At 42.5% G+C, this 72,089-nt stretch overlaps 1 long non-coding RNA gene across 1 annotated transcript; it reads right to left on the bottom strand.

Moving 5' to 3' along the window:
* Window positions 1-13,746: 13,746 nt before the first annotated feature.
* LOC119805560 lies at window positions 13,747-65,938 on the bottom strand. Its single transcript, XR_005283914.1, has 6 exons — window positions 65,840-65,938; window positions 65,286-65,375; window positions 52,185-52,248; window positions 33,311-33,415; window positions 14,880-15,097; window positions 13,747-14,687 (listed from the first exon to the last, which is right to left on the bottom strand). It is a non-coding gene; the product is annotated as an uncharacterized LOC119805560 (long non-coding RNA).
* Between the last annotated feature and the right edge of the window lie 6,151 nt (window positions 65,939-72,089).

Raw genomic sequence — 72,089 nt, 5'->3', positions numbered from 1 at the left:
ATTTACACAGGGAGCTCCAGTAACTTTCTTAGATGCCCATGAGAATTTCAGACCTACTACATATGCACAGGAAACTTTAGAGTATACCACACCTACACAGGTTCTAGAAATTTCACCTCATTCTGAAGCTGTAGTAAAAGATATGCACATGTATACCTGACACAGTAGCACCTTCCCCTTCTGAGCAAGAGGCCCAAGGATCTACCATATCTCATGAAGGCACTTTACCATCTGGCCCATCTACACAAGAGAGTTTTATGAGTATCCCTTCTCAGGAGGTAAATATTAAACATGTTTCCTCTACCGACGTGGGCCCTAGATGTTCCATTTCTACCAAAAAGAGGTTGAGAGATGATCCTTTTGATGAAGGGGACTTTGGAACTTCCTCATCTGAGGAAGGCAGTTTCATACTCCTCCCTTCCTCAAAAAGGGTATGTGCATCTTCTTCTACTGCTCCAAAAGAAACATCCATCACTACAAGTACTTCTCAGGTAAGTCTTATGCCTTCCATATCTGTCCAAAAGGCCCCACAATGTTCCACATCTGAACAAAAGACTGTGGAACCTTGCCATTCTAACCAAGGGCCTCGTGAGCATTCCATATCTTCCCAAGAGGCCCAAGGGCCTTCTCTGTCTGCCCCATAGGGTCTGTGTCATTTACCATCTGTTCCAGGCCTTCAGGGACATTCTCCATCTCTGTCAAAGGCTCTAGAAAATTCTACCTATACCCAAGGGGATCTGTCAATTTCTAAATCTGACTTGGGAGCCTTGAAATCTTCCTTATCTCCCAAAGGGTCTATGGGAAAGGCTAAATGTAAACAAAAACTTCTTGAAACTTTGCCATTAGTGCAAGAGGACCTGACATCTCCTATGTCCTCCAAACTATCTAAAGATTCCTGTGCCTCCTCCTGCCTTCTTGCTGTAGAACACTTTCCATCTCCCCCAGGGTCTCCAGTACCATCAACATCTGAGCAGTGGTATCTAGGAACTTCACCATCCTGCCAAGGGTTTCTTGGACATTCACCATCTGCACCAGGAGACCTGTGTTGTTTCCAGGCTGCCCAGGGAGCAAAAGAACTTTTGTCATCTGCCCAAGGGCCTCGGGAAAAATTTCCATCTTCATTAAGTTATTCAGGACATTTGCCCAACCTCCCAGGAGATCAGGAAGATTCTTCACTAGAACAAGGGATTTTAGAATATGTCCCTCCTGCTCAGGGCTCTCTGGAAACTTCATGCTCACCTATGGTGAGCAAAGGCCCAATGATAACCTTTGCTGGAGAGGTTGTGGGGTAAGGGGTATTCTCATCCATTGCTGGTAGGAATGCACACTTGTGCAACCACTTTGGAAAGCAGTGTGGTGGCTTCTCAGGAAATTCGGGATCAACCTACCCCTGGACCCAGCAATCCCACTCTTGCGAATTTACCCAAGAAATGCCCAATCATACTCCAAAAGCATCTGCTCAACTATGTTCATAGCAGCATTATTTGTAATAGCCAGATCCTGGAAACAACCTAGATGCCGTTCAGTGGAAGAATGGATGAAGAAACTGTGGAATATATACATATTAGAGTACTACTCAGCAGTAAAAAACAATGACATCTTGAATTTTGCATGCAAATGGATGGAAATAGAAAACACTATTCTGAGTGAGGTAACCCAGACCCAAAAAGATGAACATGGGATGTACTCACTCATAATCCGTTTCTAGCAATAATTAAAGGACATCGAGCCTATAATTTGGGATCCTTGAGAAGATAATAAGAAGGTGAACCCAAAGAAAAACATATAGTAATCCTCCTGGATATTGAAAGTAGACAAGATCGCCGTGCAAAAATTGGGAACTTGGGTTTGGGGTGAGACAGGGCCAAGGGGAGATGGGAAGAGAAAAGCGTCAAGGGGAGAATGGGGAGAGCTCGGGGGAATGGGATGCTTGGGATACAGGAAGGGTGTATATGGGATCAGGGAAGCATATATCTTAATTAAGGGAGCCATCTGAGGGTTGTCAAGAGACTTGACTCTAGAGGGGTTCCCGGGTTTCCAGGGAGATGCCCCCAGCTAGTTCCTTGGGCAGCTGAGGAGAGGGAGCCGGAAAAGGCCAGATCCTATAGCCATACTGATGAATTTCTTGCATATCACCATAGAACCTCCACCTGGCGATGGATGAAGAAAACGACAGAGCCTCACATTGGAGCACCAGACTGAGCTCCCAAGTTCCTGATGAGGAGCAGAAGGAGGGAGAACGTTAGAAAGAAAGTCAGGACCGTGAGGGGTGCTTTCACCCATGGAGACGGTGGGACAGAACTAATGGGAGATCACCAACTCCAGTTGGAATGGGACTGATGGAACATGCGGCCAAACCGGACTCTCTGAATGAGATCGATGGTGGAGGGTGACTGAGAAGCCAAGGACAATGAAACTGGGCTTTGATTCTTCTGCATGGACGGGCTCTGTGGGAGCCTTGTCAGCTCGGTTGATCACCTTCCTGGACCTGGGGGGAGTTGGGAGGTCCTTGGACTTAACATAGAGTAGGGAACCCTGAATGCTCCATGGCCTGGAGAGGGAGGGAGTGGGGGTGTGGGTGGAGGGGCGGGGAGAGAAGGGGGAGGAGGAGGGGAGGAGATGGAAATTTTTAAATAAAAAATAAACCATGAAAAAAAAAGGTAATTATGTAATTTGTGTCTTGAAGTCCATGTGATATGTTTATTGTTTATTTGCATATTCTGACATAATGCTATCAAAGCATACTGAAAATCAATTGCATTGCCAAACCAAAAGTTGGACTTTATTTTGAAATGGTGATTAAATACATGATTAAGTCCACTATTCTTTTGTCAATTGTAGAACATGCAGGTTGTTTCAATTTCTTAAACATTGTAAATAAAGCAGCAATGAGCAAGTATCTGTAGGTATGGATGTCGAGCCATTTGGGTATATGCCAAGGAGTGGTATAGCTGGGTAATCTGATGGATTTAGTTTTAGTTTTTTGAGACTCTCCATACTGATTTTCAGAGTGGCTCCACCATTCTGTAATCCCAGCAACAGTGAGTGAGTGTTCTCTTTACTCAACCACCCCTCCAACACATCACTGTTTTGTTGGTCTTTGCCATTCTATCTGGTTTAAGATGGATAACATCTCAAAGTTGTTTTGATTGGCTATTCCATTATTACTGGGGACAATGATCATGTTTTTGTTATTCTTAGACATTTGTTTTTATAAGTTGAGATGTCACTGTTCAGATCTCAGGCCCATTTTTTTATTTTGTAATTATAATATAATTACATTTGTTCCTTCTGTTTCCTCCTTCCACGTCTCCCATATCCCCTCCTGACTCACCTTCAAGTCCATAGCCCAATTTTCAAATGTGTCATTTGTGTCTTTTGTTGTTGTTTTTAGCTCAAAACATATTCTAGATATTAATCCTCTGTACAAAGAATAACTGGCAGAGAATTTTTCACATTACTTGAGCTTCCTCTTCACCTACTCCCTAGACGCTAAAATACTTTCATGACATCCTACTCAGCATTAGTATTTGGGCAAATAGAATACTATTCAAAAAGATGTTTCTATTGTTGGATATTGACCAGGGAAGACTGCTCAGACATGGGTTTAAGCCAACAGAGACTCTTTACAATCAAATTGACAACTAATAAGTGTTCAGGATCACAGGGTAACTGTGAGCTTTTCTCAGGGTGAACTTTTAAGCCCAAAAACCATGTCCTGGGTTGACATACTTCAATTAACAAGAATAATCATTCAGAAGCAGAACTACAGAAGTCAAAATGGAATATTAGTACATTTATAGACTTCCCTAGAACTATGGACTTCAATAGATTGGGTTTTTGTTTTTGTGAAGAAAAATGCTTAAAAGAAACCCCACACTAGCTCAGACTTAAGAAATAAATGGTTATTTATTCAGGGGTAGACACACAAATCAGAATCCCCTGCTTGAATAGAGATCAGAAACTGAATCCAGCAGCCAGAACAGAGGGGCTGGAAAAGAGAGTGGATGCAAGCTCTACATCAGTTTATATAGAATAAGAGGCCATGCACCGATGGCCAGGTAATTGGCTGTAAGACTTCCTACAGCACCTCCTTCTTCTGTTTAAGTAAGAGAGTTCTAAGCCTAATACAAAAATTATATACACTAAAAACAAATATATTCAATAATTATGCTATCCTAACAAGTTTAATTCTTGTATAATAAATAACTTGGCCAAGTCATAAGAGGAAAGTAACTACAACTATCAGGTCTTCAAACCCATCAAAGATCCAAGAAGAGAAATAATATTAGTTGAGTAAGCAGAAGTGCAATCAAGCAACTTCCAAAAATGTGCAACAAATGACAGAGACAACTGGCTACCTGGGCAATCACCCAAAGTCTCATTTGCAACATTGAAGCAACCAACATTGGCTAAGGCCTAGAATAACTAATGTGTCATTTTCAGAGGCTGGAAACTTTTCAAAACCATCTTATCCTGTCTCGGCAAGATTTGACCATCCTCCTGCTTATCCATTTCCGGATATCATGTATCTTGTCAGTGGTTGAAGCATGAGCATTTCTTTGCCCAAAGGCCAGTTTTGCCAAGAAGAAAACAAGCTCCAAGTGGAGTGTCTTCATGCAATTATCCCCCTTTACTGGAATGAGGCATTGCCTTAGGGCTTCTAGAGTGTTCCTGGGATTCAGGGGTGGGTCCCCATGTACTCCTCAAAAGATGAATGTTTTAGCCATCTTTTCCTTTCTTCTTTTCTTCATCCTCCCTCTATTTATACTTGCTCTCTTTTTTCCATGCTTACTTCCTCAGTCTGTTGTGTGTACCTCATTGTCCCTCCTGCCTGTCTTTCTATTTGAATTTCTGGGTTTACTTAACTTGGTACTTTTGAGGTTCTTTCAGGGATGCTGCCGGTAGCATTCAGTTCCCTGTATATGTAAACAAAGGGTTCAGCATGACAATCAAGTTGCCAGCACAAATGAAGTGTTTGTGGAATAACTGAAGGATGGGGATGTGAGGTGGGAGTTTTGTGGGTACGGGGGTATGCAGGAAAATGGACGGGGTGTAGAGGAATCTTAGTTTTCTCAGCCAAGTAAATTGATATAAGTAAGACACAGGCAGAAGATAATGTCTGAACTGGGGAGATTTATGACAACTGGACAACCAATAAAACCACCTGTGTGCTAAGAAATTTAATTAGGAAAATGTCTCCATAAGACCCAGCTGGAGGCAAGCCTGTAGGTATTTTCTTAATTAGTGATTGATGGGAGATGGTCCTGCCTATGTGTGGGTGAGGCATTCCTAGGCTGGTGGTCTTGGGCTCCATAGGAAAGCAGGTGGAGCAATCAAGGGAAGCACAACAGTAAGCAGCACTCCGCCATGGCCTCTGCATCAACTCCTACTTCCAGGTTCCTGTCTTTGTATCCTCCAGTGATGAACAGTGATGTGGAAATGGAAGCCACAATAAAAACTTCCCTCCCCAGTTGGCTTTTGCCCTTGGTGTTTTCGCACAGTAATGATAACCTTATCTAAGATAGTGCCCTACCTTACTTAGGGTCAGAGTAGTGACAAGCACAGTCCAGCAAGGATAGTAAATGTGAGGTAAAACTGGTACCCACGGACTGGTTTCACTATCAAGGCCTCATTGACTAATCACGCCAGTTGAAAAATGGACTTGTATGCAGGTCACCACTCTCGCAGGATTATCCTCTGTTCTGAGGAGGCCCAGAAAACACCCAGGGTCAAGTTCAAAAATGGCTTCCACACAATGTGATGACTGTTGTAAGTGGAAGCTGGTCTGTACAACCAGAGGAATTATGGGTCAAGAAAAGCCCAATTCATCCTTTTAGTTGAAATTAGCCTATATTGTACTAGAAAGCCCAACTTTTCCCTTTAGTAGAAATTGTCTATATTGTCCTAGACTTTGGAGTAAGCTGTAGTGTGCTTTTATATATTAGTCTGCACATTCTCAGTGTGTACCCTGCCAAGGACAGAAGGCCATTAAATAGTGGTTCTTAATCTGAGTCATGAACCTTTGCTGGTAGAAGGACTCATTTAATGGGGTCCACTAAGACCATTGAAAAACATACATTATGATGCATAATAGTAGCAGAATTAGAATTATGGAGTAGTGACACAAATCATATTCTGGTTGGGGGTGACAACAACATAAGGAACAGTGTTAGATGGGTGCAACATTAGAACGATTGGGAACCACTGCCACAGAGTGTCCAGAACTCAAAGCAAAGAATCCCACCTAAGTAGGGGTGGAAGAAAGTCCCAAGCTCAAACTCGGTAGGCCAGTTGGTCTGAAGTGTAAGCCCTTAGGGACTCAGCCCTCAGCAGATGCACTTACTTGTGCATCTGGAATGTAGTGCTCAGATCACAGAGTGGCATCGTGTCCCTTCAAAGGTGTGGGTCATTGTTTTTGATGTAGTGTCTAAAACCTTCCACTTTAAAGTGTATGTAAGGTACCAGGCCTAGCCCAAAGGTGTGGGTGGCCTTAGGCCAGTAGAAACTTGTAGCAAGCCAGGCACAAGGGGTCTCAATTGTCATCATGAAAAGGGCTCTTTCACTTAGGTGATGGCAATGATGGAGTGCATGAACACTGGCAGGTTTGTCTGCAGGAGAAAAAGAATGGTCTTTCTTCTTTTGGGCCATTCAGAACTTCTCCACAGTAATGAGATGTCTAATGCAAATTCAGTCCTTAAGGAAAAGCAGGCTTCTGGTTGGGCCATGAAAAAGTACATCCCGAGAGAAAATGGTAAATCCCAGGGAATCCAAAGGAGACCATACTTCAAGTAAACTAGTGTTATGAATGATATTGTTAGAGATGGATTGTGGTGGGAGGTTGGGTGTATGTGTGTGTAACTTAGAGTCTCTTTCCATCCCTAGTCTTAGGCCCTTTCTGGGTAGGTATTGTCTGTCTTGTGCCAAAGGCTCACATTCTTCTCTATCCCATGCACTTTTCTGTCAGAAGCATCCTGGGTTGGTGTTAGGAGTGGGAGGTCAGCTAACCTTGAACATGAAGCCTAGGGAAGTCATGGTTTTCCAGATGGTGCACAACCATGGGAGGCCTGGATACATATTGGTTACCCTTAACCCCCCAGAGTTGGGATAGTAGCTGAGGCTCCTGCACACATGTGCCAGTTAGAGTTTCCTCCTGGGCTCTGAGAGATATGGGCCTTGTTCTGCCCTGAGTTCAGTGTCTGGCCAAAATTTTGTTACTGTGTCTTCTCCGGACTCCTGCATCTAGTGGTGGGTTTCCCCAATTTTGTTTTACTATATGGAGTTTATGTCTTCAGGGTGTGACATACCCTGTGTTGCAGTGACTGAATATTGTGAAGTGAGGACCCTGGCTGTGACATCCCCTCCCCTGCTGTGGTAAGGATCCATACAGATAGATTCTAAAGCCTACTTTAGGACAAACATGTCCAAAATTAAATTCAAACACCCTTGTCCTTTAGTGGCAAATTGTTTTTTTTTCCCTCAGAGAAGGGTGATGTGGTAGACTCTTCTGTTTGTGTTGATTTCATTTGTTAATAAAGAAACTGCCTTTGCCCATTTAATAGGCCAGCCCTTAGGTGGGTGGAGTAGACAGAACAGGAAGAAGGAAGTGAGGTAGATGGCTCAGACAGATGCCATACCTCTCCTCTCTGAGGCAGATTTGATGAAGCTCCGGCCCAAGATGGACGTACGCTAGAATCTTCCCGGTAAGACACCACTTCGTGGTGCTACACAGATTATTAGATATGGGTTAGTCCAGATGTGAGTAAGAGGCTGAAACTAATGGGCCAGGCAGTGTTTAAATGAATACAGTTTGTGTGTTGTTATCTCGCGTGTAAAGCTATCCTTGCGGGAGCTGGGTAGCAGGATGCAGCCCTCTGCTAATCACTATGGAAGGGTGAAGGGAAAAAAGCTGGAGGAAGGACACCTAGGCATACTTGGTGCAACACTGCCATCACCCAGAACTGCTTTGGCATTCCTATCAACACCTCAGGGTGGACTTTCTCCTCAGGTCTTGGGATGACAGAATGAGTGTGAATGGGGGCTCTGTTCTCCAGACTGAGGAGCTGAGTTTCTAGCCAACATTCCAGCACTAGGAAAATCGAAGGTTCAGGTCACTTGTGGGGTACTCCCAGCTATCCCGTGAGGTTTGTCATGCTGCAGAGCAAAAACCAGAGCTACACAGGAACTGCAGGTTTAGATTTCCTGGGGCAGCCATTTCTGTCAGTGTGGGTAGGAGCTCTATTAGGACTCAGCGCCTTGGAGCACATATGTGGAAAACATGCTTGTGACTCCACCATATCTACCTACCCCCTTCAAGGAGCAGAAATTGTGTCCCTGGCTTTGTGATCTTATTTTTCTGAACTGCCATCTATACCTACTCCTCATTTCCTGAAATCAGAAACAGCCACTGAGATTCTGACCTCTGTTCATGGCCTTGGAGATCCACAGAAATTTTACAGTGGTTTACATATTTATCAGTCCTTCTTTCCTTTCTTCATGCCCATCTTTCTTGCTCAGCTGTCCTTCCTCCATCCCTTTCTTCTTACCTATTCTATCCCCCCCCCACATGCTCACATCCTCATTCTGTTCTCTCTTCTTCATTTTCTGTGCATCCAATATATTTCTGGTGTGAAAAACATGTTAGTATTTCTGTGTATGTTTGTGTGAAACACTGCATTCCTTCTCTTGTCTACACTGACTTTATCATTTCCATGTATTCATATTCCAAGAAGAAAACAAGATGAAGGTGTAAGTTTCTTTTGAGTTCGTCTAAAATGTAATACCAAGCAAGGGACTGCCTGAGAAAAGGCTATTTCTGTGCTGCTGTGGTAGTGGCATTCTGGCAGGAGCCAAGAGGACTGTGTTCTTTGTAATGTGTCCCGGTGCCCTTAAGTCTATGTAAATATATCAGCAGCTGTTCATTGTATGAATGCAGGGTTACAGACATGGGTACATGGCTGCATGCACATGGCAAAGACAGGTCCATGTGCAAGACAAACACTGTCCTTTGGAGAAAGGAAATTGTGGCAAATATTTTGTCTGGCAGTGGCTTTGTGTGGTAGAAAGAACTATTGATTAAAGACAAAGAGATCATAATGTTTTCTAGGCAGACCCCAATAGGTGATTTGGGGCCACAGACCAGAAATTGACAGGCTGGTAAATGCTGGGATTGACTAATAGTTCCTTGGTATTTTCTAGTCCCCAATGAGGGTTCCTGGGAAACACATCTTCCATTGGAGGCGCAGGATTCTCAACACAAAAAGTCTTTTGATCTTGGAGGTGGATGATACAAACATTTGAATGTTCAGACAAGGTCCTAGAGCGTACAGATTGGGGTCTTTGGACAAGAAGACAAAAGAGTTTAGGAGACATTTATTCTTTTTACTCTGACTCTAGTCCATGGTGCAGGAATTAGGACCCTCAAAATGGAAGCTAGCTGTGTGTTTTCTGTCCTCGGTACAGCCCGGACTCTCATTCTGCTGGATGTAGATCCTTTGCTGGTTCTATGGCATGTGTGTGTAGATGACGTTTCTCTTGTGCAAACTGCCCACCTTCCTCTGTCCTATGTGCTCTCCCAATCAGGAACCTGGTGTGTGAGTGTGAGGAGAGGGTCGGGCAGCCTTGAAGTAGAAGCTGGCTTGTGGAATGACTATATAATGTCTGCACACCCGCAGGAGGACTTGGCAATCTATGGGTTACCCTGACATCTAGCTTCAAGATTCCCCCTGAGTGCCATGGACATATGGGTCAGTTAGCTTGTTCCTGGCAGTATATAAGGGTTGTGCTCAGCCCAATGTCCAGTTTCTGCCCAAGATTTTCTTTCTGTGCATTCTACTGACTCATGCTTCTCATTTGAGAGTTCCCAATTCAGTTTTTCTGTATGATCCTTAGTCCTTGAGAGCATGACATGTCCTTGTGTTGGAGTGGGGTCTGTGACCTCCCATACAATAGCCATACAGTAAGATTCTAAGGCTTCAAGGCCCATCTCTGGCTAAAAGAGTCCAAGATTGAACTCACACAACTTGGAATCTAATAGCAAATTGTTTGACTTTATTTTTTTTTTAATCAGAGAAGGGCAGAGGGACATCCCCAGGAAACCTGGTACCTTGACCATGTTGGTGCAACACTGCCCTCAAGTGGTGGTTCTTTACTGTTCGCACCAACACTTCAGTGTTCTTTCTCTCAAAAAGAGGGGTGAACAATTGAATGAAGAATTCATCGGGGCATCTGGTCCAAAGAGTAAAGTTACAGGGATTAAGTTAGCCCACTCCAGCTAACAGGTGACCACCTCACCATCGCCAGAGGCTTGCTGTACTGCAGAGCAACAACCATAGTTACACAGGAAATACTGACTTGAATTTCCTGTGGCAGCCATGTTTGTCATGGTGGGGAGGGGCTCTCTACCCACGAGTCAGCAGCCATAGTGCAGATGTGTGTACAAAGCATCCAGGATCAGAGACAGGTTGAGAGCTGTGAGTTTATGTTCCCCTTCTTCTTGATTATTTTTTGAACTTCACCTGTACTTACCCCTCAAGTTCTGAAATAGACACTGTCCTTGGGATCCTGGACTCTGTACATGGGCTTGAAGGTCTCCAGAAATATTACCAAGAATTTAGCTATTTCTCAGTCAGTCCTTCTTTCATTTCTTCATTCCCTTCTTTCTCCCTCTGTCCATCATCACTGCATCCCTTCCTTCTTTCCTATGCTCCTTTTCCACTCCCTCCATTGCTGCTGACATCCACAGTCTGCTCTCTGCTTCATGGTCAGTTGATTCCTGGTGTCTTTTCTACATTTTCACTCCCTTTTTGTTTCCTTTATAATCTCCTGTCACTGAGGAGGGCTTCAGATACAGCTCAGAGACATATACCTCTCTGCCTGGTGTTAAACATCAATATCAGGTCCCCAGCACAATCCAAGGTATAGGGAATAAACTCAAGTATGGATTGCAGGCATTCTTGGGTGCATTGCAGGTGGGCATCTTTGTTCTGTGAGCCAAGTGAATTGAGTAGAAAGGAGAGGTCAGAGTCCTTCCTTAGTATAGAACTAAGTCAATAATGAAGGTAGATGTGAGAGAGGAGAGCTGCTGATTATACTGGTTTAAATACCAGTGTCCCCTTTGCCAGGCCCAGTGACTCCGGGATGGTTTTATAAGCAGGTAGCCGCTTTTGGAGGACACAAACAGTAAGACAATAATGGTTGCTAGGCAAGCACAAACATGATGGGGAAGCTCAGCCAATCACCTTGTTTGTGGGCTGTGTTCCCCCCGCCCCGGGGTCCCAAATAGTCTATAAAAACATCTATGTGCGCTTGTTTTTCCTTTTTGTTTTTTCTGCGCTCCTTGCTGGAACTCAGGTTTTGTAAGTTCTCCTTCTTTCCTTTATTAAAGAATATTTTATATTAAAAAAGTTCCTTGCCTTTGAAAATTGTATGTCAGTTATGTTAGGCCTTAGCCAAAGTTGGTTGCCTCAACATTGCAAACGAGACTTTGGATGATTGCCCAGGTAGTCAGTTGTCTCTGTCATTTGTTGCACATTTTGGAAGTTTCTCGTTTGTATTCCCTGGTTAAGTAATATTTCCCTTCTCAGATATTTTATGGAGTTGAAGATTAGATAATTGTAGTTATCTTCTACATTATTTAGACTCCTTGAAATAGAATGCTTAGTAAAACTTTTTATTGTTTATTGTTTGTAATTTTATATTTATTATCTATTCCTATTGTATATAGTTGTATTTGGTTTGGTTCTGTCTTTAGACAAAGTGGGGAGATGATGGCGAAGCTCAGCCAATCACCTTGTTTGTGGGGTTTGTCCACCCCCCTGGGGTCCCAAATAGTCTATAAAACCATCTATGTGGGCTTGTTTTTCCTTTTTGTTTTTCCTACGCTCCTCGCTGGAACTCAGGTCTAGTAAGTTCTCCTTCTTTCCTTTTTTAAAGAATATTTTATATTAGAGCTAGTCTGGTTAATTCCAACTGCTGATCAACCATGCCCCTTCACAAAGAGAAGGTTTGGGGCCCCAGCTCAGGGCCTGGTAGGCAGGTATCAAGTGTAAATGAATGCAGTGTCTTCTTATGACACTGTGTATTTCCCAAATCAGGATTCTGGGGAGCCTCCAGTGTCAATAGAGGCTGAGAATGCCTCTAAAGTCATAATGTCCTGAGAGCTGTAGAATATCGCTGATACTTTCCACTTGAAATCAGACAGGGTCTAGGGATGCAGCTTGGGTCCTTCAGACCAAATCCTCCAAAGGGTTTAAGCTGACCTCTGTGGTCTGACTCTTGGCCATGGAGTTATGAACTGGGACTCTCAAGAAGACCTCCCATATGATTTGAGTCCTCTGCCTTCCCTGAATCCTCCTTCTGTTAGGCAATAAGCCATTGCTGGCCCTAGGAGAGTTGGGTGAATGGAAGTCTCTCTCATGTCAATTGTCCACATCATCTGTCCTCTGCATACCTTCTGCTATCAGGCAGGAATGCTATACAATATCTACAATCACATGGGTACCTAGACCCTATATGTGACACTGTTGTCGCCCAGTCAGCTGAAGGCCCTGTGCATGTGTGCCAGTTAGAGTGTTCCTATAAGGCTGTGCGGGACAGGGTCATGTTTAGTGTGAAGACTAGTTTCTGCCCAAGATTTTACTTTTGGGGCTTCTTGACTCTTGCATCCTCATGATGGGGATTGCAATTTATTTTCCGTGTATTTTCCTTATGCCTTAAGAGTGTGACTTGCTAAGTGGTCTCTTGTGTCAATGCATTCAAGTGTACTTCCCACTTTCTCTTCTATCAGGTTCAGTGTGGTCAGATTTATATTAAGGTCTTTAACCCATTTGGACTTGAGTTTTGTGCATGGTGATAGATATGGGTCTATTTTCATTCTTCTACATGTTGATATCCAGTTATGCCAGCATCATTTGTTAAATATGCTTTCTTTTTTCCTTTTGATATTTTTTGCTTCTTTGTCAAAAATCAGGTGTTTGAAGGGGTGTGGATAATATCTGGGTCTTCTATTCGGTTCTATGGTTCCTCCTGTCTGTGCTTATACCAGGCTATTTTCAGTACTGTAGCTCTGTAGTAGAGTCTGAAGTTAGGATTGTGATGCCTCCAGAAGTGATTGTCTGCCTATGGCATGGTAGCTGGGACCTTCTGCTGAAAAGTATGTTCCAGAAGTAATTGGGAGTGTTCTCAGTTCAGTGAGAAGTCAACTAATCATAGTGAGTTTAATCGCCATCACAGAAAACATAAAAAGCGTTCCTTAAGTGTGCCTTCAGCTGGATCTTAGTAAAGATGGAGCTTTCAAATCCAGGCAGTGCTGTCTTGACGAGAAAGGGGTAGAGTCCTTTTCATCTGGGCATTACAGACAGTCTCAATAATGAGGTGGTGGGCCTCTGGACACTCTATAGGTGACACTTGATGCCCAGTGTCAAGGGGACTGTGCTCACATAACAGAGTGAGTCTGGCAGGAAGAATGGTGCTGTTTTTAGCCCCGGGACAGTTTTTGCTGAAGATTTTTTTCCTCTGGCTTCCCCTGACTCTTGTATCTAGTGAAGAGGATCCCTATTCAGATTTCCTGTTTGGCTCTTATGCCCTGAGGCTGGGCCCTGTTTTTTGTGGATGAGTATCTCAGTACAGAGGTTTATTAGTTCTGAGACCTTCCAGGCCAGATCCATAAACAAAGGATCCAAACCCATCTCTGGATATAAGGAGCCAAATTACAGCCAAGATATTTTGGGGTTTAGTGTCTTGTTGACTCTTTTCATTATTTTTTTCCTCAGAGAAAGGCAGAGGGAGTGAATGTGAATGAAGGGTTTCATTCGCATTACTGTTGCTATGCTGCCACCAAGCGGAACTACTTTGCTGTTCCCAATATCAACCCAATGTGCTTTTTGTCTGTATGTCTGAAAACCATTAGGTGAGGAATGTTGGGGCTTCTGGTCCAAATACTGAATTAATGGGGGCTCTAACTAGCTTGCTAGTTCTGGGGTAAGCTGGGTTTGGTGCCTAGGGTGGGACTCAACCAGTGCTAGCCTCCAAGGCAGCACGGATTTCAAAGTAGTAAAGCCCTGAATACAGGTTTTGCGATCTTGTGGCAGCCATGTTGTGATGAGGAACACTCCGCCCTGGGATGCAGATAGATGAATAACTTGTTAAGATACAGGATCTAGCTGGGCGGTGGTGGCGCACGCCTTTAATCCCTGCACTCAGGAAGCAAAGGATGGTGGATCTCTGTGAGTTCGAGGCCGGTCTGGTCTACAAGAGTTAGTTCCTGGACAGTCTCCAAAGGTACAGAGAGACCCTGTCTCAAAAACAAAAATAAAAAATAATAAAAATACAGAATCTATCCAGTTTTTAGACACATACCTGCACAAATACTTCATTTCCTGGAATCAGCCACTGCCCAGGGGTCTGGTCTCTCTGCTTTAGGGTCCCCAGAAAATCAACCTAGAGGTCATAAATATGTCAGTCCTTCTTTCCTGTTTTCATCCTTCTGTCCATCCTACTTTCCCTTTCTCCCTTCTTTCTCTCCATCTTTTGTCACTTCCTCCCTTACTTTCATGCTTAGGTCCTCAGTCTGTTGTCTAGGTTTCATTTTCTTCTTCTGGCTTTCTGCATTCCTATCTTTTGGATTTCTTCTTATTCCCTTTGTACATTTGCTGTCCTTCAGGAGTTGTGCAGGACCTGTCTTAAACCTGTGAGCCAAAAAAAATCAGCAACAAAATCAGGTTCCCCGGAACAATGCAAGGGTATGGGAAATAAATGCAAAAATGAGATACACGGAGGGCATTATGCCACAATGAAGGTATACCTTCAAAACAGGTGGAAAATTGGCCCAGCGGAGACAACCATCCTAATTTGTCTGGTGACTTGCAATGGTATCATACCTGGAAGTAGACTCCATGGTGTACAGAGGAGAAAGGGCACACAGGAATTTGCCATTGTGAGTTGCACTTCCCTACGCCATGACCAGGAATCAAAGTGGAGAGGACAGTTGCCAGTCAAACCCTTTGGTTTTCCTGTCCAGAGACCCCAGCTAACATCGCGTTTTGGATGGTGGCATACTCAACCTCAGGTGAAAGAAGAGGCTCCCTGGAACCATGATCTGAAGATAAGAAAATATCAAAATAAAACCTTTATTTCATCTCAGCTTCAACTTGCCTACCAGCTCCTTTGAAGCAGCCCCAATTCATTTCTTTGGGCTTGCCCAGCAACAATTATGATCTCACTGTGTGTAAACAATAGTTCCCTGTACCTGAGGCATTGATACCTGTGGTGGGATTTTGTTTGTGGTCTAATAGATAAAGCTTGTCTAAAATCAGAGGGTGGAGCTAGGAACTTGTTAGCCATAGAGGTCTGGACGTCTGTACAGACAGACAGGAAGTGATATTGCTGGGCACAGAGAAGAATATAAGGTGGATGGGGACAAGGCTTCAGCTCCCCTTTCTGTCAAATGATTTAGCAAGGTAAGAGTTAGCTTTGGTTTGCTCCTTTGTTTTTCTGATCTTTTCACATATACCCCTGCATCTGACTTTGGGTTTTTATTATTAAAACCTATTAGAAATTATACAACAGATACCCACTCAAGATATTTGTTATTATTTCATTTCTCCAAAAGACACAAAGTCCCTTTAGGACTTGAAACTTTATTATGTGCATTCCAGTCATCTACCCATTTCTGAAGCACTGCACAAAAACAAAGGAAGGATTTCTGATGAAAGTCCCCAGTCCTTTTGGTTCCTGTTAGGATGCCAGCACCACAACAAACCACCAACACTTCTTTATACTGCAATTGGGGCAAATTAAAAAAAAACTCATGACTTGCCTTCATCTTTATACCCAGAGCACACACAGTACAGAGGGGCACACAGTACAGAGGGGCATCCAGGGACAAAGTGAGTATAGGTATCAAGTAAAAGAAGGTGTTTATTATCTGCCCTTGTGTAGGCACACACCTACATGTATGTGTTTGTGTGTGTGTTTGTGTGTGTGTATGTGTGTGCTCATTGAATTCCTGGGGAATTATCACTTTACCTAGCAAATGTTCTTCACTACCCAACAAGAAGCCTTCTTGTCTTAAGGACTGAATTTGTAGAGCACAATCTCCTCATTGTTGAAACTTTGTGGATTACTCAAAGGAAAAGGCTAGTTCTCACTTCTTCCTCCAGAGTCATCTGCCCTTGCTTTCAAAGTGTCCATCTTTACGATCTCCCAGATGCGGGGTACAACATAGTTTATAGAAACCCAGAGACAGACATTGGGGATCAAGCTGAAGATCAGAGAAGCAAAGCAGACAAACCACCAGAGAGAACTTTTACCTCTACCAGATCTTCAGAGCAAAAGGGTGAGATTCTGACTCCACCAAAGCTCAGACTCCACACTCCAGTGAGTTCCTGTCTCTTCCCCTTATAGTCCTCTCTTGACCCAGCCATATCACTTCTGTCTCCACCCTCCTATTTCTGACATTAAAGGCGTGGGACTCCCAAACACTGGGATTAAATGTGCAAGTGAATCTATAGATTCAATGCAATCCCCATCAAAATCCCAACACAATTCTTCATAGTCCTTGAAAGAACGATACTCAACTTCATATGGATAAACACGAAACCCAGGATAGCCAAAACAATGCTGTAAAATAAAGGAACTGCTGGAGACATTACCATCCCTGACATCAAGCTCTGTTACACAGCTACAGTAATGAAAACAGCTTGGTACTGGAATGAAAACGGTGACGCTGACCAACAGAATCAAATTGAAGACCCATATATTAATTCACACATTTAAGAACACCTGATTTATTACAAAAAAGCAAAAAAGATACAACAAAAAAGAAAGCATCTTCAACAAATGGTGCTGGCATAACTGGATGTCAATCTGTACAGGAATGAAAATGGATCCATATCCGTCGCCATGCACAAAACTCAAGTCCAAATGGATTAAAGACCTCAATATAAATCTGACCACACTGAACCTGATAGAGAAGAGAGTGAAAAGTACCTTCAATTCTTGGGCATAGGAGACTATTTCCTAAATATAACCCAGTAGCACAGACAATAAGAGCATCAATAAACAAATGGGACCTCGTGAAACTGAGAAGCTTCTGTAAAGCAAGGGACACAGTCAATAAGACAAAAAGGCAGCGTACTGAATGAGAAAAAAATCTTCACCAATCCCACATCAGACAAAGGACTGATCTCCAAAATATATAAAGAACTCAAGAAATTAGACATTAAAATTCTAAGTAACCCAATTAAAAATGGTGTACTTAACTAAACAGAGAATTCTCAACAGAATTTCAAATGGCCAAAAAATACTTAAGGACCTGATCTTTATCCTTAGCTATCAGGGAAATGCAAATCAAAACAACTTTGAGATGATACCTTACAATTGTCAGAATGGCTAAGATCAAAAACACTAATGATAGCCTTTGCTGGAGAGGTTGTGGAGCAATGGGAACACTCATCCATTGCTAGTGGGAATACAGACTTGTGCAACCACTTTGGAAAGCAGTGTGGTGGTTTCTCAGAAAACTGGGAATCAACCTACCTCAGGATCCAGCAATTCTACTCTTGGGAATATACCCAAAAGATGCTCAATCATACTAAAAGAGCATTTGTTCAAGTATGTTCATAGCAATATTATTTGTAATATCCAGAACCTGGAAACAACCTAGATGCTCCTCAACTGAGGAATGGATGAAGAAAGTGTGGCATATGTACACATTAGAGTACTACTCAGCAGCAAAAAATAATGACATCTTGAATTTTGCATACAAATGGATGGAATTAGAAAACATTATCCTGAGTGAGGTAACCCAGTACCCCCAAAATGAATATGGTATGTACTCACTCATAAGTGGATACTAGTCATAAACAAAGGACAATGAGCCTATAGTTCAGGATCCAAGAGAAACTAAGTAATAAGGTGAACCCAAAGAAAAGCATATATAGACCCACCTGGAAATTGGAACCAGACAAAAATTTGGGAGCAGAGAGGCAGGGGGTAAAAGAAATGGGAGAAGGGGTTTGAGGAGAACTTGAGGGAATGGGATAGTTGAGATGGAGGAAGGACAGATATGAAAGCAAGGAAAGAGATATCTTGATTGAGGGAGCCATTATGGAGTTAACAAGAAACCTGGCTCTAGAAAAATGCCCTAGAACCCACAGGGATGACCCCAGCTAAAACCCTAAGCAATAGAGGAGAGGGTGTCTGAACTGACCTTACCCTGTAGTCAGACTGATGATTATCTTAAATATCACCATAGAACCTTCGTCCAACAACAGATGGGGAACAGAGGCAATGACCCACATTGGAGCAATGGACTGAGCTTCCAAGACACAGTTGAAAACTGGAAGGAGAGTAGGAGCAAGGAATTCAAGACCATCAGGGGGTCATCCACTGAGACAGTTTGCTTGAGCTAATGGTAGCTCACCACTCCAACTGGACTGGGAGTGAATGAGCATGGGAACAACCAAGCCCCAATAGAGGGGGTTGACAGCTGGGGCAGAGTGAGGGGCCACTGATAGTGACACTGGAATGTGTCTCTACTGCATATTCCAGATTCATGGCATCCTATTCTCTTTGGATGTAAACCTTGCTCAACCTAGATGTAGCAGGGAGGGCCTTGGACTTTCCACAGGGTGGGGTGCATGGTATTCCCTTAGGGTTGGAGGGGTGGGGGGGAGGGTCTGAGGAGGGAGAAGGAGGGGACTGGGAGGATGGGAAGGAGTGGGAATTTGGATTGGAATTTTTTTAAGTAATAAAAAAACAAAAAAGGTGTGTGTGTGTGTGTGTGTGTGTGAGAGAGAGAGAGAGAGAGAGAGAGAGAGAGAGAGAGAGAGAGAGAGAGAGAGAGAGAGAGAGAGGAGAGAGAGAGAGAGAGAGAGAGAGAGAGAGAGAGAGAGAGAGAGAGAGAGAGAGAGAGAGAGAGAGAGAGAGAGAGAGATTGACGACTGGTAGTCTTAGATAGGCAGAAAAACAATTTCCTTTTTAAACACCTACACTCATTTAGTCCTGAGCCATGTGTCCAGATCCCTGGGGGAACATATGAAGGAAAGTTGTGTTTCTGAGTTTGTCCCAATTTTGCCACAAGTGACTACCTGATGCAGGGGTGCTGGTAGTCTGGTGTGGTGTTGGCATCTCTATGATCTCTGGAATGTGTGTAGATACCTCTTGGTCTATGTAAATCTCATTAGAGAGCTTTCCTTTGCTGCCTGGAGAGATGCAGAAATGGGTAGCTGGCTGGATGCACCTGATAAAGAAAGGTACACATACAAGAATGATTATGTACCTATTGCAGACAGGAAACAGTGGGAAAATAATGGTTGAAATGAATATGTGGGTTAATAACAATGATTGATTACAAATAGTCAGATCATAATGGCAGCTGAACAAGTCCAAAGAAATTATTTAGATTCCAAGCCCAAGTCCTAGTATGTAGGGAACACTTGGGATGGAGGAAAGGTTCTTCTTTTGATATTTTTTTGTTCAGAAATCAGGATCCAGTGGAGCCCTAACTTTCAGCAAAGGAAGAGGATGCCTCAACCCAAACTCATGCATGATGTGGCAGATGGCCCAAAGCATCCATTTGACTGCAGAGCCAGGATGATGAAGTCAACAGGTTGAGGTCTCTACACAAGACGACCAAAGTGTTTGGGTGGCAGCTGCCCATCTATGCTGGTCCTGGCTGTGGTCTCAGGAGCTAAGGACCTCACAATGAAACTTCCTGTGTAACTCAGAGTCTCATTTCTCTAGATTGAATCCATCTATAGTCTTAGGCACAGTATGGGTACGTGCTGTCTGTCCTGTGCCAAAGGCTCACATTCTTCTCTGTCCCATGCACTTTCCCTGTCAGGAGCATCCTGTGTGGGTGTTAGGAGGTCAGCTAACCTTGAACATGAAGCCTAGGTGAGTCATGGTGTTCCAGAACCTGCCCAACCATGGGAGGCCTGGATACATATTGGTTACCCTTAACCCCCAGAGTCAGGATAATACCTAAGGCTTCTGCACACATGTGCCAGTTAGAATTACCACCTTGGCTCTGAGAGATAAGGGTCATGTACCGCACTGAGTTCAGTGTCTGGCCAAAGTTTTGTTTCTGTGGCTTCTCCCCACTCCTGCATCTAGTGGTGGGTTTTCCAATTTTGTTTTTCTATATGGAGTTTATGCCTTCAGGGTGTGACATACACTGTGATGAAGTGACTGAATATTGTGGACTGAGGACCCTGTTCTGTGACAACCTCATCTCCCCTCCCCCTTCTTTCCTTCCTGTGAGACCATGGGACCCTTAACAGAAGACTCCAAGACCTAACTGGGCTGAAAAGTCCAAAATTGAATTCAACTACCTTGTACTGAAGTGGAAAGGCGATGGCTTTTTTTTCTCTCAGCAAATGGCGGAGGAAGAAAAACTGGAGGAAGTATACCTAAACAGTCCTTGTGCAACACTGCCATCAAGAGGAATTGCTTTTGTTTTCCTGCCAAGACCTCAGAGTGTGGTTTCTCCTTCGGTCTTGGGATGAAGGAATGATGGGGCATGGGGACTCTGTTTTCCAGATTGAGGTGAAGGAGGCTCTAGCCAAAATTCCAGCACTAGCAAAATCCAGGGTCCAAGTCATCTGTGGGGCTCTCACAAGCTATCCCCTGAGGTTTGCTATGCTTTAGAGCAATAGCCAGAGCTATGCAGGAAGTGCAGGCTTGGATTTTCTGTGGCAGCCATGTTTGTCTGGGTCAAGAGGATCAACTGGCCAGGAGTCAGCTGCTTTAGATCAGATAATGTGTGAGACTTGGATGTGACTCCTTCATATCCTCTTATGACCATCTGTGAGTGGAGACAGCCCAAGTGCTGTGGGCAAATCCTGGTACCTGGCTTCATCATTTTTTTAAAATTCTCGTGTGTACCTACCACTCATTTCCTGGAATAAGATATGGCTTTTGGGTGTCTTGTGTCTGCTTACGGGCTGGGAAATGCCCAAATTTCCACATGTCTTCATATTTGTCAGTCCTTTCCTTTCTTCATTTCCCTATTTCCCCATAAGTCCATCCTTATGCATCCCTTCCTTCTTTTACATTCTTCCTTTTCCCTAGCTCTTTCCATCCTATGCTCCCATTCCCATTCTGTTCCCTAAGATTCATTTTCTTTGCTTCCACACAAAGTACATTTTGAAAGACATGTTACTGTGAGTGTGTGTGTGTGTGTGTGTGTGTGTGTGTCTGTGTCTGTGTGAAACTGCATTCCTTCTCCAAAGTCCACCCATGGCCAGAGTTGTTTAAGATTGGTCTATGTCATCTTGAAGTCTAGCATCAAATCCTTGACATGTTTCTTTCTCTTTTTTGCCTCAGAGGGTGGAGGGTAACAATGAGGAGAAGGGTACCTGGTGTTGTTGGAGCAATTCTGCCATCAAGCGGAATTGCTTTCCCATTTTTGCCAGCACCTCGGGGATCTGTTTCATAGCATGTCCGCTGGTGAGGGAGCAAGGAAAGAACACATGAGGACGCTGGCTTAAATTCAGAGTGGAGGGGACTCTAGCCAGTCCTGATGTAATCCATTGTCCAGGTAACTGCTACGGTTGCTCCCTTGTAAACCTCTGAGGATCACCCTGCCTCACAGCAATATCCAGAGCTATATGGGAAGTGTAGGCTTGGATTTCCTGTGGCAGCCATGTTTGTCGGGTGGAGAAGAGCTTTCTTCCTGGGAGTCAGCACCTGGGAGAGCAGACATGTGGACAATGGCCTTTAGAATCCTTCAAATTACCCTACTAACATGAAACAGAGACAGCCCAATATCTGTAGGCACAGCGGGGTTTCTGGCTTCATGATAATTTTTTTATAAACTTCCATGTAAGTAGTGGTTCTTTCCTGGAATCAAACATTGCCTTAGGGTTTCTGGTCTCTGTACATAGAATTGGGGTGTAGATCCCCAGAAATTCTACCAGAAAGTCTCAGGTATGTCAGCAGCCATTTCTTCCATTCTTTTCTTCTTCCTGCCTCCATTTTTCCTTGTCCCCTTTCCTTTACATTGCTTACATCCCCATTCTGTTGTGTGTGTGCCTCATTGTCCCTCCTTGCTTCCCTCTCTGTCTGTATAGATTTCTAGGTTTATCTTCCCTTTGTAATTTAGTTGTCATTTTAGGAGTGCTGCAGGTAGCATTCGGTGTCTTGTACATGCAAGCAAGGGGTTCAGCATGAAAATCAGGTCCCCAGGCAAACCAAGTGTATGTTGATTGACTGAAGGATGGGAGCGTGAGGGTGGGCTTTGTGGTGGACTAGGGTGTGGAGGGGATGGAACTGTGGACTGTGAGGGTGCAGAGGAATCTTCCTTTTGTCAGCCAAGTCAATTGGTAGTAGTCAGATGCAGGTAGAAGGTGGTGTCTGAACTAGGGAGCTTTATGTCAACTTGAGAGACACTAAAGTCATCTGTGAACAGGGAACCTTAATTAAGAAAACTCCTCCATGAGCTGGGTGGTGGTGGTGTTCACCTTTAATCCCAGCACTCTGGAGGCAGAGGTAGGTGAATCTCTGTGAGTTCAGGGCCAGACTGGTCTACAAGAGGTAGTTACATGACAGGCTCCAAAGCTACAGAGTAACCCGGTCTCGAAAAATTTTAAAAAAGGAAATGCCTCTAGAAGATGCAGCTGTAGGCAAGTATGTAGGGTATTTTCTTAATTAGTGATTGGTGGGAGATGGTCCTGCTTATGTGTGGGTGATCCTGTCTTAGGCTGGTGGTCTTGGGTTCTATAGGAAAGCAGGTTGAGCAATCAAGGGAAGCACACCAGTAAGCAGCACTCCACCATGGCCTCTGCATTAAATCCTGCCTCCAGGTGTAGAAGGAGCAGTGGGCCACTTTTATCTGCTGCTATTGCTGAAACAGGAAATCTCTCTATGGCACATCCTAGCAAACAGCAAAAAGCTGTGTTAAACTCTCTCCCTTTTTTTAAAATCCCTCTCAGGTTTTTAAGTGGATATAGCTACCACGTTGGGCACCACTCTGCAGAAGGAGCAGTGGGCTGCTTCCCACCACCCGGCTAGCCTTACCCGACATAATTACATGGAAACTCTATTCTTTTAAACACTGCCTGGCCCATTAGTTTCAACCTCTTATTGGCTAATTCTCACATCTTGCTTTAACCCATATTTAGTCATCTGTGTAGCACCATGATGTGGTGGCTTACCAGGAAGGATCCTAGGTCAAAAACAGGTACTGTTGTTTGTGCCTCTAATCCTTGCACATTGCACCACTAGCATGGCAGAGCTGCTTGTGCCTCTGAGCCATAGCATGCAATGACCCCCTTTTAGGCACACAGTGTGTCTAGTTGCCATCAAACAATTCATAGCACTTTACTGCAAATGCTCCATTTAAAAGCTCTGTCTCCCATAGGAGCCAGACAGAGATTGTGAAGGCAGCACAGCCCAGAAACTGGTATTTCAAAACGGCCACTTTTTAGTAGACCTGATCCTGCGACCTACCCAGGCAGGAAGAGCTGAGCCACAGACATGGTCTCAGCTACTTTGTTCTCGACTCCGAGTGGGGCCAGAAATGCTCCATAGCCGGAGTTTACACCTACGGCAGGGCCCAGGAAGCCGCATTTTAAAATGGCTGGCATGGCTTCTTTTTTTCATTTAAGCACTGCTTGGCCCATTAGTTTCAGCCTCTTATTGGCTAATTCTCACATCTTGATTTAACCCATATTTAGTAATTTGTGTAGCACCATGAGGTGGTGGCTTACAGGGATGGATCTTAGCCTGTGTCCATCTCAGAGAGGAGAGGCATGGCGAATGCCTGAGGTGTCTGCCTGACTCTTTCTTTCTCCCACAATTCTGTTCTGTCTACTCTGCCTAATTTTCTGTCCTATTAACGGGCGAAGGAAGTTTCTTTATTAACCAATGAAAGTAACACATAGACAGATGACCGTCCTCCATCATCCAGGCTCCTGCAGTTTGTATTCCTGGCTTGGTTTCCTCCAATGATAAACGGTGATGTGGAAATGGAAGCCACAATAAAAACTTCCCTCCCCAGTTGGCTTTTGCCCTTGGTGTTTTCTCACAGTAATGATAACCTTATCTAAGAAAGTGTCCTACCTTACTTAGGGTCAGAGTAGTGACAAGCACAGTCCAGCAAGGATAGTAAATGTGAGGTAAAACTGGTACCCACGGACTGGTTTCACTATCAAGGCCTCATTGGCTAATCACGCCAGTTGAAAAATGGACTTGTATGCAGGTCACCACTCTCGCAGGATTATCCTCTGTTCTGAGGAGGCCCAGAGAACACCCAGGGTCAAGTTCAAAAATGGCTTCCACACAATGTGATGACTGTTGTAAGTGGTACCAAGTCTGTACAACCAGAGGAATTATGGGTCAAGAAAAGCCCAATTCATCCTTTTAGTTGAAATTAGCCTATATTGTCCTAGACTTAGGAGTAAGCTGTAGTGTGCTTTTATATATTAGTCTGCACATTCTCAGTGTGTACCCTGCCAAGGACAGAAGGCCATAAAATAGTGGTTCTTAATCTGAGTCATGAAACTTTGCTGGTAGAAAGACTCTTTTATTGGTCTTTCTTCCTTCGCGCCATTCAACCTTCTCAACAGTAATGGGATATCCACTGTAAGTTCAGTTCTTAAGGAAAAGTAGGCTTCCGGTTAGGCTGTGAAAACTACATCCCTAGAGAAAATGGTAATTCACCAGAAATCCAAAAGACCATACTTCAAGTAGATTTGTGGTATCAATGATATTCTTAGAAATGGATTGTGTGTGTGTGTGTGTGTGTGTGTGTATGTTTAACTTAGAGTCTCTTTCCATCCCTAGTCTTAGGCCCTGTGTGGGTAGGCGTTGTCTGTCTTCTGCCAAAGGCTCACATTTTCTTTATCCCATGCACACACTTTTCTGTCATAAGCATCTTTGGTGGGTGTTAGGAGGAGGGGGTCAGCTAACTTTTTCCATGAAGCCTAGGGAAGTCATGGTTTTCCAGAACATGCACAATGATGAGAAGCCTGGACATATATTGGTTAATCTTATGTCCCAGAGTCAGGATAGTAGGTGAGGCTCCTGCACACATGTGCCAGTTAGAGTTTCCTCCTGGGCTCTGAGGGATATGGTCCTTTTCTGCCCTGAGTTCAGTGTCTGGCCAAAGTTTTGTTTCTGTGTCTTCTCATGACTCCTGCATCTAGTGGCGGGTTTTCCAATTTCGTTTTTCTTCTCTCTCTCTCTTTTTTTGTTTCTTTTCAAGACTGAGTTTCTTTGTAACTTTGGTGCCTGTCTTGGAAATAGCTCTTGTAGAGTAGGCAGGCCTTGACCTCACAGAGATCTTCCTGCCTCTGCCTCCTGAGTGCTAGAATTAAAGGCGTTCACCTCCACTGCCAGGCCCAATTTAGTTTTTCCACACAGCATTTATGCCTTCAGGATGCAACATACCCTGTGTTGAATTGATTGAATATGGCAGAGTAAGGACCCTGGTCTGTAACAACACATTTCCCCCACTTCTGGCAGAGCATGGTATCCATAGAGAAAGACTCCAAGGCCTACCTGGGAAGAAATGTCCAAAATTTAATTCAACTACCTTGTAGTGAATTGGAAAGTAGTTGGCTTTTTTTCCCTCATAGAAGGGCGGAGAGAGAAAAGCTGGAGTTGAGTCCATTTATATTACAGAATATTAATGACTAGTGATTGCTAGTTTCTGTTATTTTAGTTTTCATAGTTAGTAATGTTATTGTGTGTGTGTGCGTGTGTGTGTGTGTGTGTGTATTTCTTTGAGATTTGCTGCTGTGAGATCATCTATTGCTTGTGTTTTTGTGGATGTAGCTGATTTCCTTGGGTTGGAGCTTTTCTTCTAGTACTTTGTGTAAGGCTGGGTTTGTGGCTAAGTATTGATTAAATCTGGTTCTGTCATATAATATTTGCTTTTTCTGTCTATGGTGATTGAAAGTTTTGATGGGTTTATTAGTCTGGTATGACATCAGTGGTCTCTTAATGTCTGCATAATGCTTGACAAAGACCTTGCTTTCATTGTTTTTAATGAGAATCAGGTATAATACTGATGGGTCTGCCTTTATATGTTACTTGGCCTTTTTCCTTTGCAGCTCTTAATAATCTTTCTTTATTCTGTGTATTTAATGCTTTGATTAATAGTTTTTTATAATAGACTGAGGGCAGAAATGCATCTAAGAAATTAATTATCACCTTTGGTCATCAGTGAATTCTAGCAAGGAGTATACATCAGTCAATAATAAGTGGTCTGCTTTGTTCTTCTTTTTTCTTTATTTGTTTTTTTTTTTTTGAGACAGGGTTTCCCTGTGTAACAGTCCTAACTGTGTGGAACTAGCTCTTTTAAACTAGGCTGGCCTTGAACTCATAGGGATTCACATGCCTCTGTCTCCAGAGTACTGGGATTAATGTTATGAGTCACCACAGGGTGCTTTGTTCTTTTTCCCTTTTTGGAAAACTGCCTCAACAAAAACAAACACTTTTCAGCAGCATAGAGGCATGGAAAAATAAAGACACAATTCACACAACAGTATTGGGATGGAATTTCAAGGATTATTCAGATCCCCAAATCACCGGCATTTATTTTTCCAACAGCTTTTATATCAGCATAAACTGAGGGAGCAGGTAACAAAAGGCTTCATTAACATTCTGTTGCCTAGAGTTTATTGCGTGACTCACTATGTCACAGTACAGCTTCCATGATGAGATCCCTACCCTTATTTTAATTTTCTTTTTTAAATATTCCTTTTAAATTTTATCTGGGGGTGCCTGAAAGGGCAGAAGGTGGATACAAAGGGATAGAAAGTGAATGGGATCAGATGTGCAATGAAAAAAACACAAAGAATAAATAAAAAGAAAGTAAAGAAGACAAAAAAAACCATTCTGTTTCCTAGGTAGAAGGAATGACTCAAGTTATGGTTGACTTATGTCCATTTGGTACAGGCTGAAAATACCTCTTCCCCAGGTGACCTCATAGTTACAGTGAAAGGAGCAGAATCACATTAGTTTATCCTGACACCTCAGGATGTTGCCGAGTTTGTTGTACTTCAAAAGAGCCAGGCAAATACCTCCTGTGTGGAAGGTACAAATTGTGCCTGTAAGTTGCTCAAATTCTCTGAGCACCAGACATGTGTGATATGGGCCTGTATTTCTCAGCCCCTACATTCCCTGACCTTAAGGAGTTCTGCATTCAACTATGGGCCTTTCTAAGACTTTAGATTGTCCTCTAGGGTTTTTCACCTCAAAGTTATTTTAACAAAAACAGCTTAGTCTAACTTAGTCAAAGCTTTGTTTCAGCTGTGATGCACTCTGAAACCTGTGAACACATCTCTCAGTATTAAAATTAATAGAATTTTAACTATTTAGGCTATTGGGACTCAATTGCTAGTTATTATTTGAGCAACAATCCATGCAGCTCCTTAGGTGAGACTCACAGACTCTGTCTGTGAAACATAGCCTTGTACTTATTTTTATTTATTAAAACTCTGTATAAGCTATCATTATTATTATCAAATTAGATAGTATAGCTTAGAGATGAGTCATCTTCTTCACAATCCACAGGTAAAACTGCCTAGTAGAATGAGATGTTTCCAAGAGATAAATCCATTATATTACAGGCAGTAGAAATCTCCCCACATCTACTCACACCATGCTAGATACAAGAGAAGGAGAGCTGCAGCAAACATGTAAAGACACAGCAGAATCAAAAGCCAGTCCAGGGTCTGCAGTTTTGTGGCCTTGCCTGAATGAAATTGGCCCATCAGAGTGTTCCCTTCTGGGGGGCTGACACCTGGAAGTTCCATTGCAACTCACTGCTCCCTGGCACAACAACTTTTAGTGAGTATCCTTGTTTTTGTTATAGACTTTTCAAATGTGCTGTTAAGTCACTAGTGTGAAATTTCTACACGTTCTTTATGTAGGCACTTAGTGATATGAAATTTTCTCTTAGCACTGCTTTCATTTTGTCCCATAAATTTAGGCATGTTGTGTGGTCATTTTCATTGAATTTTAGGAAATCTTTGATTTCCTTATTTCTTCCTTGACCTATTGGTGATTCTAGTGAGCATTGCTTAATTTGCATGTTTCTGTGGGCTTTTTGAAATTAGTATTGCTGTTGAATTCTAGTTTTAGGCCACGGTGATTTGATAAGATACATGGGGTTATTCCAAGTTTTTTTTGTGTGTGGTGAGAGTGGGGTGTTAAAGTCTCCCACTATTAGTGTGTGGGGTTTGATGTATGATTTAAGCTTTACTAATGTTTCATTTACATGTCCTTGTATTTGGAGCATAAATGTTCAGAATTGAGACTTCATCTTGATGGACTTTTCCTGTGGTGAATATAAAATTCCTTCTCTATCTCTTTTAGTTTTTATTTTGAAGCCTATTTTGTTAGACATTATGATAGCTACACCCACCAGCTTGTTTCTGAGTTCCCTTTGATTAGAAAAATCTTTTCCCAACCCTTTACTCTGAGGTAATGTCTGTCTTTGAAATTGAGGTGTGTGTTTCTTGCATGCAGCAGAAGGATGCGTCCTGTTTCTTTTTTATCTATTCTGTTCGACTGTGTCATTTATAGGCAAATTGAGTCCGTTGATACTAAGGGATATTAATGACCAGTGATTGTTAATTCCTGTTATTTGGAGGGTTTATTGGTGGTGGTGGTACTGCGTTGTGTGTTTCCCACCTTTGGGATTTGCTGGTGTGAACTTATCTATTGTCTGTGTTTTCATGAGTGCAGTTAACTTCCTTGGGTTGGAATTTTCCTTCTAGTACTAGAAGTAGGGTTGGATTTATAGATAGGTATTGTTTCAATTTGGTTTTGTCATGGAATATCTTGTTTTCTCCCACTTTGGTGCTTGAAAGCTTTGCTGGGTATAGTAGTCTGGATTTACATCTGTGGTCTCTGCAAAATGTCTATTTAGGACCTTCTGGCTTTCCTAGTCTCCAGTAAGAAGTCCAGGGTAAGTCTGATAGGTCTGCCTTTATATGGCATGTGACATTTTTCCTTTGCTTAATATTTCCTTTCCTTAATATCCTTTCTTTATGCTATCTGTTTAGTTTTTGATTATGATGTGGCAAGGGGACATTTTTGAAGGTCTATTTGGTGTTCTGTAAGCTTCTTGTATTTTCATGAGCATATTCTTAATGTTGGGAAAATTTTCTTCTATGATTTTGTTGAATATATTTTATGTGTCTTTGAACTGGTATTCTTCCTTCTATCCCTATTATTCTTAGGTTTTGTCTTTTCATGGTGTCCCAGATTTCCTGAATGTCTTAAGAATTTGTTGCCTCTAGGAGCCAATGACCTCCGCCAGAGCAGGCCTGAGCCAGCAACCTCCACAGGAGCAAGTATGAGTGAGCAACCTCCCAGGCCTCCACAGGACTGGGTCCCAGCAAGCGATCTCTGCAGGAGCAGGCCTGAGCCAGGAGAGGACTGAACTCTCTGGGAACAGGCTTAAGCCAGCAACCTCGGCAGAACGGGTCCCAAGCCTGAGCCAGTGACCTGTGTGGGATCAGACTCAAGCCAGTGACCTCCATACGACTGGGACCAAATCACAGACATTTTCCAGAGCAGGCCCAAGCCAGAAACATCTGTGGGAACAGGTATGAGCAAGAGACCTGCAAGGGAGCAAATGTGAGCCAGCAACCTCTGTGGGACCAGTGACTTCTATGGGAGCAGACCAGAGCCAGGAACCTCCATGGGAGCAGCCCCAAGCCAACAACCTCCTTGAGAGCAGGCCCAAGTGAGCAACATCTGTGGAAGCAGGCCTGAATGACCTCCTGGATTTCAGAGAGACCTTTAGGAGTGCTGAGTGACTTACAGGAATGCCAAGTGACCTCAGGGAATGCCAAGACACCTCTGAAGTGACTGAAATCATGGCCCTGACTCCACTATGAGGAGCAACCATCTGAACCTTGGCTCCACTGGCACCTGGAAGAGAAATCACCAGAGGCATAGTGCCAACTATACCAATCAGAGGAAAAGATGGGTAGACAACAAGGTAAGAGCATACTTAATACCACAAAGAGCAACATGACACCAGCAGAAACAGCAAGACTTGAACACACCAATACAGATGAAGTAGAAGAAATTGACCTAAAAATAACTTTAGGAGAATGTTTGAGGCCATTAAAGAGGAAATGAGAAATTCTCTCAAAGAAATCAAGGTTTCCTTGCTGGCCAAGCAGCTCGCTGACAAAGGGCCTACCTTGCTGCAGGCAGGCTAATGAAGCAGGGGACCTCCCACCGGCCTGGGTGCACTCAATTCCCGGTCCAGGCGCCCAAACAGGCTGGGCTGTGGGATTTTGTGGCCCCAAAGACTGGAGGATGAAGCGGGGGGGGGGGTTCTGGGTGCAAGCTGGGAAGGGACAGGAAGAGAGAGGCAGTATCCGGGGAGAATAACCCCTGCAGGAAGAGCAGGAAGTGTGTGTGTGGGGGGGTTTGGGGAATATTGGTGGTCCCTCTCCGGGCAGCTGCCGCGGTTCAGGCACTCACTCACCCCAATGAATGATGGACCTTCTGGTAGACAGTCAGGTTTCCTTGTTGGCCAAGCAGCTCGCTGACAAAGGGCCTACCTTTCTGCAGGCAGGCTGTTGGAGCAGGGGACCTCCCACTGACCTGGGTGCACTCAATTCCTGGTCCAGGCGCCCAAACAGGCTGGGCTGTGGGATTTTGTGGCCCCAAAGATGGGAGGATGAAGGGGGGGAGGGGTTCTGGGTGCAAGCTGGGAAGGGACAGGAAGAGAGAGGCAGTATCCGGGGAGAATAACACCTGCAGGAAGAGCAGGAAGTGTGTGTGTGGGGGGGGGGGGGGGGGGGGGGGAATGTCGGTGGTCCCTCTGCCGCAGTTCAGGCACTAACTCTACAGCGTGGATGGGCTCACTGCGAGCCTTGTCAGTTTGGTTGCTCACCTTCCTGGACTTAGGGGGAGCTGGGCGGACCTTGGACTTAACATAGTGAAGGGAACCCTGATGGCTCCTTGGCATGGGTAGAAGGGAGAGGAGGGAATGGGGAGGAGGAGGGGAGGAGATGGAAATTTTTAATAAAAAAAATGAGAAAAAAAAGAAATCAAGGAAAAGGCAATCAAAAGAAAATGGAAGAAACAAAAGAAAAACTTAAATAAAACCAGGAAAAAGCAATCAAACAGATTGATTGAAAAATGGAAAGAAATGATTCAAAATTTGAAAACTGGAAAGAAACAATAAATAAAACATAGTACCAGGGAAATCTGGAAATGGAAAATATAGGAAAATGATCAGGAAGCACAAATGCAAGCATATAGCAAAATACAAGAGATGGAAGAGAGAATCTCAAGCTTTGATGATACGATAGAAGAAATAGGCTCATCAGTCAAAGAAAACATTAAATCTAGCAAAAGCATAGCACAAAATATAAAAGAAATATCAGACAACATGAAAAGACCAAAACTAAGAATAATAGGGGTAGAAGAATGAGAAGTTTAACTCAAAAGCACAGAAAATATATTCAACAAAATCATAGAAGAAAACATTACCAATCTAAAGAATGATATGCATATGAGGATACAAGAAGCTTCCATAACACCAAATAGACTGGACCAAAAGAAAAGCTTCCCTCACCACATAATAATCAAAGCATTAAACACACAGAATAAAGAAAGAATATTAATAGCTGCAAAGGAAAATGACCAAGTAACATATAAAGGTAGACCTATTAGCATTATACCTGATTCTCAATGGAAACAATGAAAGCAAGAAGTTCCTGGTCAAGCATTATGCAGACATTAAGAGACCATGGATGCTATACCAGACTAATATACCCAGCAAAACTTTCAATCACCATAGACAGAAAAAGCAAATATTCTATTATAGAACCAGATTTAATCAAAACCAGTCCTACACAAAGTATTATAAAAATAACTCCAACCCAAGGAAATCAGCTATATCCACAAAATCACAAGCAATAGATGATCTCACAGCAGCAAATACCAAAGAAGAAAAAAAACACGCACACACAATAACATGACAAATCCTGGTGGTGGTGGCACATGCCTTTAATCACAGCACTTGGGAGGCAGAGGCAGGCAGATCTCTGTGAGTTCGAAGCCAGCCTCTCTACAAGAGCTAGTTCCAGGGCAGGCTCCAAAGCTATAGAGAAACCCTGTCTCGAAAAACAAACAAAAAAATAAATGAATGAATAAATGAATAAATAACATCACCAACTATGAACACTAAAATAACAGGAACTAGCAATCACTGGTCATTAATGTTCCTTAATGTAAATGCACTCACTAGCCTATAAAGAAACACAGGCTAACAGATTGGATACAAAAACAGTTCATCCTTCTGTGGAATACATGAAACATACATCAATCTCAAAGACAGACATCGCCTCAGAGTAAAAGGTTGGGAATTTTTTTTTCAATTAAATATACCTAAAAAACTAGCTGGTAAGCTATACTAATATCTAACAAAATAGACTTTGAACTAAAATCAATCAAAAGACAGAATGAAGGACATTTCATATTTGGCACAGGAAAAATCCATCAAAAGGAAATCTCAACACTGCAAATTTATACCTCAAATACAAGGGCAGTCTCATTTGACAAAAATAAAACAAAAACAAAAAAACCAACAACACTACTAAAGCTGGAATCATACATTAAACCCCACATACTAAGAGTGTGAGACGTCAACACCCCACTCTCACCACTGGACATGTCAACCAGGCAGAAAACTAACAGAGAAATAAAGGAACTAACAGATGTTACGATTCAAATGAATTTATCCGACATCTGTAGATCATTCCATCCAAACATAAAAGCATATACCTTCTTCTCAGCACCTCATGAATCCTTCTCTAAAATTGACCACATACTCTGTTGCAAAGAAAACCTCAACAGATTAAAACAAATGGAATAACCCCATTCATATTATCAGATCACTATGGCTTAAAATTAGAATTCATTAGCAACACTAATTTCAGAAGACCCACAAAAACATGGAAATTAAACAATGCTCACCTGAATGACCAATGGTTCAAGAAAGAAATTAAAGACTTTCTAAAATTTAATGAAAATGACTATACAGCATACCCAAATTCATGGGACATGACGAAAACAATGCTAAGAGGAAATTTCATAGTACTAAGTGCCTACATAAAAAACCTGGAAGAATCCCATACATTTAGCATAACACCGGAAAACTCTAGAACAAAACGAAGTAAACTCACCCAGGAGGACTAGACGGTAGTCTAACGTAACCTCCCCAGTAATGGCTCTCTTTCACTTTAATTGATACATAGACCATTTAGATTATATTTCAAGTCACAATCTATTGAGTGACTGTAGCTTTAAATATAACACATACCTTCCCAAGGATTCAGCTGCCTTCTCAGATTTTTCGTGATGATCGTTGGATAGGAGTGTTGATTTCCAGAGATTTGGAGAAAAATCAAAATGTCAAGTGTTTCAACTGTGGTAAATAAAGACACAAAGGAATTGTAAGCAGGTCGTTACTAGAAACAATGTTTTTTTCTAAGCATAATCCATCAGAACTCCCCACTCTTCTGGATTATGCAGGCGGTGTGGCAAAGCCAGCATTGGACTAATGAATGTAGATCAACAAGGAACATTCAAGGCAAACCTCTGCCATCAAGGAACTCCTTCAGGGGCCTCTTGCAGGTTGTCACGTCAAATTTGGTTCAGTCATTTCCTATCATCATGGAGGAAACTACTTTCCAGCGCAATTAAAGAATGTAATGCCTATTGTATGAAACCATGCTGCTCTGGATAGTAGAACAGCTATAGGAGAGAAAACAAAAAATTCAGGAGAAACCATAGTGAGTATTTTGGCAAGCTTCTATAAATGAACAAGGACCAAAATTAAAAATATGAATAAATGACGCTGTCATTGAAGGTCTGGTAGACACAGGAGCAGATTTAACAATAATTGCACCAGAATCTTGCATCCATTTAGCCTCTTCAGGAGGTAAGTGTTCAGGTTTGGGGGATTGAAACTTTATGTTAGGTAAAACAGAGCATGAGATGGGTCAAAAGTATAGGGACAGAAGGACAGAGAAGAAAATTAAAGCCGTATGTGGCTAACATAGCAATGAATTTGTGGAAATTTGTTTAGTTCCAACAATGAAATGCTCAGATTAACATTCCCCCAATCTCAGAAACAAATCATAAATTAAGTTTCTAGGAAAACTATTAGGAGGTATTACAAAGAACATTCACTGGCCATTCTGGTTGTACATAACAGGACCCAACAGTTGCTGATTTTTCAAAGGCACCAAATTTAAAATTGTTGACAGACAAAGCTGTATGAGTTGCACAATGGCCTATAACAACAGAGAAACTGCAGACCTTGGAACAGGTATAACAGGAGCAGACAAATAGTCAGCATATGGTAGAATCAACCAGCCCTTGGAATTCTTCTGTATTTGTTATTAAAAGGAAATCTTGAGATTGGGGAATGGTAACAGATTTAAGGGCTATTAATAAGGTGATTCAGTCTATGAGCTAAGTATAATCTAGAATTCCTTTGCCTTCTCTGTTGCCTAAAAGATGGCCTCTTATAGTTATTGATTTAAAAGATTGTTTCTTCACTATACCTTTACAAGAAAAAGACAGAGAACAATTGGCTTTCATGGTACCTACTTAAATAATTCTTAGCCTGCTAAGAGATATCAATAGAAGATTCATCCACAGGTAATGTTAAATAGCCCCACCCTGTGCCAATATTTGTTATGACAGTTGTTGGAAATGATATGTAAGCAATTTCTTCAATGACATCTTACTATCTGATTGAAATGTAGATACTATAGAAAGAATGTTGAAGAAGTCAAAAAAATTTGCCTTGTTAGAGATTACAAATTGCTCCTGAACAAAAAATACAAAGAGGAGATTCTACTAACTCTTTAGGCTATAAGATAGCTTATAAAAATTAGTTTCAAAAGTTACAAATAAGGATAGATCAATGACAGGTGTCTAACGACTTTCAAGAATTGGTAGGAGACATTTTCTATCTATGACCCACTATTACAGTAAATTCTGATGAACTGAGTAATTTGTTCAAAAGTTTGAAGGTGAAAAGAACTTAAATAGTCCCAGAAAACTATCAGCTGAAGTTGGGAGAGAATTGGTTTTGATAGAAGAAAAATTACAAGATGCACATATTGATCATGTGGACCTGAAGCTTAACTTCATTCTTGTCATATTACTCTCTAAACATCATCCTACAGGAATTTTAATACAGAGGAAAGATATTCTCTTAGAATGGATCTTTGGACCACATAAACTGAGTAAAAAATTAAAAACATGTAGAAAAATTCTCTGAGCTGATTCTAAAAGGAAAATTGAGACTTCATCAATAAGCAGGAATAGAACCATCAGAAATGGTAGTACCTTTTAATAATGATGAAATAGCCAAACTATTGGAAGAAAGTGAACCCTTGGCACAGAGCTTGCAGTAACTTTTTGGGAGAGATTAACAACAAACATCCCAAAGCAAGACAATTCAATTTATATAAAGAACTACATGTATTCTTCCTCACATTGTAAAGAGAACATCAATATTTGGCATCCCAACATCCTATACTGATGTAAATAAATCATGAAGGGCAGGTTACAAATCAGAAAATTTAAGTAAAGTAGATCTAAGCCCTTATGCTTCTGTCTAAAATTCAAAATTATATGTTATTCTCATGGTATTAATGGATTTTATGAAACCTCTCAGCATAGTTACTGATTTGCAATATGCAGAAAGAGTTGTTTTTAATATAGAAACTGCTGAATTTATACCAGATGATACAGAATTGGCTTTTTTATTTATTAAGTTACAAGAAATAATCAGGAATAGGAATCATCCCATATATAACACACATCTGGTCCCATATAGGTCTGCCATGTCCTCTAGCACAAGGGAATGAAAAAATCGATTAATTATTGATTGGAAATCTGCTGGAAGCCTCAAAATTTTAATAAAGACCATCATATCAATAGCAAAGGTTTTTAAAAAAGAATTTTCCATCGCATGGCAACAAGCCAAAGAAATTAGAAGGAAATGTCTTACTTGTTCTTTATACAATCAAACTCCACTGCCAGCAGGAAGTAACCCAAAAGGTATTCAAAGGAATAAAATTGGGCAGATCTCTGAGCTTGAGGCCAGTCTGGTCTAAGTGACAGTCAAGCTTAGGCAGCGAAGGAAAACAGAAAGCTGGTGATCATGTAATTAAGCAAAGGGGATATGTTCCAGTACCAGCAAGCAACAGAATTTGGCAGCTTCAACCTTGTGGTTCTAGCTTTAGAGTTAAAAGTAGAAGAAAGGAAGAAAGGATTTATGGACCTGAGGCCAGGCATGTGTCAGGGATGTCCCTGAATGGAGGCCTAGTAGGGAGGTCACTGCATGAAGCTGTGAAGATGAAGCCTTGGATAACCAAAGATGTTGGAGATGACAGATTCATGGGATATCTGCTGAGGAGAGCTGCTAACCAGGAGTAGAACCACCCAACCTCCCCCCCTCCCCGAGAAGAAGTGTGTTACAGTCAACACATCTGAATGGAATTGGAGACCTGAAGAGCATTTTGGCATCATACATGGAGATGCAGAGTTTAGAGTTTGCACGGCTGGTTTTTGGTCTTGTTTTTTGCCCAGTATTTCCTTGCAATGCTATGCTTCCTTCCCTGCATTTTGGAGTTGTAATGCATATCCTGTGACATTATAAGTTAGAAGCATGTGTTCTGATTTTTTATTTTTGATTTTTACAGCTGATTACTGTTAAAAGATTGCCATGTCGAGCACTGCACTGAGACTCGCGGAAGAAAGGGAGGAGGGTTATACCAGCCATGGGGTTCATGATGGGGGAACCCACAGAGACAGAGGACCTGAGCTTGCAAGAGCTCATGAATACTGGAACAACAGTTAGGGAGCCTGAATGGGACCAACCTAGGCTTTCTTCATGTGTGTGACAAATGTGTAGCTTTGTCTCTTAGCAAGGCTTCTAACAGTGGGACCAGGACTACTCCCAGGCACTTAGCTGGCTTTTAGTAACCTGTTCCCTATACTGGATTACCTCACTCTGCCTCAACATAAGAGGAGAATCTTGGAACTACCTGAATTGTGTCATGCTTTATGCAAGCCCATGGGAGGCCTGCCCCTCTCTGAATATGGATGGAGGAATGGATGGGGAGGAGGATAAATAGGAAAGGGGAGAGGATGGGAGGAGAGGAGGGAGGGGAAACTGGCTGGTATATAAAATAAATTTTAAAATGTTATTTAAATAAAGAAATTTTAAAAGATATTGTCATGTATCTCAGAATAGACATTATACTTCAGACACTGAAATAAGTTATAGACTATGGGAATTTCTTGAATGCATTTTTGCATTATATGTCTATAACCCTTTGGGGATCAGGGAGTAGAATGTGGTGGTTTGAAAGAAAATGGTCCCCAAAGGGAATGACACTATTAGGAGGTGTGGCCTTGTTGGAGCAGATGTGGTCTTGTTGGAGGAAATATGTCATGGTTTGGAAGGCTTTGAGGTCTTTTTCTCAAGACAGTGTGTCAACTTCCTGCTGCCTCTGGTGAGCATGTAGCCAGCACCACAACTGTCTGGTTGCTGCCATGTTCCCTGTCATAATGATAATGGACTGAACCTCTGAAACTGTAAGCTACCACCTCAATTAAATGTTTCCTTTGTAAGAGGTGCTGTGGTCATGGTGTTTCTTCACAGCAATTTAAAAAACCCAAGACATGTAGATTCCCAGGGAATCACCATCATGCATTGGGAAATACTTTTCACTCCCCAACAAGAAGCCTTCCTGTACTTAAGGAATGCATCTCCACAGGACTCTCTCAATTGTTGAGAATTTCTCTTCATTCTAATGAAAAAGACTATTGCCCCTTTTCCCTTTAGACAGCCCTGTCAGGGCCTCCACATACTCCTTTACTATATTTATGGGTTATATTAATTACATATTAGTGAGATGTCCATCTGAGGGAGCCCTTCTCATGCTGGCAATTGAGCGCCTTTGGGACAGACCTGCTCCAATTTTTCCCTAGTCTGAGGCAACATCAGTCCTGGCACCTTCCACATACATACTTTCCTGCCAACTCCCCGTTAGGTAAAGGAAATCTCATTCTCACCACATGCCAAAGTTGGGTTCTGTTCTACCAAATATTGCACTGGAGGGACAGTCATCACAAAGGTGGAGGGGGACCTTTCTTAAACTGACCTTGGGTGTTCTCTGGGACAGGTAAGCAAGGTAGCTACGGAAAGAGACACCTTTAAGAGCAGTGACTTGCTTGTATGCAAGTTATGTAAGTTTTTACAGTACAGTTAGTTTTGCTAAGCAGGCTCTGGCAGTGAAATCAGTCAAAGGGGCCTCCTTTGTAGCTCACATTGGCTTGACTGTGGCTGTCTCTACTCAAATTCACCTTAAGAAAAGACACTGCCTTCCATTCCTCGCTGTTACATACTCATTTGAATCACAACACAAAGATACCTGACCTGATCCCCATATCTCTAGTTATTACCTATATCTGTGGGCTATATTGGGTACTTAGTTTTGTTAGTGAACCCTTGGATGACAGGCTCTGGATGGAACTCTACCTGCCACAGTCCTTTGGAGCCCCCTTCATTTCTGTATTTGGGCCAGAGTCCCAGGCATTCCTCATCCTCTCACCCCAGACTTGCTGAGATAAATCACATTGAGGTTTTGTCAAAAGCAGCAACACAGTTCTGATGGATGGCCATATTAGATAAAAAACATTGCTTTCTTTGGGATTCCAGTGGGGGGAGAAACATTGCCAAGGTATACTTTTACCAGGGCTGCTCCCTCTGTCCTGCCTTGAATGAGAGCAAGAGAGAAAGAGATAGAAAGAGATGGTAGAAAAAGATATAATAGAAATGATAGAGAAGGAGGTGATGGAGATGATAGAGAAAGAGAGGATAGAGAGAGATGATAGAGAGAGATGATAGATATAGAGGACAGTGATGATAGGGAAAGAGAGTGTAGGTCGATGATAGAGAAAGAGATGATAGAAAAAGCGATGATAGAGAGAGAATATGAAAAGGTGATGACAGAGATGGTAGAGTTAAGTAATAGAGATGACACAGAGATAACAGAGAGATATGATGGATTATGATGCTAGAGATGCTGAAAAGAGATGACAGAGAAAGATCGAGAGATAGAGATAGAAATAGATGGAGCGAGAACTAGATAGATTCATATAAAAAGATAGAGAACAGCAAACGACATGCCATGCTACTTCAAGGTAATGGAGTTCTATCCTGGCCACTTTTGCCAGGTATAGGTCGTGGAACCTTACCCTTGAGATCTGCCCTACTCTGTTTCACTGCACTGAGACACTCTTCCACAAGGTCAGGGCCCTCTCTCAAGGCATAAGAGGCACACAGGAAAACTAATTTAGAAGTCTCCTCACTATATACATGAGTCAATAGAAGCCACAGAAATGAATTATTGGGTACAGACTGGTTCTAGGGCTAAGCAAAGTACCCCATATATCCACCAGAAACATTTTAGATGGCGCGTGTATGGAGGACCCTCAGCTGTCAACTTGACTGGGGACTCAAGACTGACGTACAGAGAATATAAGACCGAACTTCCAGAAACCAACTTCCTCATAATTGAGACTTTCTATACTGCCAGACAAAAAGGACTCTTCCCCTTTAATTCCAGAAAGTCCCAATAGAGCTTTCAAACTCTCCATCTCTGCAAAGCTCCAGATAAAGGAGCATTTTAACGATGGATATTGAACCCTTTGTGACTGGCATGATGTGACCTCTCACTGACCTGAGGTCACCCACTCATATGCACTGCTCCTGGCATCTTCAACATATCTATTTTCTAGACAAGAGTCCCATGAAGCATATCACAGACAAAGATACCTACCTCATGAAAAGACTATATTCGCTCCCCTACAATGCCAGGATTTCTGGATAAATGCACCTACCTGTCCTGAGGCCTGGGTACATAAAGAGCTTACAGTTCAAACCATCAACCTTCAAGAACTAGTAGATACAAAATACTCTGCCACCATGGTGTCTGAACCACTATGGTCATGATTCTTCTGCAGAGTAAACCCTTTTAACATACAAACCCACACATATACCACCTTAAACTTTAGTGAACCATAGCCAATTTACCAACTGCCAAAGAGGTACCTGCTCTACCCATAATTCCACTGGTTAGATTCAAACCTGCTTCCCACTTAGGGCAGTCAGCAATGGGAGAGAAAATGTTACCTAAGATTTAACCAGGAATTTTATGGGACTTTGAGCAAGGTGGCTAGGAAGGAGTGGTCTCCAAGAGTGGTGACCTCCTTATAAGACAGTCTTGCAGCCAGTGGGATTAGTCAAGGAGGCACTGGTAGTGAAAGCAGTCCACATGGCAGCTCTCCTGTCTCACATCTACCTTCCTTGTTGACTGGGATTCCTACTAAAGAAGGACTTGGCCTTCACCTTCTTCTTCCTGCTCATTCATTGGCTCACATGACAAAGATGCCCACTTGCATTTCACCCCCTAATGCCTGCAAACCACTCGAGTTTATTCCCTACACCACAAATTTTGCAGGGAACCTGGTTTTGATGCTGAACACCTGACTGAGAGTTATAGAACACTGAACTGGAACTGAAGCCCTCCCAAGGACAGGAGATTATAAGGAAACAGAAAGGAAGTCAAAATTCAGGAAAGACACCAGGAAGCAACTGACCATGAAGCAGAGAGCAGACTGTGGATGTCAGCAGCAATGGAGGGAGTGGAAAAGGAGCATAGGAAAGAAGGAAGGGATGCAGTGATGATGGACAGAGGGAGAAAGAAGGGAATGAAGAAATGAAAGAAGGACTGACTGAGAAATAGCTAAATTCTTGGTAATATTTCTGGAGACCTTCAAGCCCATGTACAGAGTCCAGGATCCCAAGGACAGTGTCTATTTCAGAACTTGAGGGGTAAGTACAGGTGAAGTTCAAAAAATAATCAAGAAGAAGGGGAACATAAACTCACCGGTGCTCAACTTGTCTCTGATTTTGGAAGCTTTGTACACATCTGCACTATGGCTGCTGACTCGTGGGTAGAGAGCCCCTCCCCACCATGACAAACATGGCTGCCACAGGAAATTCAAGCCGGGATTTCCTGTGTAGCTATGGTTGTTGCTCTGCAGTACAGCAAGCCTCTGGCAATGGTGAGGTGGTCACCTGTTAGCTGGAGTGGGCTAACTGAAACCCCTGTTCCTTTACTCTTTGGACCAGATTTCCCAATGAATTCTTCATTCAACTCCTCACCTCACTTTTTGAGAGAAAGAACACTGAGGTGTTGGTGGGAATTGTGAAGAACCACCACTTGAGGGCAGTGCGCCAGCAACATGATCAAGGTACCAGGTTTCCTAGGCATCTCCCTCTGCCCTTTTCTGACAAAAACTAATAATAATAAAAGTAAAACAATATGCCATTGGATTCCAAGATGGGTGAGTTCAATCTTGGACTCTTTTAGCCAGATACTGGCCTTGAAGACTCAGAATCTTACTCTATGGATATTGTCTGGCAGGTCACATACCTCAGAGTTTCCATAATCCTACTCCAACACAAGTACATGACATGTTCTCAAGGACTAAGGATCCTACAGAAAAACTGAATTGGGAACCCTCAAATGAGAAGCATGAGTCAGTAGAATGCACAGAAAGAAAATCTTGGGCAGAAACTGGACATGGGGCTGAGCACAACCCTTATATCCTGCCAGGAAGAAGCTAACTGACCCTCATGTCCATGGCACTCAGGGGGAATCTTGAAGCTGGGTGTCTGGGTAACCCATAGAGTGCCAAGTCCTCCTGCGGGTGTGCAGACATTATAGTCATTCCACAAGCCAGCTTCTACTACAAGGCTGCCCCACCCTCTTCTCACACTCACACACCAGGTTCCTGACTGGGAGAGCACATAGGACAGAGGAACGTGGGCAGTTTGCACAAGGGAGATGTCACCTACACACACATGCCATAGGACCAGCAACATTAGGGCTCCACCGGATCCTGATTTCTGACCAAGAAAATTTCAAAAGAAGAACCTTTCCTCCATCCGAAGTACTCTCTGCCTAGTAGGCCTTGGGCTGGGAATCTAAATCATTTCTTTGGACTTGTCCAGCTTCCATTATGATCTGACTACTTGTACTCAATCACTGTTATTAATCCACACATTCATTTTCAACTATTATTTCCCCACTGTTTCCTGTCTGCAAAAGGTGCAGAATTATTTTTGTATATGTACCTTTCTTTATCAGGTACATCCAGCCAGCCACCTACCCATTTCTGCGTCTCTCCAGGCAGCAAAGGAAAGCTCTCTAATGAAATTTACATAGACCGAGAGGCATCTACACACATTCCAGAGATTCTAGTTCTACTACTTCTGCCAGGTTGTCAACACCACACCAGACCACCAGCACCCCTGCATCAGGTAGTCACTTGTGGCAGAATTGGGACAAACTCAGAAACACAACTTTCCTTCATATGTTCCCCCAGGGATCTGAACACATGGCTCAGGACTATATGAGTGTAGGTGTTGGAAAACAAATTTGTTTTTCTGGCTGTCTACGACTACCAGTGGTCACTCTCTCTCTCTCTCTCTCTCTCTCTCTCTCTCTCTCTCTCTCTCTCTCTCTCTCTCTCTGTCTCAACATAATGTAGATTCCATGCCCCATGTATTCATAGAGGCTAGACCTTGCTGAATTATTGCAAAATTAACATTTTCCCTTGAGAAATGTTTTTAACTATGCAACAGGAAGCCTTCCTATCCTGAAGGACTGAGATTGCATAGGCAGTCCTCCTCCTTGTTGCGACTTTCTGTATTGCCTAGCAGAAAAAGACCTCTTTCCTTTCTCAGAGAGGAGCATTGTCAGTACTTTCAAAGTCTCCATCTGTACTGACCTCAAGCTGAGAATGTCCTTCTTAGGATGAGGATGGCACTAAGGTTTCATGTGCCTTGATGCTCTGACTTCTTATTGGCTCCAGGCCAACTATTTCCTTCCATGTACTTTACAGCCAAAGTCCAGGCCAGCATGTCACAAGCATAGGTACTCACCAACTTAAAGGAATGGATTCCACATCTCTGTGTTGTCTGCACTTCCTGCCAGATGTTCCCACCTAAACTTCTGCTGAGTGTACTGTCCCTAAAAGGCTTACACTTCAGACCAATAGCCATTCATGCTTTAAACTTAGGGCTGTCTATCATACCTACTACACTGGCAGTGTACTCTGCCATTACTTCTGCATCCTTTATGGCTTTGCTTCTAATGCAGTAGACAGGCACACACACACACACACACACACACACACACACACACACACACAATTCATAATCATTTCAAGGAGAACCTGAGCCTTGCAGTTCAATAAGGGACAGCCAATCTTGACCTTGGGCTTTTACCCTGCATATTCTCGGAGAGTCTTGAGCAAGGTGGCCTAGCACAGAGAATCTTTCCAGAGTGGTGACCTGCCCGTGAGTCTGTTTTGCAGCTAAAGGCTTCACACAGGGAGGCACCATGGCCACATGGTACCTTTCCTCTGATTTTTTCCTTCCTTGTTTGACTGTGGTTGTCTCTATTCAGATTCACCCTAAAGAAGGACACTGCCTTCTGTTTCTTCCTGCTATACACCACTTGGCTAAGCCAACCAAGATGCCCCACCCTCATGCCATCATTGCAGCTATCTCCCGTAGGCTTGTTCCATGTTGAAGGCTTGGCTTTAATGATGAACCTTAGGCTGTTGATAGGTACAGCACTCTGGAAGGACATTAAAAGTATAAAGGGAACAAAGAGACTCAAAACACAGAGAAGAGAGAAAGCAAGGAGAGACAGAAAAAGAAGCAGAGACAACAAGGTGAGCACGTCAACCTTCAGAGAGGGAGAGAGGAAGGGAAGGACAGAAGAGGGAAGGAGAGAAGGGGAAAGTAGGAAAGGGAGAAGGAGGGAAGGAGGGAAGAAAGTTAGAAATGACGTAGAAAGAGACAGTTGGCCAGGAAAAAAGCAAGGACTGATTGAAAAATATATGGTCTATTTCTCAGGACACCAAGCTCTTCTTTTTTTTTAATTTAATGAATAAGGCACTTCCTTTAAGATTTCTCCTTTATTGATGGCTGTGGTATCCTTTAATCCTAGGATTTTAGAGGCACCTAGATCTATGAGTCTGAGGCTAGCCTGGTCTACAATAGTGAATTCCAGATCATCCAGAATTACATAATAAGACCCCTATCTTCATGTTTCATTGGTTTGTTTTTGTTTTGTTTTGTTTTAATCAATGTAAAAAGTGAGGAACATTCCCAGTGAGTTACCAGCTGTCAACTCTCATGAGTTAAGACGCTTCATTTTGATTTCTAAGTCACATAGTAAGTCAGTAAAAATCTGACATTCATTTTGCTAAGTAAGTACTTTGCTTTGGCACTGACATAAGTGGATATTGACCTCATAGATACTCTTCAGTTTACCACACCCAGAGTCACAGTGACTCCAGAGACTGATTAGGGCAATCTTCAAAAATATTACTTTTCTTAATTTTTTGAAATTAAAATGTAATTAAATAGTTTTCTCCTTCCCACGCTCCCTCTAACAGGTCACATTATTCTCTGCTTCCCAGCACTCAAATTTTTGGCCTCTTTCGTTGTTGACCTAAATATATAAACACAACCTTCTTAGTCCATAAAATATTACTTGTACATATATTATTTAAGGGCTTGTATTAGAGGCCAGACTCTGACTCTAAGAAATGAGGGGTTGTTAATTTGGGAGCCAAAAAAATGCAAACCCAAAGGATGAGGGATCCTGTTGTTCCTACAGGCACTTGGGTAGACTCTCCTCTCTGATGTTAGGATGGCATTGCAAATTTCCCACATATCTTCACCCCAAGTGCTGACTCCTGAGCAGAGAACCTCTCCCCACCCAGACATACATGGCTGCCACAAGATTTCAATGCCTCTACTTCCTATGTAGGTGAATATATTGCTCTGGAGCCTAGCCATACTCAGAGGACGGCACTGGCTGGGGCCAACATGGGTCATGTGAACCCCAGCTTACTCTAGGACTAGCAAGCTAGCCTGAGAGCCCATCATTTCAGTCTTGGGACCAGAGGCTCCCAGTATCCTCACTCTACCTTCACACCTGCTGAGAAACAGCACACTGAGGTGTTCACAGGAATAGGAAAGTCATTCTGCTTGATGGCAGTGTTGCACCCCACCGTTCACAGAGTAAAAATAAAAAATCATTCCACTAAACTCCAAGGTGGCAGAACTCAACATTAGCCTCTTGAATCTCCACAAAGGCATAAGAGTTCTACAGAAAAACTAAATGGGGAACCTTGACATTAAATGGAGGATTCAGGAGAAAACACAGAAACAAAATCTAGGCTAGAAATTGTTCCTAGAGCTGAATACAGCACCACTCATCTTGCCAGGCACACTCTAGCTGGCACACGTGTTCAGGACCCTAAGTTGGCATCTTGACACTAAGGGACAAGTATGACCCATAGAGCATTGGTGATTGAGACTCTAGAGGCCACCTTCATTATTGAGAAAGTCTGGACTGCCCAGAAAAAAAAAGGACTCAATCCCTTTTCCTCCAGACAACCCTGCCAGAACTTTTACATTCTCCATCTCTACCAGGTGGCAGCTGAAGGAACACTTTTGATGACTGTAATTGAACTCCCCTGTGACTGGTCTGCTCCGACTTCTCACTGGCTGAGACCACTCAAAACTATGGACTGGTTCTGGAACTGTCTGCAAACTTTCCAGCCAAAGGCCCCAGGTACCCTGCCAAAAGCAGACAACCAGTTGTCACACCTCTATGATCCCAGCTCTCGCCCACCTGTGCTTCAGCTGAGGGCCACGTCTAAGGGCTTTAACTTCAGATCAACAGCCCTTCTATGTTTGAACTTAGGTCTGTTTTCCATGCCCACTAGAGGTGGGATGATTTGCCATGCCACCTGGACCTTCAATGACCTTTCTTCTCTGCAGCTGACACCCTCAGAATGACCTCTCTTACATGCAAATACACACACCAGCATACCATCAAGTGCAGCAAAAGCATAGTCATCTTCTACTACTTGCTAATGTTGGACCTGGCTCTACCCATATTTTTTCTGGTTGATGACAGACCTGCTTCCCATTTTTGGCAGCCATCACAGACTACGTGTATGGGGGGAGCTTTCTTGATCTTGATCCTGGATATTCTCTGGCACTCCTGAGCAAGTTGACCTAGGAAAATGAAGCCTCCAAGAGGGGTAACATGCTTTAAGTCCATTTTATAGCTAGTGTATTTGGCCAATGAGGCACTGGCATTGAAATCAGTCCTCATGGCACCTTTCTTGTCTCACACCTACCTTCGTGTTGACTCAGAACCAACCTAAGGAAGGGCTTTGCTCCTCTTTTCTCTTACATGCTCAGTTGTCTCACACGACAAGAATGCTCTACCTGAGTCCTATCCTTGCAGTTATTTCCCATACAGTTGGATTGTGCTGGGGTCCTGGCTTTCTTGGTGAACTCTAAGCTCATAAGTAAAGGACAATGGGCTCTCAGTGCAGAATTCCTGGAGAGAGCAAAAGCACAAAGGGAAAGAAAAAAAGTCAAAACACAGAAAAGATGGAAACAAGGAGCAACAGGGAGGAAAGGAAGCAGAGAGGAACAGCTGAGGGAATCAGAATTGGGAGGCAGGGAGTGAGGGAAGAAGGAGAGAAGGAAGGAACAAAATAAGGGAGAGTTGGAGGGAGGGAGGAAGAAAGGAAAGAAGGACTGAAGGTCTGTCAGACAGACGAATGACCTCTTCGTGGCATTTCTGTTGGTCCCCCAAGTCCATGAACAGAGATAAGAGCCTCAAAGGTCGAGTCTGATAGAAGCAAATACAGTTGAGAGTTCAAAAACTGTCAAGAAGCTGGGGACCCTGTTGCAACCACGTGCCTACAGACAGACTCTGCTCCTGGATGCTAGGAGGATATGAGAGAATCACAAGCAGGTTGCTCACATACCTGCTCCAAGGCCACTGACTCCTGGGCACACCCTGACAGACATGGCTGCCACCCAGTATCCTAGCCTGCAATTTCTGTGTCGCTGTGATGATTGCTCTGGGGTACAAGCCCAGGGGCTGGCAATGGTGAGGCCCTCACTCATTAACTAAACTGGGATAACAGGAAGCCCCTTTGGTTCTGTCTTTGGAACATAGTCCCCATTTATTCCGTACTCCCTCACCCCTAGACCTGCTGAGAAAAAGCACACTGATGTGTTGGCAGAAGCAAGAAAACAATTTTGCTTGATGGCAGTGTTCCACCAAGAATGCCAAGGGACCCTTCTTTCAGGGTTTCTTCCTCCAACCTCCTCTGAAGGAGAAAAGGTCAACAACTTCCCATGAGACTCCAAAATGGCAGTTAAGTCTTGACACCTTCTAATCACAAATGGGCCTTGAAGTCATATTTTATGAGTACTGGGCATGGGGGGTGGGGCTGGGTCACAGACCTCACAGGGTCCTTAAACCTATTATATGAAGATCATTAAGCACAAGAGGCATGGTCTAACCTCAAGGTCTAAGGACCAGACAAAAAAACTAAACTTGGAACCCCACAACTGGAAGCAAGCACCACAAAATGCCACAGAATCAAACCTTGGGAAGAAACTAGGCCCAGGGATGAGTATAGGCCCTTTCACAGCTTGCCAGGAATAGTAAAAATGGCAAATGTGTGCAGGACCCTCTGATAGCTTATTGACACTGAGGTTTAAGTGTAACCCATACAGTGTTCATGTTTTCTAAGTGTGTGCAGACATTGTTTATCCATGACACAACAAGACTTCAATTTCAAGGCTACCTACCCCAAATAAGACATAGGAACAAATGGACAGTTGGCACGAGGAAGATAACCACCCAGTCACACAGGGCCTAGACTCAGCATTGCATTTGTACCTAGCAGAAGGGAGTCCCTCTTATACAGATGACAAAATAGTACAGTTTCCATTTTGAGACTACCAGTTCCTCAGCCACAGATACAAATCAGGATAGTGAGGAAATCGGCTACCTTTGATCTTTTTGTCCAGAAACCCAACCTGTGCATTCCAGGACCCTGTCTGTGCAATCAAGTGTTTCTGCTGGCCATCTTCCAAGCTCACGTGAGCTTTTGTGTTGAGGCACCTTAGCCTCTGATGGAAGATAAGGTTCTCAGGGACCCTCATCTGGAGACTTGAAAATATCAAAGACAAAATATTAGTCCATCCAGCTGCTACCAACCTGTCAGATTCTTGGCTGTGGCTCCAATCATCTCGTTGGGCTTGCCCAGCCACTGTATGATCTCGTTGTTGGTACACAATTGCTCCCCTTTTCCACATAGCTGCTGGATGTCAGGACAGTATTTTGTTTCCTTTCTCCAAAGATCACAGATTCTGTTTGGTATCTGGGCCTTTCTATCATGTGCATCCACATCCAGCCATGTAAAGATGTTTATAGCCCGCCATAGAAGCAAAGAAGGCTCTCTAATGGCATTTGCACAGTCTGAAGGGCACTTATAGAACCATGTAATAGAGAATCCAGGCTTCTTGGCCTCTTTCAGCATGTCAACACCATACCAGTACACTACCACACATTCTTCAGGGTATACCCCCTTTGTGCTGCAACTGGGTCATATTCAAATGGAGCCTACAATTTACCATCTTTTCTCTCGGGGAGCTAGACACATGGCCAAGGACAAAGTGGGTGAAGGTATCGGGAGAAGGAATTTGTTTTTAACCCGACTGTCACCACAAGTGGGCACACACACATACACACACACACACACACTCATACCAACATTAATGTCATGTCACAGGGAATATAGACATCACTGGATTCTTGGGGAATTACCGATTTTCCTTGGAAAATAATTTTCCCTATCAAACAGGGTGCCTTCACGGTCTGAATGACTGAACCTGTAGAGGCCCCCATCCTCCTTGTTGAGACTCTCTGTGATGCCCGGGGGTGGGTGGGTATGGCTGGTCTCTGTTCTCCAGACAATCCTATCAATGCTTCCACACTCTCCATTTCCATAAACACCCAGATTAGGGAACCCTTCTCAGGATGGAAATAGTCTTCTTCCCCTGTCACTGGCCTACTCCAAATTCTGACTGGCCACAGGCTACCCCATGTCTATGGATCAATCAGTCCTGGCACCTTCCGCATACATATTTTCCTGCTAAAGGCCTTGAGAACCATATTGTAAGAACAGACACCTACTTTCTGACAAGACTGCATGCCACTTCTCTGTGATCCCAGCACTTTCTGCCAGATGCATCCACTTGTATACTTCTGCTGAGGGCTGGGGCTTTATAGGGCTTATGAAATTCATGCCAATAATCCTTCCAGGATTGAAATGAATGGATTTGTTACACACCATCTAGAGGCAGGACGCTCTACAATGGTTTCTGTACCCTCTATGACCTTGCTTCTAACGTAGAGAAAACAAAGAATTACACGCACATGCGCGCGCGCGCGCGCGCACACACACACACACACACACACACACACACACACACACACACACACAGAGAGAGAGAGAGAGAGAGAGAGAGAGAGAGAATATATAGAATATACCAGCTAACTGCCAAGTTGAGTTGAACCATAGATTCATCTTTTGCACCTGCCTATGTTGGGCCATGATCTACACATTATTCCACTGACTGATCACAGACGAGCTTCCTAACTTCTATTACCTAATAGGGCAGATATCACCTGGGAAGGGGCAGGGAAACTTTTCTTGACCTTGTTCTCTAGCACTCTCTGGGAATACTGTGGGCTGTTGAGGAGCACACTCCAAGAGTTATGAGCTGCCTTTGAGTCAGGTTTGTTGTTAGTTGGTTTTCCAGGGAGACTCAGGTAGCGAATCCTGGTCATGTAGCATGTCACCTCTCACCTCTACCTTCCTTCTGTGACTGAGGCTGCCTCTGCTCAGGCTCACCATGAGGATGGACACTGCCCTCTGCTCCTTGCTGATATGTACACAATAGGCTCACACAACCAGAATGTTCCAAGTACATACCTCCATTGCAGTAACTCCCTATACCCTGGGATTATGCTGTGGATATAATTTTTATAGCAAAATCATTGTCTGATCAGTAGAGGACACTCAACTCCACCTGCAGCAGTCCTGAAGGAGAGTAAAAGTCAAACTGAAACAGAAAGAAATGAAATGGAGAAAAATAGGAAGACAAAACAGAGAGGAAAGCAAAGTGAATAGGGTAAGGTTGTCAGTAAGCAAATGAGCAAGGGAGGATGAAAGCAAGGAAAGAAGGGAGGGAGGGAAGAAGGAATGGCCAGATGGAAAGAAGGAATGAACTACGAAAGGATCTACAAGTCAATGACCTCTGGCTGGAATTTCTAGGGACCCCCCAAGCTCCTGAGAAGAAGCAGTGTCCCTGGTGCAATATCTGGTTCCAGGAAGGGAGGTGTGGGTATAGGTAGGGACAGGAAAAACAATTAATCAGCCAGGGACACTGAGTGCGGCCACAGGTACTTGGACAGACTCTGTCCCTTGCTCCTAGGAGGACACGAAGCAGTCACAAGCAGTCTGTCCACACATCTCAGCCCCATGTGATGACTCCTAGGCAGAGAACTCCTCTCGTGTATGTCAGCCATGGCTGCCACAGGATCTTCTTGGCTGTGCTTCCTGTATAGCTGAGGTCTGGTGCTCTAGAGCCTTGCCTTCTTTGGGAGCTAGACTGGCTGATGCTTCACATGGGTCACTGGTACCCTGGCTACCCCTAAGGTTGGCAAGCCTGCTGGAGCCTCCTTTCTTGTACTGTTTGGACTAGAGTCTCCCTCCTTCCCATTTCCTCACCCCCACCTCCACCCAGATCTACTGAGAAAACATGGAGTGCTTGGTGCGAACAGCAAAATAATTCCACTGGATGGCGGTATTGTACTTTAAATGCCAAGGTGCTCTTGTTCCAGGGCCACTCCCTCTGCTCTTCTCTTGCCACCAGATTCTAAAATGGCTGACTACCCTTATAACTACTTCTGGTTATAAATGGGTCTCTTAGCAGAACTCAAGGGATTTAACTCCACATGATCCTCATTCTCGCCGCCAAATTGAGACATTACCTTCCCAGCCATTGTGCCCTCTCAAGGTACTTGGACCCTTATCAGAAACTAAATTAGGAGCCTCATCACTAGATGACTCAGGGTAAACCACAGAAACCAAACTTCCTGAACCTATGACTGACCATCGCTCCCTCTCTGTCAGGAACATCGATCACCCTTTCAGCAGGCCTCCTCTGAGTTCTCAGAAGACTTCAGCTGCCCACTTGTTAAGATAGCCTGCCACCTTTCACATAATTCCTTGCTATTTGCCAATAGCTTTAGCATTCCATAGCTATGGCTGCCCACCTTACAACCACTGGACTAAGCCAATCCACTATGAATGTTTGTTCTTCCTCCAGTGTTAAGTCTCAAAACCTTGGTCAAATGACTGAGGTGCCTACCTAACATATTAAAGCGGACAATGGCCACCAGATTCTCCCAGTATCCCTCAGTCCCTAACTGGCTGGCACACCTGGCCCCCTATCCAGAACTCTCCAGCCCAGGGGCTGGGCTGCCCTTCACCCAGAAGCTCTTCCCTATATAATCCAGCCTTTTCTGGTCCCCTCTCTCCCCTTTTCCTTTCCCTTCCTCCTCTGCCCACATGGCCCAGCTCAGTGTGGTCATGTCCACTCTGGACTCTCCCAGATGTTCCTACCTCTGGCTTTGCTCTCCCTTTTCTCTACAATGAATTTTCTCTTCTGCCATATTTAGGGGAAGTCATGTCCTTTCCTTTCTTATTTCTTTTTTTTTCATTCAAAAAGAAACCTTGCCATCTTTTCTCATTCAGCCACAGAACCCACAAAAGTCCTGTTGTAGTCAGGTGGGTGTCTATGTGCTTTGTATTTTGTCCTGAAGTGCAGGATGATGTGGGATTCCCTCCACATGCTGTGAATATGCTTCATTACCTCCGTTTGCAGCAGGATGCTGGCTTGAAGTTCTAGAGGCCCATATCCATCTTACGTGGTTCCATGTTGCCTGGAGAGTCACCCACACAACTCCTAAACCAGGTTCTATCACCTAGAATCTCACTTCCCAGCCTTTCCTACTAGCCGTGGTTGAAACTACACAGGATGGAATACTACTGCTCCATTCAAGATCCAACTGCTTTGCTATCCTCTCCACCAGCATGCCCATAGAATCACACAGAGTACTTACCTGGAACCCCAGGATGGAGCGATGATCAGAGACTGTAGTGGAAGCCTTTACCACACTGTTCACCCTGGAAGGAAACAGCAGAATATCTTTCAGTTCATGTGGGGCTGCCAAACAGATGGTCAAAATGTGACACTATATTACTCGCTTGGCCAGACTAGAGAGTAAATTCAGGTTATAACATCAGGTTTCAGGTACAATATAGCTTTTGAAGAAACTATGCCATGAAATGTAATTCTACTCATCCTTTGGAAACCTCACAGGTATTAAGTTCAGGTTAAATAATTTAATCTTTAAGGTTTATTTTCTTTCTTTCCCTATCTTATTTATTCTTCACCCACCCTCCACCTGATCCCTCCTGTGTCCATCCCCACCCAACCCAATCCATCCTCAAACATATTACTCAGGTGTTAATAAATGTCATGAAACTTGCAGGCAAATGGATGGACCTAGAAAATAAATCATCCTGAAGGAGGTAACCCTAACCCCAAAAGACAAACATGGTATGTACACACTTATATGCAGACGTTAGTTGTTAAGTGAAGGATAACCCATGGACCGAGACAGGTTAAGTATCAAGGACGCCTCAAGGGGGGAAGCATAGATATCCCTGGGAAAAGGAAATAGAAGAGATTCTTTTTAGAGAACATTAACAAGCATTTTTCATGAAAGAGTTCATTGAGGACACAATTAGCATAAAATATCTCGGAATAACTCTAACCAAAGAAGTAGAAGACCTGTATGACAAGAACTTTAAATCTTTGGAGGAAGAAATTGAAGAAAACACCAGAAAGTGGAAAGAGCTCCCATAATCTTGGGTAGGTAGAATTAACATAGTAAAAATGGCAATCTTACCAAAAGCAATCTACAGATTCAATGCAATGCCCATCAAAATCCCAGCAAAACTCTTCACAGACCTCAAAAGAACAATACTTAATTTCATTTGGAAAAGAAAAAAAATAAAAAAATAAGCCTCTGGATAGCCAAAACAATCCTATACAATATAAAAACTTCTGGAGGCATTACAATTCCTGACTTCAAAGTTTACTACAGAGCTACAGTACTGAAAACAGCCTGGTATTGGCATAAAAATAGCCAGGAGGACCAATGGAAACAAATCGAAGACCTGGATATTAATCCACACACCAATATCTATTACCATGCACAAAACTCAAGTCCAAATGGATCAAAGACCTCAACATAAAGCCAGTCATACTACCTCATAGAAGAGAAAGTGGGAAGTACACTTGAACACATTGGCACTGGAGACCACTTCATAAATATAACCCCAGCAGCATACACAGTGAGAGAAACAATAAATAAATGGGACCTCCTGAAACTGAAAAGCTTTTGTAAAGCAAAGGACATGATCAACAAGATAAAACAGCAGCCTACAGAATGGGAAAAGTTCTTCACTAATCCCACATCGTACAGATGTCTGATCTCCAAAATATACAAAAAAAAAAAAACCCTCAAGAAAGTGGTCACCAAAAGAACAAAGAATCCAATAAAAAATGGAGTACAGACCTAAACAGAGAACTCTCAACAGAGGACTCTAAAATGGCTAAAAGACACTTAAGGAAACGTTCAATATCCTTAGCAATCAGAGAAATGCAAATCAAAACAACTCTGAGATTCCATCTTAGACCTGTAAGAATGGCCAAGATCAAAATCATTGATGACAACTTATGCTGGAAAGGTTGTAGGGAAAAGGGAACATTACTGCATTGCTGGTGGGAGTGCAAACTGGCACAGCCCCTTTGCATATCAGTTTGGTGATTTCTCAGAAAATTAGGAAACAACCTTCCTCAGATCCAGAAATACCACTTTTGGGAATATATCCAAAGGATGCTCAATCGTGCCACAAGGACATGTGCTCAACTATGTTCATAGCAGCATTGTTTATGAAAGCCAGAACCTGGAAACAACCTAAATGTCCTTGACAGAAGAATGCATAAGGAAAATGTGGTGCATATACACAATTAAGTACTCCACAGCAGAAAAAAAAATAACATCTTGAAATTGGCAGGCAAATGGATAAAGCTACAAAACATCATACTGAGTGAGGTAAACCAGACTCAGAAAGACAATTATCATATGTCCTTACTCTTAAGTGGGTTTTAGACATAAAGAAAACCAGCCTACAAATCACAGTCCCAAAGAACCTAGACAACAATGGGGACCCTAAGAGGGTCATACATGGATGTAATCTATATGGGAAATAGAAAAAGACAAGATCTCCTGAGTAAATTGGGAGCATGGGGACCATGGGAGAGGGTTGAAGGGGAGTGGAGAGGCAGGGAGGGGAGCAGAGAAAAAAAAATGCATAGTTCAATTAAATCAATAAAAAAGAAAAAGAGTGAGTACATCCCATGTTCATCTTTTTGGGTCTGGGTTACCTCACTTAGAATAGTGTTTTCTATTTCCATCCATTTGCCTGCAAAATTCAAGATGTCATTGTTTTTTATTGCTGAGTAGTATTCTAATATGTATATATTCCACAGTTTCTTCATCCATTCTTCTATTGAAGGGCATCTAGGTTGTTTCCAGGTTCTGGCTATTAAAAAGAATGCTGCTATGAACATAGTTGAACAGATGCTTTTGTAATATGATTGGGCATCTCTTGGGTAAATTCCCAAGAGTGGAATTGCTGGGTCCTGGGGTAGGTTGATCCCGAATTTCCTGAGAAACCGCCACACTGCTTTCCAAAGTGGTTGCACAAGTGTGCATTCCCACCAGCAATGGATGAGTGTACCCCTTACCCCACAACCTCTCCAGCAAAGGCTATCATTGGTGTTTTTGATTTTAGCCAATCTGACAGGTGTAAGATGGTATCTCAAAGTTGTTTTGATTTGCATTTCCCTGATAGCTAAGGAGGTTGAGCATGACCTTAAGTGTCTTTTGGCCATTTGAACTTCTTCTGTGTGAGCCATGTCACTTTGGTTGCTCACCTTCCTTCCTGGGCCTGGGGGGAGTTGGGAGGACTTTGAACTTAACATAGTGTAGGGAACCCTGATGGCTCTTTGGCCTGGAGCGGGAGGTAGTGGGGGTATGGGTGGAGGGGAGGGGAGGGAAGGGAAGGGGGAGGAGGAGGAGGGGAGGAGATGGAAATTTTTAATAAGAAAAAAATAAATGAGGAAAAAAATAAAATATAAAGAAAAGAAAGAGTCCATTGAAACCTGAAGGATGCTTTCTTCTAGGATCACTTTCTAGAGAATGAACCTTTCATCTCACCACTTACAGAACTCCATTTCTTAGACTGACAAGGTGGATCAATGAGTAAAAGTGTTTGCTATACAAACCTGAGTACCTAAGTTCAATCCCCAGAACTCATGTAATGGTAGACTTTTGCCAACATTAAAAATGAGCTGAAACCTTAAAGAAAATAAGAGATAGTTTATTCTGGAGCCATTATAAGTGACCATGGTTTGGTACCACAGTTTTTGGCCACACCAGATTCCATGTGGGTAGATCCAGATACAGCAACCATCAGACAACGTTCTGTGTCCCCTTTATTGCAATCACCAGCCACACTGCCACCTGGTCTTACCTAGGAACTTAGATTGCCCAAGGCTGCCACAGTAATCTCTGCCCAGGGTCATCATAGGTCTACCAAACCTCACAAGCCTGGAAGAGTCCTTTCTGTGTCTTTCTTGGACCAGAATCCCTCCCAAGCAGGCCAGTTTTCCCTAGAAAAGTACAGGGAACGGTTGGCAGAATCTACAAAGCAATTCTACTTGATGGCTGTATTGTAACAAGAATGCCAAGGTAGCCACGGTTTAGGGCCATTCCCTCTACCCTCTGATGAGGGAAAAAAGCCAATCAGTTGCTACCAGTTTCCAAGATGGCATCTCACTATCTAGGTCACTTCTGGTATGACAGACTGAGTCAGTGAATGTGGCCTGTGGGGTCCTCATTTCCAATGGACTGAGATACTTCACTACTGGGACACGGTACCCTCTCGATGCACAGAGACCATACAGGAATCCTGAAAGAACTTCATTCTATTTTGGAGAGAGATCCAAAACCTCTGCAACAAAACCATCAACAATGGCTCCCTGGGATGAGCCAAGGCCCTTTCACTGCTCAGAAGAAACATTCTGACTTGGACATATACACAGAGCCTTTAGAAAACAAGTTCTAAGAAAATCCCTGGTCAATGGCAGACTTGGGGGGTGGCTGGATGATAGCTGCAGAGAACACACTTCCACTTCTAGAACCATCTAGGCTTCGTCATCTTCATCTTCATCATCTGGGTCATGTTGTTTTTTCCTCCTGTGGTCATTCTTAATCTTTGAGTAGAAGTCTCCTGAGCTTGCCTTACTGTATCAAGGGGATGAGAAATGCATTTGCCTCTTACACTGCATTTCCTTTTTAAACTATGATCTTATGCTTAAATTGTCTCACTTTGTTCCTGGGTGGGTGACTGAACAAGTTACAAGTTGTCTTTATTTTTAAGAACAGAAAACAGATTAAAGCGAGGAAGAACTCCCAAGAGTAGAAAGGACTCCAAAGGAAGAATTCACTGACATTCATTTTTTAAAAAGTTTTTGTATTACATTTTAATTGTGCACATATGTGTGTGGGTATCTGCATATGGGTGTAAGGTGCCTCTGGAAGGCAAAGGAATCAGACCCCATTGTAGATGGGGTTACAGGTGGTGGTGAGCCACCCAATGCAGGTGCTGGAAAATGAACTCAGGTTCTCTGTAAGAACACTGCATGCTCTGAGCCATCTCTCTAGCTCTATGATGTTCACTTTAATGGTGTATTCAATATGTTTAGATGACGAACTCCTACATTTTTGGCTGCTTTGATGATTAAGGTTTGATATTATATAACTCTTACTAGTCTTCTACTTGAACTTATAAGTTTTATAAAGTATAGTCAAGTCTGTGTGCGTGTGTGGTAACATGTGTGTGACTGTGTGTATAAGCATGTGTGAGAACATGTGTGAGTAACTGTGTGTGTGTTTTTGTGTTTATATATGTGTGGATGCAGGGTCTCTACATTGGCCTGAAGATCTATGATTAGTTTAGACTGGCTAGTCAGGGAGCGCCAAGGATTTATCTGCCTGTGTTTACTTCCCTAGCTCTGGAATTGTAAGTGCATGTACCATGCATACCTGGCTTTTTAAAAATGTGAGTTGTAGGTATCGTACTCACCCAGTTCACCAACTGAGTTGTGGCTCCATACCTGATTTATTGGTTTAAAATTTAAATTTCCTCTCTCTGTATCATGTCTTGTGGGTTGTTTTTCCCTCAAGGACTGGATTATCGAGTCATTTCTCAAATCTGTGATGTGGTCAATATAAAATTGAGTAAAGTACCATTGCCCAGATCTGACCAGATCTGGTTCTTCCCAGGGCCTGAACAACTTCTAACCAGAACATTTTGGTTTTCATCACTAAGACAGAGTTCTGAGCCTTTAGAAATAATGTGCAAAAAAGAAATGTGACTATGACCACCCATAGAGTAAAGGGTCCCCAATATGCAGGGTAGGAAAAAGAAACACCAGCTCCACCAACTGACAATTTTTCATTAGAGTTCTGGCTATAATTGGCAATGAATCCAGTTCCAAAATATTTTTTTTTCTTTAGGGCTTTCAAAGTGTTAAAAAAATTGAATGTATATCACATGTACAACCTTCTTTCCCTATGGTCTTTATTTGGTCATCTCTTGCTGTCTTCAGACAAGCTCTATCTTATTTCTATGGTGTGTTTGGCACATACTGTGTAATCGAGTTCTTCACCATTTTCTGCCCTCCTCCTTTTTTTTTTTTGATGTGGTGTCTCATATATCTCATTCAGGCTAGCCTCAAACTTGCTGTGCAGCTGAGAATGGCACTGAGTACCTGATCCTCTTCCTGTGCATCCCAAGTGCTGGAATTATAGGTGTGTGCCACCATGCCTGGCTGAGTCTCTTACTAGGAACACCACTTAGTCCCTGCTATATTCATGTTTCATTTTCTTCCTAACAATGTAAACTGTGAATTATTGAAGAGACAGGATTTCACTCTGTAGCACTGGCTAGTCTAGAATTCATTACGTAACCCAGGGTCACCTGGAACTGTGGACAATTCTGTTTCAGCCTCACAAAAGTTGATATTATAGATATGAACGGCCACACCTACCAGTGGCAAGTAAACTTGTTGAAGGAGGAGGTATAGCTTGTATTTCTTTTTCTAAACTTATGAACCACTTGTTCAGTGATTGACATACAGAAATAGGCACTGATTAATTTTAAGCTAATCATTCTAATAATTTTATTCTTGTCTGAGGAGCTAGACTGTCAGCTACAGTGTTAGGGAGACTGATGTCTTCATTCAGCTATGACGTCATTCTGATTCACACGCAAACTGCTGGAATTTTCACTTAATAAGGAAGTCATCAAACAAATAATGAAAAATATTAGTAACACAATAATGAGCTGTCAATCATGACTCTAGTCCTGGGGAAAATGTTAAATTCCATAGGTGTTGAAATTAGCTCGATAGGGAAATAACCAGGTTAGCTAAAGGATAAACAATTATGTTTTTATTTATTATAAGGGAAAAAACCCATGGAACAGGAATGAGAAATCCAGCTCAGCTGTGCCCCAAGGGAATCACACAGAAAGTACACACCTGGGTAGTGCAGATGTTTTCCCCCTGGGTCCCAGGAAGCCAGGCCTTAACTTAGAACCATCTCTTAAAGATAATTGGCTAACAAGGTTTCCCCGTCACATACGAAAAAAAAGTCCAGAAATAACTGTTTGCTTGCAAAAAGTTCATTTCTTGAAGCAAAGAAATAGTCATAGCCAATTGCTCCTTTCTATTTTTTTTTTTTTTTGGCTCCTTTCTATTTTTAAAGAATGTTCTATTAAGAAAATAAGAAGATAAAGGAAATGTGCTGCTAGTCAGCTAATTTTGACAGCAGATTTTTCTTGTGTGAGCCAGAACGAGGGTCAGATTGGTGCAGCCCCTCACTGACTCCCTTCTAAACAATTTCTTAGCCAGACACCCCTGCTAATCTGCAAACTGCTTATTGTATTCTCACTTCTAAAATGTTACTGTCTTGAGATGAGACAACTTTGTCATCTACCAGATCCTCTATGATGGTCTTCCTCATATTTGTTTTGCTTGAAACTGAAAATCACAGGACCAGAAGGGCCCTTGGGATGCTGAGCAGGAAAAGGTAGTTGCTGCTATGTCTAATGAACTTAGGTCAATACCCCCGTCTCACATGGTAGGAGAGAACCAACTCCAGTAAGTTGGGCTCTGTTTTCTATGCTTGTGCCATGGTTACAGAACTGTTAAACACATGCGTGCATACACACATACACACACACACACAAAGTAAATGTAAAACAAGTTTCATCAAAGCATATGAACTGAATAAAAGTAAAAGACACATGGGGCTGGAGAGATGGCTCAGTGGTTAAGAGCATTGCCTGCTCTTCCTAAAGGTTCTGAGTTCAATTCCCGGCAACCACATGGTGGCTCACAACCATCTGTAATGAGGTCTGGTGCCCTCTTCTGGCCTGCAGACATACACACAGACAGAATATTGTATACATAATAAGTAAATAAATAAATATTTAAAAAAAGTAAAAGACACAGACTAGGAACACAAATAGGATGGAAAAGAAAAGAAATTAAGAAGGCCCAGAATAAACACGTGGACATGTTTTTATAAAGCCTTTCGTAAAATAATTTTATTCCTAGCTCAAGAAAAATTGTTATGGGATGACACCTCTTCCCAATTGCCTCTTAAATATTAAAAAAGTCTTTAAAAAGGTAAAAATACTTATTCATCTTCGCTGATTGGTTTGTTTTTTCTTATTGAAAAACCAATGAATAAATTAGTAATTTAAGGAAAATAACATTAGCCACAGTATCAGAAGTACTGGGGCAGAAATCAGGGCTTATGCAAGAATTATCTCAAAGTGGTTGGAGATGTGAATTCCTTGGAAATTAAACCTCTTTGGGGCTAATTTCTACCGAAGGCACAACAGATGAAGGAGAATGGAGAAAATCCAGACTAAGATATACAAGAGCATTCCCCACTGCTGACTTTTTATCTTTAATAGGCTCACATCTAATCAGTTTAAAAATCTTTCATTTGAATATCACCATAGAACCTTCGTCTGGCGATGGATGGAAATAGAGACAGAGACCCTCATCAGAGCAACAGACTGAGCTCCTAAGGTCCAGTTGAAGAGCAGAAAGAGGGAGAAGACAAAGAAGGAAGTCAGGACAGCAAGGGGTTGGTCCACCCACTGAGGCAGTGTGCCTGTTCTAATGGGAGCTCACCAAATCCAGCTGGATGGGGTCTGAATGAACATGTGATCAAACTGGACTCTCTGATGTGGCTGACAATGTGGTCTGAATGATAAGCCATTGGTAAAGGCACTGGGACTTGTTTTTATGGCATGTACTAGCTTTTTGGGCTCGTAGTCTATATGGATGCACAGCTCCCTAGGCCTGGATGTAGTGGGGAGGGCCTTGGTTTTCCCACTGGGCAGGGTTCCCTGCCCTCTCTCAAGCAGGGAGGGAGAGGGAAGAAGGGTGTGGGGGAGCGGGAGGTGATTGGGAGGAGGAAATGAAGTGTAAATATTTGAATGGAAAAATGAAAAATAAAAATAAATGAATTAAAAAATAAAATAAAAATCTTTCGTTTTAGGTCTTAATCTGAAGTCAAAAATTCAGGAGCCTGGGAAATAGACAGATTTACCGTTTGCTCAGCACAAACCACTGTATGAACTGAGTCCCTGGGGAACAGAGTGTCAGGGAACCTTCCAAGGTTACAAAAATTCTGGTACCTTTCTGTCCCTCAAACCAGGTCCTCTGGCTCTGGCACATGGGGGAAGAGAGCGATGGGGGTTAATTGCCTCTTTGTTTAGAGAGGAAAGCCACTCTCTAGGAGGCTCAAGGCAAACTGTCCATATCATAAACCTCAGCGAGCACCTCCAAATTCAAGATGCTGGCTGACCCAGGAGGTCTTATTAGCAGTGAGGTTTGCCAGGAGCTTACCAAACCCTGAGCTCGCTTGCAGTGCCAGCCATGCTGCAGCTTCTGTCGCTTTTGCAGCAGAGTTGCCTCCTGGGAAAGAGTAGCCACAGCTAGCCGCTAGCCTAAGACCAAGGAGATATCCTGGAAGCAAAAATATTGCCCGTGTTTGCCAAAAACAAACAAACAAACAAACAAACAAACAACAACAAAAACAGTTAAGGAGAAAAATGGCTTGAGAAATTTACCAGGCTGAAAAGGGGAGGCAGGGACTATGAATTCATTTGCTTTGCTCTGCCCCACTGGAAGGACAGGAAAGCTGTCTTAGTCAATCCTACCTGCTTTCAATGTCACTGGATTTAAGTTTGGGATATACAGGCACATAACAACTCATCCTTAGAGGGTACACAGGAGAACGTTTTTTGGTTTTCGGAGGGACTTGGGCAGTAAGTAGGTGTCATAGCAGAACTATCCAAGAGCTTTTGAGGAAGTGCCTCCCTTGGTGACTGAGCCTCTCTTGGGGCTAATCCCTACTGAGTACCCAACAGATGAAAGAGAATGGACAGAAGGCAGTCTAGCACTTACAACAGCTTCAACCACTTACTGATTTTATCTTCAGTAGGCACATATCTAATCAATTTTAAAACACTCCTTTTTAAATCCTAATCATTCAGAAGTTTTCAACAAGCCAGCACAGGGAATGGATTCATTGATCAGGATATTCAGGAGACTCTCAGTGCATACAAGCTCATGGGGGAAGTCTCTGTCACCAAAGAGTGTGGAGATCCTCCCCCCACGAGAAGATAAGAATTCAAGTAACTGAATTACTTGGCAAGTTTTCTAGTCATTTCAAGTGGAAAGTCACTCTCTAGGAAGTTCTGGCCATGCTGTCCACAACCTTAGTGAGCACACCTAAACACTCAAGAAGCTGGCTGACACAGGAGTTCTCTCTTAGGAGGGACATTTAGTAGGAGCTTAGTGAACCTGGAGTTCGCTTGCCATGAAACATATTGCAGGATCCATCCCGTTTTCCACAATGTGTAGCTTCTTGGGAAAGAACAGCTGCAGCTAGCTACTAGCCTACAGGCATGCAAATGCCCTCTGATTAAAAACATTTTACCATGTTGCAAAAAAAGGTGAGAAAATTGGCTTGAGATAATTACCTGACAGAATTGACATCTTACAGTAATGAATTCTTTGTGCTCATAATGAACTAGCCACCTGAAAGAAACTTCACACTAGTGTAACCCACTCTACCCCAACTGTAAGCCTGCAGGGTCCCAGTTTAAACTGTCAGGATTCCGCTTTTCCTCTACAAAAGGTTCCCATTTGCTGGGGTTGGGGGGTGCAATGCATACTGAAAGTAGGTGGGTAATGGGGGTGATGAAAATCCACTTACAGTGGTATCCTCCCAACCTAAAAGGAAGTTTGAACACCGTCAGATCATCCTGTCTCTTTGGAAAGGCTTGAGTTTGATTGTGGGGTAGCCAGGTGCACAAAAGCTCATCCCTGCAGACTGCACAAAAGAACTTTATTGGCTTTCAGACGAGGTCCCTGCTATGAGGAACAGCAAGAACTGACAAAATCAAAAGTGACAAACAGAAAACGTAAATTAAACATAAGGAAATGGAGTAACATGGACCCCATGTCATCCTTTTTCAAATAATAATGCCCATAGTTGAAGATTCCTATGTTGGGGTTATTAACTAAGGGCTTGTCCTTGCTGTATTTGTTTCATGAGATATGAAGGAGCCTCAGTTGAAGAAATGCCTCCATGAGACGCAGCTGTAAAGCAGTTTCTCAATTAGTGGTCAATGGGCAAGAACAAGGGTGGGGGTTGCTACTCCTGGGGTGGAGGTCCTGGGTTCTTTATTAAAAAAAACACTGGCTGAGCAAGCCAGGGAATGCAAGAAAGTATGCAGCACCCCTCAATGGCCAATGAGTCAACTCCTGCCCTGTTTGAGTTCCTGCCCCATTCTTCCAGGAATGATGTAGAAGTACAAACCAACTAAACACTTTCCTCCCCAATTTGCTCTTTGATCATTGTGTTTCATTGCAGCTAATAGAAACCCTAAATAAGACAGGCCTTGATTGCTTCCTGAACAGGGGAAAAGCACGGACACAGGGCCACCACTCCTACATATTACCTTAGAACACCTTGGTCAGTTGTTCTAAATCATCCTGATGTGACCCTGCAATATAGTTCCTCACCTGTGGTGACCCCACCCCAACCATAAAGTTATTTTGTTACTACTTCATAAGTAAGTTTGCTGCAGTTATTAATCTTAATGCAAATACCGTGAATGCAGCCTTTAAAGGTGTCGTGACCAGAGGTTGAGAACTCTTCCTATAACATGGTTGTAATCTTCTCTGGCTGCCCACAGATCCTTAGTGACTCTGGGATGAGAGAGTTCCCAGAGAGTGCCACAAACACTAGTGTTCCCTTAGCACACCCATGCTATACTGTAATATTCCTGTCCCTTCAAACGCTGTCCACCTCCTCTAGCAATGCAATCAATGAACAGGTGAATGGGGTCAGCTACACCGTACACAAGAACAGAGAAACGACCATGGGATACATTCCTTACGCGATTTCTATCTTTAACTCCTACAGACCCAATATCTCCCACTTCAGGCCTGCAGGGGTGGAGGGAACTAGGTACAAGTAGTGTCTTAAAAACATCTGGCTCCTCTCTGCTGTAACCTTTCCACTATTAGGATCCTGAACAATTCATACAGAACCATTTCTGTTGCTAAGGTTGTTTGTGCATGACTGCACTCCCATCCCTTGTGAGGTGAGGACATGAGGATCTCAAGGTTGTTCTCTGAGAGAAAGCAAGTTGGAAGCACCTGCTACACAGAGTAGAATCCAGCATTTTACGGGGAAAATTTCTATTTGTGCTGAGCTTGCTTTGTAAAATGTTCTATTCATATTTTCCCTTTCCCAAATTCCTACCACCATCTACCTTCATTACCCACCAAACTGTGTAACTGTTTTCTCTAGACACTCCCCATGAGAAAGAAGAAAAGGACTAAAACACATAAACCTAGAAAGCAAACAAAATGCCCATGGTGTTTGTTTTGTGTTGGGGCATCCTGGGCAGGGGTCGATTGCTGGGGTATTACTGATATATACTTTGCTTGAATATGTTTTTATATGAGGCCTCAGTAGATCTGGAGATCTAGATCTTCATGCCTCTGAATTCATACAGAAAGATTATTCATGTTTAACACCAAATCTCGATTGACTTGTTGGCTATTTTTGCCTTACCTTTATTGTCATATGCTTTGATAATTTTCTTCATTTTATAACATTTATTAAAAAATATCGCAAATAAACCACACTTACTCCTCCATTTTACCGGACTCAGTATATCTCAGCTAGTGTAGACATCACATTGCATTTTAAAGTTCATTATTGAATATATTTTAAACATCCATCATCCAAATCAAAGAGACTCGGAAATAGCAAAACATTTCACTGTAAGGCCTCATTCAGGACTCAGGTAGATCACTTAACTCAGTTTCCCCTACTCCCTTATATTCAACCTTCCCTTTTCTCTACTAAGCATTTCATTTGTTTCATTATAGATGCATATGATTGACTTGTTCCAACATTTAGAGGAGAATATCCATCATTCATTTTTTGAGATTGCTCCACCCCAGTTTAACATTCTAATTCCAAGCCCATCCATCTGGCAGGCAATGTCATAATTTTACATTTCTTAAGAGCTAAACAACAATATCAAAACTGCAGGAAATGGATGTGTTTTCATAATCCTTAAAGAAAATTAACAGCTTTCCAAATGCAAAAGAATTTCAATATCACCCATGCCAATATTGGCTTTAGGGGGCTTTTCAAAACATATAGCCACAGGAAATATACACAGGAGTATTTTGATGAAGTTGTTTGTAAAAGCTTTTGTTTCTAGTTCCAAAAAATGGTTTTATTTATTTATTTTTTAGAAAATACCTCTCATCCATTGTCTTTAAATATCATTTTTGAAGAAGTAAAATTATTTCCTGTTTGTTGTTTGGTTTCCTGTTCCTTAGTGAAAAACTTATAATAAAAGCAATAATTTAAGGAATGAAATACTAACGAAAGAACCATACGTACCTGGGTTGTAAGCAGGTTTCCTGACAGAGTTACATGGAAATGGTTAGAGATGTGCCTTCCTTGGATACTGAGCTTCTCTGGAGCTAATTCCTACAGGATAAACAACAGATGAAGGATAAGAGAGAAAAGCCAGGTGAGCATTTTCAGCAGAGAGACCCACTGCCAATTTTATCTACAGTAGGCTCACATCTAATCAATGTAAAATCTTAAGTCGAAGTTTCAGGAGCCTAGGAAATGGACAGATTCACAGCTCAGCGAGTTTAGCATTCGGTCACCACAAATAACTCTATGAACTGAGTCCCAGGGAACAGAGTGTGTGCGAACCTTCCAAGTTTCCAAAAATTTCAGTAAGTCTCTGTGCCTCAAACAGGTCCTAAATCGGATGGGGGAGGGGATGGTACGGGTTACTAGTCTCTTAGTTTAAAGTGAAACGCCACTCACTGGGAAGATCTTGGCAAGCTGTCCAAATCCTAAACATCTCTGAGCACCCCAAAATTCAAGATTCTGGCTGACCCAGGAGGTCTTCTTAGGAGTGAGGTTCGCGAGGAGCTTACCGAACACGGAGCTTGCTTGCTTGCCCCGCGGCAGCCATGCTGCGGATTCCTTCGCTCCCGTGACAAAGAGCTGCCTCCTGGGAAAGAGCATCCGCAGCTAGTTGCTTCCCTGGGAGGACGGAGATTCTAGAATCAAAAATATTGCCCCGTGTTTGAAAAAAAAAAAAAAACACAAGGGAAAAAAAAAGTAAGGAGAAAAATGGCTTGTAAATTTACCAGGCAGAAAAGGGGAGGCAGCGACTGTGAATTCATTTGCTGCTGTCTGCCCCACCCACAGGAGCAGTGAGCTCCCCTAATCTATCCTGCCTGCTTTCAGGGCACTGGATTTAAGCTTGTGCTTTAAGAAATGATCTTTACAGGCTGCGTAAAAGAGAACCTTTTTGTTTTTCTGATGGGCTTGGTCAGTAAGCCAGTTTCCAGGAGGAACTACCTCAAACTGCTTAAAGATGTGCATTTCTTGTTGGCTGACCAACTAACTCTGAGGCTAATTCCTACTGAAGTCACAAGAGATGAAAAAAAATTCATTTGCCACAGCTACTACCAATATACATTTTATCTTCACTAGGCACACATCTAATCGATTTTAAAATGTTTTATTTTAGGTCATATTTTTGGTATCGTTCCGCGACCTTACCCAGGCAGTCTCTCTCAGAACTGAGGTTTGCCAGAAACTTATCAAAGTAGAAGCCTGCTTCCTCTGGTGGCCATGCTGCAGGATACATGGTTTTTGCAGAAAAGAGCTGAGTCATGGGGAAATAGCCTAAGGAGCTAGCTGCTACCTACAAGCATGCAGATGCCCTGGGATTAATGATACTGTACCATGTCTGACAAAAAGGTAAGGGGAGAAAATGGATTGAAAAACTTACCTCGTACATTAATAGATTCTTTGTGCTCTTAAGAAATGGATGCCTTGAAGGAGCTTCACGGGTGCAACACATTCTGCCCCTAGTGGTGACCATGCAGGGTCTCAGGTGAAATTGTAAGGATTCCTCTGTGCCTAGGACCAGGTCCCCATTTGCTGGAGTTGTGGGTGCATTGCATGTTGAATCCAGGAAGAAAATGCAGGTGATGAAAATCCATTTGCAATAAAGTTCTCCCATCCCAAGAAAGAGTTTGAACAGCAACAGACATCCTGTATCTTTGAAAAGGCTTGGGTTTAAACTTGGGATAGCCAGGTGCACAAAAGCTCATCCCTGCAGACTGCACAAGAGAGCTTTATTGACTTTCACACAGACAAATTCACTGCTATTAAGACCATCAAGAGTTGACAAAATCAAAAGTGACAAACAGAAACTCTAAATTCATCAGAAGGGAATGGGAAAAACAGACTCCATGTCTGTTTTCAAACTGTAATGCCCACAACTGAAGATTCCTATGTCTGTGGTTATTAACTAAGGGCTTGTACTTGCTGTGTTTGTATCAACTTGACACATGACACAGTCATCAGAGATGAAGGAGCCTCACTTGAGGCTATGCCACCATGAGACCCAGCTGTAAAGCAGTTTCTCAACTAGTGATCAATGGGTAAGAGCCCAACCAATTGTGGGTGGTGCAACCCTAAAGTGGTATTCCTGGTTCCTAGAAGAAAGCTGACTGAGCAAGCTGGCTATGCTAACAAGTAAACAGCATTCATTCTTCATTAGCCTCTGCATCAGATCCTGCCCCCAGGTTCCTGCCCTTCTTGAGATCCTGTCCTGACTTCTCCTGTTTGGAGCTGAAAAGCTAATTGGAAGTATAAGCTGAAGAAACTCCAACTAGAGTTTTAGTCATGGGGTTTCGTTAGAGCAATAGGAACCCTGACTAAGACAGGCCTTGACTGCTTCTTGACCATGTGAAAATCTGGTGCCCAGAACCTCATGATCTTTACCTAGGGAACCCTTCTTAGTGGTTTAAAACCATCCTAATGCTGTGATCCAGTAAAAGAGTTCCTCATGTGTGTTGAAACCCCTTCCCAACCATAAAACTATTGTGTTGCTATTTTGTAACTGCAAGATTGCTACTGTTAAAATTATAATGTAGATATCTTATATGCAACCCTAAAGGGGTTGTGACCTACAGGTTGAGAACACTTCCTCAAATGTGGTTGCAATCTTCTCTGGCTGCCCACAGTTCCTTGGTGACTCTGGGATGAGAGAGTTCCCAGAAAGTACCACAGACACTAGTGTTCCCCTAGCACACCCATGCTATACTGTAATATTCCCGTCCCTTCAAACGCTGTCCACCTCCTCTAGCAATGCAATCAATAAACAGGTGAATGGGGTCAGCTACACCGTACACAAGAACAGAGAAACGACCATGAGATACATTCCTTACGCGATTTCTATCTTTAACTCCTACAGACCCAATATCTCCCACTTCAGGCCTGCAGGGGTGGAGGGAACTAGGTACAAGTAGTGTCTTAAAAACATCTGGCTCCTCTCTGCTGTAACCTTTCCACTATTAGGATCCTGAACAATTCATACAGGATCATTTCTGTTGCTAAGGTTGTTTGTGCATGATTGCACTCCCATCCCTTGTGAGGTGAGGACATGAGGATCTCAAGTTTGTCCTCTGAGAGAAAGCAAGTTGGAAGCACCTGCTACACAGAGTAGAATCCAGCATTTTATGGGGAAAAAAATTCTATTTGTGTGAGTTTGCCTTTTAGAATGTTCCATCCATATTTTCTTTCCCCAATTTCCTCCCACCACTTCACTATTCACCAAAGTATGTAATTTTTTTCTCATCCCCCCCCCCAAAAAAAAACAACAAAGATAAAAAGGACTAAAACCCATATACTTAGAAAGCAAAACATATTAAGAAAGCAAACAAAAAGCCTATGGTGTTTGTTTTGTGTTGGAGCATTGTGGGCATGGGGCCTTTACTGGGGTATTGCAGATATATACTTTGCTTGAATATATTTATACTATGAGGCCTCAGTAGAGTTGGAGTTCTAGATCTTTTTGCCTATGAATTCAGACAGAAAAATTTTTCATGTTTAACACCAAGTCTTACTTGACCTGTTGTCTCTTTTTACATTTCTATTTTAGTCTTGTGCTTTAAAAATCTCTCTATTTTATAACTTTTATAAAAATTTTTCTTGCAAGTAAACCACAGAAACTCATCAATTTTCCAGACTCAATGTATCTCAGTTAGTGCAGCTACCACACTGAATTTACAGGTTCACTATTGAATATATTTTCAACATCTATAATCCAAATCAAACAGACGTGAACTAGCAAAACAATTTTTTTCTGGCCCCTTTCAGGACTCATATAGATTAATTAATTCTTTTTCCATATTCCGTTATATTCTTCCTTCCCTATTCTCTAATAAACATTTTTGTCTACATGCAAATATATTTACTTTATTACACATGTATATGATTGACTAGATCCCACATTTAAGGAAGAATATCCATTATTCAACTTTTGAAATTGTTCCAACTCAGTTTAACATGACCTTTCCAAGTCCATCTATCTGGCAGGTAATTCCATAATTTTGTTTTTTAGAGCTCAACAACAATATGAAAATTGCAGCAAAATGAATGTTTTTTAGTAATCTTTAAAGAAAAAAAACAGCCTTCCAAATACCAAAGAATTTCAATATTTCCCATGCCAATATTGACATTAGTAGATTTTTCAAAAGAAATAACCACAGGGAAAATACACAGGCATATTTCCATGAAGTTGTTCATAAATGATTTTGTTTCTAGCTCTAGAATGTTTTGGAAGACACCTCTCATTCATTGTCTTTTAAAATCATGTTTGAAGAGGTAAAATCATTTACTGTTTGTTGTTTGGTTTCCTGTTTCTTACTGAAACACCAATAATGAAAGCAATAATTTAAGGAATCAAATACTAACCAAAGAACCATTCGTATGTGGCTTGTACACAGGTTTCCTGACAGCGTTACATCGAAATGGTTAGAGATGTGCCTCCAGTGGACACTGAGCTGCTCTGGGGCTAACTCCTACCGAATGAACGACAGATGAAGGATAAGAGAGAAAAGCCAGGTGAGCATTTGGAACAGTGTACCCCACTGCTGACTTTATCTTCAGTAGGCTCACATCTAATCAATTTAAAAATCTTTCGTTTTAGGTATTAATCTGAAGTCAAAGTTTCAGGAGGCTGGGAAATGGACAGATTCGCGGCTCAGCAGGTTTACCACTCACTCAGCACATACAACTGTATGAACTGAGTACTGGGAACAGGGTGTGTGAGAACCTTCCAATTTTCCAAAAATTCCAGTGCATTTCTGTTCCTCTGACCAGGTCCACTGGGGAGGGAGCAGTGTGGGTTACTTGTCTCTTAATTTAAATAGGAAAACCACTCACTAGGAGGATCTAGGCAAGCTGTTCAAATCGTAATCCTCAAGAAAGCACCCCAAATCCAAGATGCTGGTTGACCCAAGAAGTCCTGGGTATTCATAGGAGTGAGGTTCGTCAGGAGCTTACTGAACCCGGAGCTTTCTTGCTTGCTATGGCAGTCATACTTCAGCTTTCTTGCATTTGTGACAAAGAGATGCCTCCTGGGAAAGAGCTTCTCTTGGAGCATGGAGATACCCTGGAATCAAAACTATTACTCCATGTTTGCCAAAAATAAAAAAGTAAGGAGAAAAATGGCTTGATAAGTTTTCCAGGCAAAAAAGGGTGGCAGGGACTGTGAATTCAGTTTTGTGCTCCACCCTACCTGAAGGACCAGTGAACTGCCCTAGTCAATCCTGCCTTCTTTCAAGGTGGCTGAATTTAAACTTGAGCTCGAGGCACATAACATCTCTTCTAAACCTCTGAGCCATCTCTCTAGCCTGAAATAATTTTTAAAAGAAGTAATTCCACTCATTCTATTATTTTAAAAATACAAATGAATTTTAAAGATTTATTTTATTTCTCTGTATATGCATGTTTTTGTTATTATACTCTACTTATGTGAAGGGGTCCTGAGGGTGATATCCAAGATTGTCTTCTGGCCTTCACCCATTTTTATACCTGCATACACATTTGTACCTTCAAACACATAAACATGTGTAAAAAAATAAAACCGGTGAAGTACTTTGATATTTATTCATGTACAACTAGATAATGGTAGATGGTGGTGGCATAATATTGAATTATGGAGGCCTTACCAATTCATAGATGGGGAAATAGTTTTATATCCTATAATACATAGCACACTAAATGACTGTCCATAGTAACAGTTGTACTTTAAATATGCCACAATTTCTAAATTGCTTTAATGAAAGATTTAATGTTATTTTTATGTATGTGAATGCTTTACTCAAATTTTGCACTTATTTGACAGTTTATTAACCTCTGTGGGAGGTCTCAAGAGGGGAGCAGAGGAAGGTATTCTGGCCTTCATTTTGAATCCTCAAGTCCTTTCTCAGTAGTAGTTAGACCCACCCACTAGGCCACCTAGTACAGCATATATTCTTTTTTATTTTTTTATTTTTTGGTTTTTTTGAAACAGGTTTTCTGTGTATAACATCTCTGACTGTCCTTGAACTTTCTTTTAGACCAGGCTGTCCTCAAACTCAAAGAGAGTGTGCCATTACTACCCTGCACCAGCATGTTTTCTTAATTCTTTAAATTTCATTGCATTGGGACTTCATTCCTCTTCACTGTAGAACCCTGTTCTTTGCTGCACCCTTCCTGGAAAGGGAATGTAGCTGATGCTGTGATCCTTCCTCAGTTGGAGGAGTGGAGACAGACTTTTGAAACATACTATGCCATAGACACCCTGCAAACCTGCATGAGCTTTGGCTGTACACCACTTGTGTGTAGGCACTCACAGAGGCCAGAGGGCATTTATGAATGCCCTGGAACTGAAGTTACAAGCCGTTGTGAGTCACCCCATATTGGTGGAGAGAAGTGAGCATAGGTTCTCTATAAGAGCAGTAAGTGCTCTTCAACAGTATCTTTTTTCCCTTAGGGAATCTTTTTTCCCTTAGCTAAAGAAATTATTGTCCTAATTATGTTTATCAAAGGATATCTTTCAATCTTAAGATCTGATTCATACCTTTTTTTTTTCTTGGCATAAGGTATAGAGGATTCTCTTTTATTAGCATGCCAATATTCAGCTTCTGTCTGAAAGTGTTGCTGCTACCATCCTAAGAATAACTTCTTCTAAAGAGCAATTTAGCCCAGTACCTCCACTCTAACAAGGATATCTGGTTATAAGGATGCTCTTACTTACCTGGATTGAAGGTCAGTGAAGACAACCAATATTTAGGGGGAGGGAAATATCAAGGACTAGGTCTGCCAAAGATTAGGTCT

This window comes from Arvicola amphibius, chromosome X (assembly GCF_903992535.2).
Source record: "Arvicola amphibius chromosome X, mArvAmp1.2, whole genome shotgun sequence".
NCBI classification, from domain to species: Eukaryota; Metazoa; Chordata; class Mammalia; order Rodentia; family Cricetidae; genus Arvicola; species Arvicola amphibius.
This window is presented reverse-complemented; position numbering and strand designations above follow the sequence as displayed.